At 41.3% G+C, this 72,089-nt stretch overlaps 2 protein-coding genes across 3 annotated transcripts; one reads left to right on the top strand and one right to left on the bottom strand.

The window, feature by feature from the left end:
- Window positions 1-17,260: 17,260 nt before the first annotated feature.
- Dusp10 (dual specificity phosphatase 10) lies at window positions 17,261-57,372 on the bottom strand. 2 transcript variants are annotated; one of them, XM_026387985.2, is made up of 4 exons: window positions 57,264-57,372; window positions 54,177-55,028; window positions 22,432-22,803; window positions 17,261-19,413 (listed from the first exon to the last, which is right to left on the bottom strand). In XM_026387985.2, exons 2-4 carry the CDS (start codon window positions 54,985-54,987, stop codon window positions 19,148-19,150), a joined length of 1,449 nt encoding a protein of 482 aa, XP_026243770.1. In that variant the 5' UTR covers window positions 54,988-55,028; window positions 57,264-57,372; the 3' UTR covers window positions 17,261-19,147. The 2 variants fall into 2 exon arrangements, with proteins under 2 accessions (XP_026243770.1, XP_026243772.1); XM_026387987.2 differs by having other exon boundaries at window positions 57,200-57,284.
- Window positions 57,373-57,513: 141 nt separating this feature from the next.
- LOC113182182 (uncharacterized) lies at window positions 57,514-59,113 on the top strand. The gene has a single exon (XM_026387988.2). The coding sequence runs from the start codon at window positions 58,163-58,165 to the stop codon at window positions 58,880-58,882; it is 720 nt and encodes a 239-aa protein (XP_026243773.1). The 5' UTR covers window positions 57,514-58,162; the 3' UTR covers window positions 58,883-59,113.
- The last annotated feature ends 12,976 nt before the right edge of the window (window positions 59,114-72,089 follow it).

Here is a 72,089-nt window from a genome sequence, read left to right as displayed (position 1 = left end):
TCAAGAGGACAAAATATGCTAACTCAGGAGAGAAATCCACATCAGTTATATACTTACCATGTATCTTGCATCTGTGTGCCCAAATTACCTACATTATCTTAATCTTTGTAGAAACTCCCTGAATTTGGCAGTATTGCCCCTAATTTAACACTTGAAGAGAGTCCAAAAGACCAAGTCAAACAAACTGTTAGGATTTGAAATCCTATATAATTTTATGAGCTTTAATGTAACTTACCTTAGATTAAGCTCATAATCACCCTGTTAAACAGCTGGATTTAAACTTTGAGGTAATCACATTGATAAAAGCAAATGATTGTGCCATCCACCATCAGTATTTTGATGCCAGTGCTGAATGCCTGACTTCCTCTTCAATCTCTTTAGGTCACCTCTCAATGGCTTCTTCCCATCCATAGCTCTTCTCCAGAGACATCCAAGTCTTGAAATATATGCAAGGATTTCTTGAACTGCAGTGTTCAGCATTTTCAATTCTTTCAAGAGCTTTGGAAACATAACTGTGGTTTCCAAAGGAGCCACTCATCCTCTTAAATTATCTTGGAATTAAGACTCTTGAAGAGGAGTTACGTAGTCATCTCTCCTTGAAGGTGGCTCCTAACAGTGAGTCGAATGGTGTTTCTCTCCTCTCCCCACGAAGATATCAGGCCCTAATTCCAGGACCCCATGATTGCTGCCTTATATAGTAGTGTTTGCAGATGTGATTAAATCAAAACTCATTAGAAATTATTCTGAATTATCAAATGGGCCCTAATGCTTTACCAGTAGTTTTACCTGAGACAATGAGAGGAAGAGTAGATGCACACAGAGGTGAAGGTGAAAAACCAGCCTCTACCTCAGAGCAAAGCCTGTCCAAGGAAGAGACATCACCTTTGTCCTTGGAAAAATCCACAGAGCACTCCTAGGCACATTCCCACCCTGCTAAGTTGTTTATCTACAAATAACAGGAGAGATCTGCTGCAACAGGTGTCCCTGACTCAGTCAGGCTAGGTGGGGATCCATAGCAGCCCCCTAGCAGCCACCAATCAGCATGAGACAGGGAAATACCTGGGATGCCAGATGACCCTCCCAGTAGTTTATGGTGGTTGATAACGTGTTGGGAAACCATGTAATTCAGCATGAACACCCCTCTTGGCTTAAACCAATCAGTTCAAATGAATCCCCCTTTTGTAGTAACCAATCACCCCTACCCAACTTGTTCCTGCCAGTGAATGTGCTAATCATGTTTCAGAGATGTTATTTGATTTTCCCCGCCGTGTGTGATGATTTGCTAAGAGATGCTATGATGCATGTGGGGGTCCCTGCCTTTTCCAAAGAATGTATAAAACTGCTGCAAACCCTGGGCTCCGGGCCTCTCAGCATCACCAGTTGCTGTGTGTGCGCCCGGAGGACCGAGCAATAAACACCTCTTTGCTGTTTACATCGATTTTGGTCTCTGGTGGTCTTTTGGGGGTCCCGAATTCGAGCATAACAAAGGCAACAAGGAGACAGACAAGTTATACAGCCCCAAAGGCCAAGGAAAGCCAAGAATCCCAGCAGCCACCAGAAGCTGGAAAATAAAAGTAACAGGATCTACACCCACTTCTGAGAGGTCATGTGGCCTTGATCGCAAGTTGATTTCCAAACTGTGAAAGAATAAATTTGTATTTCTTTAAGTTATGAGGGTAATGCTTTGTTATAGCAGCCACAGGAAACTAATACATTCCTTAAACAACTGTGGAGGTGACATGTTGAAGAGTTGAACAGCCAACAATGAGTACACGTACAGCATTTATAGCTCTCCCCACAGGAATTTGCACTTAACAGGCCCTTAAAAGAACATCCTTATGACACAGTCAGACATCCCAGAATGCATCAGTTTAGTCTGCTCATGGAGGTAGTATTTTGAGAAAGTCAATTTTTAGGCAAATTTCTGAGCCAGAAAGCCATCTGGCTGTTGGGGGAGGGGGGCTGTTCATAGTCTCAGGAGATTAAGACCACCCACAGTCGATGGAATTTGGGTGGTAAAACGGGAGAATAGCAGGGTTGGAAGGTAAGTGATAAATTCTTTATCTGTACAATTAGTCAGACCGGCTCTGCCCCTTTGCTTCTTCCTCTACTCATTGATCCAACTGTCCAAGAAGCAAAGGAAGCCAAGATCTGCTTACAAGGGAGAAAGTTTAGCATTCAGATGAAAGAGCAAGGGCTTTAGGTCAGAACGAGTGGGCTTCCAATCTGTGCTTCCAGGACTCTCTGCCTGGCCCAACCCAGTTAGGTACTGGACTACCCACAAAATGAGAGTGTTAAAGTGATGAGAACCACATGAGAGGATCTCTGCCACAGGTTCCAGACAGCATCAGGGCCATAAGGAGCACTCCGTAACTTTGAGGTATTACTCCAGGGTTCCTTTTCTCATCTTGAAGTGGGTTGGTTCTCTACATTAATTTCTTAGTTGATTTATCTGGCCTTTTAGGTGTTAACCCCTCTAAAGAATTCATAATAGGTAGATGAGACTTGAACTGTTAGATTATAGTACAGTGACTCGACATGGGTATGTCGTGTGTGTGTGTGTGTGTGTGGTGTGTGTGTGTGTGTGTGTGTATGTGTGTGTGTATGAAATGCCATGGGAACACCGTGGCAGAGGCCAGTCCAGCTGGGCCAGGGTGAGGAAGAGGGATGTCTGCCATAGGCAGTGAGTGACTTGTGAATCAGGCTTGGAAGGTTGTGAAGGACTGTGTCTCCTGGAAGAGAAAGCAGCTGCATTTCTCTCCTGAAGGTCTGGGGCTATAGATCCCAGGTCTAAGTTCAGTTGCATCTATTTATTTCTCCATGGGCAAATCTACTGTCTTTGATTTTCATCTTCATTTTTTTTTTCCTTTTCTGCTATTGGGTGCTAAGTGGAGACAATAATGCATCTTCTTTTAGTAAGGCATTTGTAACTTTCTTTCCCTCTACAACGGAGGATACCTCATGGATTGTGTGTGTGTGTGTGTGTGTGTGTGTGTGCGTGTATAGATAAAATTAAAATTTTAACATTTTAACAACGTCTAGAGCAATAGCTGTTCAACAAATTTTATTTATTTTCTTCTTGATTTAGCTCTTTCTCATTTTTCTCTGCATTAAAGATAGTTTGATGGAAAGGATACTTGAGTGTAGTTGATGGGTTCAGAACTTCAGGGAAATTTGACTCAGAAATGATTGCATGTCTCATATAGCCTAGCACATACTTGGCCAGCTTCATTAATAGTTGGGAATGAAAGGGAGAGAGACAGAAGAGGCAGAAGGGAGAGAAGGAGGGGAAAAAAGCAGGCTGTATGCTCATGAAATCTGTGCTCCAGAAGATTTACCTCCTTCACCCCAAAAGAAAGTACAAAATAGCTTAGTTAATATAGAACTGGGGGGCTTTTTTTCTTTTCTTGCTTGAATTTTGCTCTATGTACCTTATTTTGTTTGATCCTTCCAGGTGGGGCTCAGAGATGTTTAAACAACTTGCCCAAAGTCATGGAGATTGAAATTCCAATCTGACCCGAAGAGTCTTCTCTTTCCACTGCACCGTTCTAACCATCCATAAGTAAGATCCTCTTTCTGTAAGAACCAAGTTCCTCTCAGAGGTCGCTGAGGGAAGAGCAGATCGTCGTCTCTCAGAATTGAGAAAAGAGCCTGTCATTTTTTAACTACATACGAACTGTCACATGCTGAGCCTCACCTCCCTCTTTGTATGATAAGAATAGTGCCTACCCTTGCTCACCGTGCAAGGTGGCTGGAAGCATCCAACAAGAAATGACTTGGTCAATTGTAAAACTAGAAACATGTAAAAACCTTTTAGTGGTGTCTTCTCACTAAGGTGTAAATGACTGATACCAGATCCTGCACATAGTAGAAACAGGACAGAGCAAGAACTAAGAGAGAAAAGTGTTTGTATAGAAAAGCAAAATACCACAAGAATAGGCAGAGGATATTTGAAGGATCTGTATTCACCACTTCATAACTTTGGGGGATTAATCCTGCTCAGATCCAATATGCCATTCTACTCTTTCTTATCCTGATCCTATGTTTACTGAATATTCCAGAATCCGTAGACTGCTCCTCATCCCCAAACATACACACACACACTCTCTCTCTCTCCCATCTCTGAGGAGGAGGAGATATTTCCCTCTCCAAATATGTACAAAACCACCAGCCCCGATGCCTGCTGTGGCTGACTGAGATCAGGGCTATTCTGGGGCAGCCCGTTTGCACGCTGATAGGGGAGGATTAATGAGACAGTCTGCTCATCCATTGCAATTAGAAACAACACTGGAACTATTCTGGAGCTATTTCTATGCAGGGAACTTGAACTGCTCATCAGCCCTCCTCACTCAGAGACCTGTGGGTAATTAGGGCCGCGTTAAATATAGGAGAATCAAACCCAGAGCAGCCCCATCTGTGCTGGCGCCTTTGGCTCTGAGGATACACTATGCCCTCAGCTAGCATTCTAAGAGCAGTGAAAAGGGGATTGAACTGCAACCTGGAGGATTTGGGTGTTGCTCAACTCAAGCTAAAAACGCCCTGGCTTTTTAACCCCACATGGGCTGTCAGATACAATTCAGGAGTGAAAACCACATCAGCCCTGCAAAAAAAAAAAAAAAAAAAAAAAAAACCTGACAATGATGGACCCTAATTAGCCAAGCCACAGGTTTGCCACCAGCCCAATAAAAGGATAATCCAGTTCGGGATAAGGCTATAGAGGAAGTGCTGCATGTCAAAAATCTTCTATTTGAACAAGAACAACTAAAAAGAAAAAAAAAGAAGAGAAAAAATATATATAAGGAAGATAGCCATGTAATAAAATGACCCTTGGCTCCCAGAGGTTATGGGAACAATTGGTCATTATAGAGCATTTTTCTGTCCCTGTTGAAGAAGTACTCTTAAGTAAAGAGCACACAATGCTCTGATTTGAAAATGCTTTGTAATCATGGAATTAACTTCTCATGATATTGCTGGAGGACTGAGAAAGCACAGGTATTATTAGCTCAGCATTATAGATTTTATCATCATCTTCATGTTCTAGAAATCGGGGAAGGCGGGGGTGGAGACTAAAATTAGATGTATAGACAGAGCTCACATTAGGTCCCAAAGAGCCATTCTGACTTCCTGTGGTGCCTGGTCTTCATGGTAATTACCTCTTTCTGAAATGCATCCTCTGAGGCCTGCTACTTAAAATCTAGCCCATAGATTGGCAGTTTTGGCAACCCCCTGCTGAAAATGTGGTAGAAATGCAGAATCTTGGGTTTCATCTACTTAATCAAAACCTGCCTTTTAATAAGATCCCCAGTGATCTGTGTGAACATTAAAGTTTGAGAAATACTCTCCAGAAGCCTCCTGGACTTGCATCTGGGAGGGAGAGTAGATAATAGTAGGCATTTCAGACAAGCTCAATGGCCAATTTGAGAACAAGACGAGGCCATTTGTGCAATGCCCTAGGTATTTGTTGTTTGCTTAGGTTTTCTAACGCCTGACAATCAGAAAATTATATAACTTCTCAGGATCCCAGAATGACATGTGATAAACTGAGCTCATCTGATGTCCAGTCTGGAAGGCTATTACTGTCTACAACTTGACCTCTGGCTATTGCTCTCAGTGTGTGCATTTGAGTTTCCTAAGGTGAGTTTTGGGGCCAGGTTTTGTTCATGCATCAAACTTCATAAAAATATGAAGACTCAAAGGTTCTAGACTTGAAGGTCCTTTCCCCTGATTTAGGATATTCAGTTGTCTTTGTGGTTTTAGAGTTTCATCTTCCACTTATCTATAGTTTTTTTTTTTTTTTTTCTTTCTTTTTGTAGTGCTGGGGTTTGAAACCAAGAGCTTTGCTCGTGCTAAGCAAATGCACTAGCACTGAGCTACATCCCCAGGTGGGAGCACATACTTCTTATATCCTAAGTCTTCCTGTCCCTGCCAAACCTCAAGGCAATAGCAGGGGATCATTGTATCTTAAGAATATTCACAAGGAGATGCTTTTTTTGATGCAAAGTGGCTCCTGTTGAGGTGAACAGCTCCAGAGGGAAAAGAAAAATTTTCACTTTCTGGGTATTTATTCGGAGGACTTGCTAGCCATGAAGGTCACTCTCAGGACTGAAAACACCAAGTCTCCGGGAGCAGGTACTCAGACACGGCAGCCCAACGACAGAGACAGGCCCAGATTCTGCATCTCTGACAAGCCATTTGAGCTGTGTATTTTTGTATTTAGGTTATGAGTTCTTTATATCTCCCCAACTCATGAGCTTCAAGCATTCACAGTCACCCAGGTGGCTTTCTCTCACAGCTGCAAATGCCCAGTGGTGGCAGACACTGCACTGCCCTGGAGACACATCCCTCAGGCAATTTTATAGCCTCTTAGCCTCCTCTGAAATTGATTAAAGTGGATTGGTACAGGTAGCAGAGGAACAAAGATGGTGACATCTTTGGGAGATCTAAAGCCACATAAATTACCCAACAGGAGAGTTGCAATAAACTAAGAGGCTGCATCTCTCCAAATCTAGATGGTGGACACCTGTCACCTTTTTAACGGACATGTTCACTCAAATTCTATGGTTGTCAGGAGCATCTAATGAGCCTATGTCCAGAATTGCACCATTTATGGTACCACCAGCTATCATAGGACATATAGAAGGGAGTTTCAGATGAGGAGTGTCAATATTGCCTCTACTTCTGGGATTCTTGAATAATTCTTTTCTCACCCAAGGAAGTAACATTGGTGCTATTTGTCCTTTGCTGATATGTTTCTTTAACAAATTTAAGGGCCTAGGTTAGATTTTGTATTTGGTGTTTCACACATAGCAGTGAACAGGTAGATAAGACTCTGGCCTCACGGAGTCTACAGCTTGGTGAGTGAGGCAAACTTTACAGAAGCAATCAGAAATTTAATTTTATGTTTAAAATTGTGATAGTATGACAAAATGTACAGGATGCTATAACCAGTTTTAAAAAAATCCTGGTTGGTAGTAAACTGCCAATTTCCACAGTATAAATATTTCTGCCATGGTTGATTATAAGCTACCCAATGTTGCTATCTCACAGAATTCTAGAACATTTAACAAGCAGCTCCCTTCAGTCAGTGTTAGCTAACTCCAGCCCACCACTGGGTCACATAGAACACGATAGAGACTGCACTGAATTATGGGGGTCAGAGTTTTCCTGATGTGGTGAAATTTGAACTGAGCTTGGCAAGATCAGGGTTAACTGGGGAAAGAATGAGAGCAAAATACTTTCCACGCAAGGGAATAGTGTGGGCAAAGACTCTGAGGTAGGAAGAAACATGCTGTTTGATGTAAAGAGAGAAGGTCAGTGTGGTGGAGTCTGTTATGACTCCAAAGCAGATGAGATAGCAACTATTGTTATTATCACTTCAGATGTAAGAAAGCTGAGCTGCAAGACAGACTGAGCAAAGGAGCAACCTGCTCAAGGTCACTCAACAGTACAGTGGTAGGTAATGGTTCTGGATGGAGGAAAGTTTTGTGTAAGTTTACCAGGTTATCACCACCTTTGCTTCCTTTCAGCTGAAACTTGAAGGAGCACACAAGAGCCAAACCATGCAGAAGCTAGTGAAATTTGGGACTCAGTTCTAAGAACAGTACCATCTTCATTTCTCAGGGCACCTATCTAGGCTGGCAGTTCCTAACCACTTGACAAAAGTTGTATAGACAACTTCATCATAACAAGTGTGTTCAACCACAAGCACAAATTGACATATAGTTTCTCAAGGTTCACAGAAACGTTGGAGTCCATTTACAATCTCTGTAGTCACCCAAAAGCTACCGGAAAAGAACCTGTTATGGGCTGCAGCTTCTCCTTCTGCTTGTCTTTTGCCTGTTCTGTCTAGAATGTTCCTTTGTATGTAGGTCTTGCTCTCTATCTTACTGCAATTTTCTAGCTTCTCTTTCTATTCTAGGAACCAAACACTTCATCTTTTATTGGAGTCCTGGAGCCACATCATTTGAAATACCTTTTGGGCTAGGGTCAGATGTTGATTTTTATTTCAACCTGCTTCCTGACACCTTTGTCCCCTGATTTCCTAACCATTACCTGTTAGTTCCTATTCTAGCATTTTCCTTAAAGATCCACACCCTTAGACATCCTTTGTAAAAAAAATAATTATATATATATATATATATATATATATATATATATATATACCATTAAAATTATCCATATGTCTTTCAATAATTCAATTTCCAATAAGTCCACATGGCATGCATTGAATTCTATTTCTGAGTAAAATTCTAATATACTTGATCTTCCTTGTTTGTAAATACTTTGGGATTTAAAAGAGATATTTGAAAAAAAAATGTGAGATTTTTGAAAAGAAAATACTATTGAAATGCAGAGCATTATAATTATGATAATCATTATTTTGTTGCTATTCCACTATTACTCTTGATATTGTCCCTCTTCTCTGTCCCAATTCTTCCATCCAAAACAAGGAGAGAAGCTTTAAGTCAGATAAAGACAGAAAAAAATAGATCTTGTGTTACTATCTGTTATGGCATCCTTAGGAGGTAGATGACAGATTTTTGATTTTTTTTTCAACCATCACACAAATACAGTGGCTCATAGAAATCTCACATAGCTTGTGAGAATTGTTTTCTGGAATTTTTTGAGCTGATGACTTTTTAATTTATTTTTTTAAGTTTTATTGATTTTATTTTTTTAATACACAACAGCAGAATGCATTATAATTCTTATTATACATATAGAGTACAATTTTTCATATCTTTGTATATAGATTATGTTCATGCCAATTCATGCCTTTATACATGTACTTTGTGGGGTTTTTTTGCATTACAATTCTTATTACACATATATATATATATATCACAATTTTTCATATCTCTGTTTATATATAAAGTATGTTGACACCCAATTTGAGTCTTCATACATATACTTTGGATAATGATGTTCATCACATTCCACCATCCTTGCTAATCCCCTGCCCCCTCCTTTCCCCCCCCACCCCTCTGCCCTATCTAGAATTCATGTATTCCTCCCATGCTTCCCCTCCCTACCCCACTATGAGTCAACCTCCTTATATCAGAGAAAACATTTGGCATTTGTTTTGGGGGACTGGCTAACTTCATTTAGCATTATCTTCTCCAACACCATCCATTTACCTGCAAATGCCATGATTTTATTCTCTTTTATTGCTGAGTAAAATTCCATTGTGTATATATGCCACATTTTTTTTTTATCCATTCATCCACTGAAGGGCATCTAGGTTGGTGCCACAGTTTAGCTATTGTGAATTGGGCTGCTATAAACATTAATGTGGCTGTGTCCCTGTAGTATGCTGTTTTTAAGTCCTTTGGATATAGTCTAAGGAGAGGGATAGCAGGGTCAAAAGGTGGTTCCATTCCCAGATTTCCAAGGAATCTCCATACTGCTTTCCATATTGGCTGTACCAATTTGCAGTCCCACCAGCCATGTATGAGTGTACCTTTTTCCCCCACATCCTCTCCAACACTTATTGACTTTTTTAGATGGCAGACACCAATAAGATCAAAATTCCGATTAATCAATAATAAAACACCACATGAAACACAGGCAAGGCACTAAACTGGATGCTATAAGACAGACTCAGTGGCCTTTTTGTCCTGAACATTATATGGGATTCTACCCTGTGAGGGTGTATTCTTTCCTTGCATTAGGCCACTGCAAGATATAAAAAAAAAAGCAAATGTTTGTTAAATGAATAAACAAATGGTAAATGTTAAGGCACAGTGCTACCTGGCATTGGAAAAGTAAATTCCCTGAGTATTCCAGCCATTCATATTCAAATTGGAAGGGAAATACCTTTCTGATGATCTTCTAGGAATAGATGGATATAAGGAGTAAAAACTAAAGGATGGATAATTGGATTCTTTGTACTTTCAGATCTGTCTCTCTAGTTGCTTCTCCTGCTTAGTAGGCCATTATTCATGTGAATTATTGTTTAGTGGATCCCCAGTGATTTAGTAGATCTTTGAAATTTGGTATTATTAAAAAAAAAAAAAAAAACCTTCTCCTCTGATGGAAGTAACATTTGTCAAGACTCCTGGTTTTATATCAGGAACATGCTAGGTGCTTTGTCCACATTAGTTCATTTAATCCTCACGACAAACACGGTAAAGTACGAAAAGAAGACTCAGAGAGGTTAAATTCCTTAGTCAGTGCCACACAGGACTCATAACTACTAGCTATGTGTTTCCGCTATGTGAGGGAAACCCTTAAGAAAAGAGTGCTGTGTTTTATCCTCTAGGATATTTCAGTTGATGTTTATCCAGAGGAGATAATGCTCCCCACTAGAGGACAGATATCAGGATGAAGATGATCCACTCAAGTACTCCCTCCCTACTTTGAACTTTCAATCATAAGTCAGAAACAAATGATTATAATCTCATTATTTCTTAGGCAATTGTACGTCAGATATGTCTGAGGAGTGCTCTGCAGCCTCATGATCAAAACCTCAACCTTATTCTGGCACCAAAGACAAGCAGCTTTTAGAAAATTCTCTTCCACCACGTCTCCCCTATTTATCCTCTTCCCACAAATACACTGCATCATAAGGGAATACTGTTATGGACAAACAAACATGTTCATGTTTTGACTGCATGAAAGGAGAAGAGAGAAATTGCAAAGTTAAAAGCCTTGGGTCTGAATATATACAAAGTCAGTCATCAGAAAATAAATACCTTTTGGAAGCAAATCAAGCTTAACTCTCTCAGTAAAAAGATGAGGGAAAAATAAGAAGTGAAAGAATGATTTGGGGTCTAGTTATAAGAAATAATGGTAATGAATTGAAGAAGATGTTGTTGTGGATTTGCTACCTAAGGTAGAGAGACTTCCCATCAATCTCTGACTGTCTGTTCTCACCAGGGCTGGAACTGGCCAAAGAGACATGGGACTCTGAGAAACTCCACCTACAATACCCTGTAGCACGTGGAGTCCATCCTCTGCCTTGCTCCCTGCTATTCACCATTTCCTGGACATGCTGACCGGTCTTAGAAGGACCAGAACCTGTGATTATGTGCTTGAGAAATCTGACCAGCCACTCCACTGTGCCTGCCTCTAAGAAGATTGGGAGTAGCTGGGAACAGATGCCTCTTCCTTTACCTTAACTATGACTAAGAGAATCAGTAAATAATAGTACCATCTAACTCGCCCCTTGGATAACTTGGAATTCAACTCTGATTTTTCACAATGGATACTTGTCAATAACTCTGTCAATAACAATTTTTTTTATTGGCTTCTTTTCCTAAACGTCTGCCTTCAACCCCATCTCCAGTACCAGTTTTATCAAAGATCACCTCATCAATCGCTTATTTTAGAATCCTTACTAACAGTCTGCAGCTGAGAAAACCAAAGACAAGGCAGAGTCTATTTCCAAAATTCCACAGTTGACTCACAAAAAGTCGAGCACTCTCTAGAAGACATAAGTCTGAAAGTTCATGCTCAGAGTAACCAGGTGGGACATGCATCCTCCCCATGGTGAGAAGTCACTCCCAATGCTAACACTGGACCTGCATGTTGATCACTGAGTTTTGGGACATGATTTTATTCTTTGGAGAGAGCATATAGAAATAGGGCAGATAGGATCTGTGGAATCTCCTCTTCAGGAGCATTCAGGTTTCTTTTTGAGATATATAGAGCCAAAAGCAGCGAGGATGATATGGAGAATTAGCCTTGAGTTATGGAGTATAAAATGTCTCTGAAACCAATCACTTTAAAAGTCCATTACATCATTGAAGTCTGATCTGGAAAAAAAAGATGATGGGTGATGTTGTTCTTTGAAAGGTGATCCTATCAGAATAAGGAGTAGACTCAATCATCAGGGAGCTCTAACTCTGCCCTACTGACCTCCAACCCACTCCTCAGGGGTTGGTTTGGAGGATGAAGGAAGATAGATCCTTGAGGCCAGAGAGGAGTTCAAGTGCTAGCCTTGAATTGCAATACCATTTGAAGCAGTTCTTGGAGGGAATTAATGTGATTGTTTTCCTTACATTCATTCCAAACCCACTCCCTCCTGTATGTTATTTTCCATGTGTTAGCTATAATGTGCAAAGAGAACTGTGGTGGATTAAAGATGGCCACAAATTGTTCCCTACTCATCCTATTGAGGGATGGAGTTTAATTTCCCTCCCCTCGAATCTGTGCTTGTATTAATGACTCATTTGGTACACAAAATTTGGCAGAAGTAATATGGAATTTCAGAGTTTGTGTGCTTTAGAAGACTTGCAGTTGTTTTTACATCTAGAGCTAGTATACTCTATAGCACTAGAAGTAGACAGGGATTGTACATGAAACCATTCATCCAATAAGTCAATTATAGAGCAGACACTTAGAATTATGGAGCAAAACTATTATGGTTTTTAAGAATAGTAGTTTGAAGCTGGTAGCTTCAACATAGACCATCAAGTTATAATATCACCTGAATTTCTCTTGATGGACTAAGTGTTGTCAATCCAGCGAATCTAAGTTGGGCATGGATGACAGCATTTCATTATCAAGTGGCAGTGGAATGTATGAGAGAGTAAGCACAAGCACACTGAATAAATAAGTGACTCAGATTCCCATGGTTTGCTATAATCTCTTGGAACATACACACATAGACTCATATGAGCTTCTCAGTGAACATCGGACTTAAAAAATAAATATTTGACATTGTTTAAAGAAAAATTTTGCATAATATCTTGGTATCATCCAAAACTAAATGGCTACATCATTGCTGCCCTGCTCAAGGGTGACCCAGGCAGATAGATGAAAGAATTTTTTCCCCAATGGACAGAACTTTTCATCAGTGTACTTGACTATTTATTTTGTCTGAAAGGAGAAAGAGAGAGCCAGTGATATGAATCTACATTGCTTCGTGGGAAGTAACTGGTGGAGTAATATGATATATATTGGTCAGAGGAAAGACTGGGAAACAAGAAATATGCACAGACCTCCTTGAATGGAGACAGAAGGGCCCATGTGAATGCTCACCGCAGCTCAACCTCAGGATAGAAAGATCTTAATAATGGGAAACAGATACATTGTGGACCACTGTCAGATCTTTTTTCCAGTCATTCCCTTCCTTGTTTGATTAGCTTGTAAGGAAAGTGATTCTGGTGGCAGATGTGGGCAGTGTGTGTGAGTTCAGCAACATGTATTCACACTTGCCAAGGCTAATCTGACCATAGCCATTGAGAAATGTCCAGTTCAAAAAAAAAAAAAAGTGAGATCAACACTGAGCCCCTGAAATAGCACAACCCTTTGGAAGAATCAGGCCCTATCTGAGAGTGAATTAGTTTCAATGGACTCTCTTCCTATCATAAAAGGGCAGCGGTTTGTTCTCAGTGCATAGAAAATTAATCTTCATGGTATCTTTCCCACCTGTCACACTTTTGCCAAAAAAAGTGCAACTGTGAATTTATAGAATCTTATTTGCCATCATATTCTTCCATATGCTTTACTTCTGACCAAGGACTTTATTTTGCAGTAAATAAAGCGTTGGAATAGGCTCATTTGTACTCATAGAATTCATTAGTTTTACTGTGTTATCCATCATTGGAAGGTGGAATGGTTCTTTTGACAATTTTGTTAGTGTGCTAGACAGAAGGAAACTCTTTATCAGGCTCAGGTAATGTCCTGAAAGATGCAGTGGATTCTCTAAACCAGCAACCAATATATCTTAGTGTCTCTTCATTATTCCTGGGTCCAGGAATCAGAGGGTGGAAATGAGTTTCTCTCACTATTGCCACTAGTGATTCACTTGCAAAATCTGTTCTCTCCACCCTCAGTGTTATGCTCTGCTGGTCTAGAAGTCTTAGTTGCCAAGGGAAAGATGCTTCTATGGGGAAATGTAACGGTGATGACATTAAGCTGGAAGTTGGTACTGCTTGCTGGCCACTTTGGGCTCCTCATGATAAGAAATCAACAAATAAAGCAGAGTTTTGCTCTACTGATAGGAATGACTGTGGCTTTCAAAAGGAAGGAGGGGGCTGGGGATAGAGTACTTCCCTAGTATGTGCAAAGCCCTGGGTTCAATTCCCAGTACAGAGGTAGAGTGGAGGAGACCAGAAAGGAAATTGAACGACTAGCAAACTGTAACCTAGTAAGAGCTATGTCTGGAACTCAAGGATATCTCTTTTACTCTTGCTTACTGTAACAAGGTATATGGAAAATGACCCAATACAAGTCCAGTTGCCAAGGCCTGGATCCTTCAAAAATGAAGATTTAAGTCACCGTGACCAAGTGATATGTTTGCTGAGGACAAAGCATATATGGAATGGGTAGCAACAAGGGAAGTTATAAATACCATTTACAGCCACAAGATCAGTTATGGAAATTAGAATGGTAGCACTTATATTTATTATTTTGATATAAAATGTATTTACCAATTATTTTTCTTCCCCTGTTGTCCATCTAATATAAAATGTGATAAATGTAATTTTTTTATCAGTTCCCTAGGGCTGCTGTTATAAAGTACCACAAACTGTATGGCTTATAAGAGAAATTTATCCTCATATAGTCTGGAGGTTATAAGTACAAAATCAATGTGTTAGCTGGTCAGTTCACTTCAAGAGGCTTTAAAGGAGAATCTGTTCTACCTCTCTCCTGGCTTCTGGTGGTTACTGGTAATCATTTGTGTTCCTTGGTTTGGAGACAAGATCACTCCAATCTCTGCCTCCATTGTCATGTGACATTTTGGGGATATGTGTGTGTGGGTCCAAATTTCTCTCTTCTAGTCAGTGAAATAGTCATTGAATTAAGCTCATCTTAACTCAGTATAACCTTTTAAGAACTTGAGTACATCTACCAAGACCCCATTTTCAAATAAGATCATATCTATAAGGCCTCAGGTTACAGCCTATCTTTTGGCAGACAAAATTCAAACATCTTTATATCTCTGGACTTCAAATGGAGAGTGGATCTCAGCTAGTTGAGGATTTAATGCCACCTCCAAATGAATAAAGTTATAAAATGGGCTCTGTGTCCTGTGTTGGGGAGATGCCTCTTATTGGGTGTCATCAGCATTTTACTCACGTCTTTGTTTGGATGTTATATTTGGTTAAAAGAAGTATAGTTGGCAAGGGATGAACTATGGTGGTTTTATATAGTATCACCTCAGCTAAATCAAAACTATATTTCAGAACTCCATTTCCTGTTTCACACTGGATTAGCCCTAAGGGAAATTTGCATGAGGCTGGAAAAGCAGAATTGAAGCAGCAGCCATTATATTTTGAAGGGGGCCCCAGGAATTATTTTAACTAGCGCACATTTTCACTGGTCCCTTTAGGGATTATGTATCAAAATTATGTATTTTGATACAAAATTATGTATCAAAAGCTTACTCCTTAAATATGCTCCAACATCAAGAAAATAGCCTGTTAATGAATTGTAAAGAGTAGAAAATGCTGTAACAGATTTTAACTGATTAACACTTTACATTAAATAATCTCAAGTAGCTCACTTTAGGTCAGAAGCTGTGATTGCAGCTCCTAAAGTTGATTATTCTAGGTATGTGTTCAGTTCCATGGCAAAGGACACTAGATCCTTCAAATAACTCCCATTAAGGTTGGTTAAGGGCTGATGTGGGTTCTAGTTTGTCTTCCTAATTCCTTCTTTGCTACTTCATGTCCAACTTGTCTCCCCGGTGACCTTACTGACTCAGAGATTTCAGGCCATCATAGAGGCAATCCTTTCCCTCTTCCCTAGATTTTTACTAGATTCTACCATTGCCTGACGTCTGCTCCCTAGAATACACTCCTTCCACATCTTCTAATGTTTTTGCTTCCGATCAGATCCTGATATACACATCTTGCACGAAACATTGACAAAGGTGGTCCCAGAGGAAGAAATCAGAAGCTGTGGACAGCACTGCATTCATATCCTACCAACTCAAAAGGCTGAAAGTCATCCATAGACAGCTGTCATTTTAGACACTATTTCTTTCTAAATACTTTATTATTGCTAATCTTCTGGGCACCAGTGCTTGCTTTTCCATGGTTTCTTTCCTACAATCCACATACACAATTGTCTCTGATCAGAGCTTCAAATCAAACACCTGAAATTGAATGCTACATGTTTGGGAAGAAAATCCCACAAATATGTGCAAAAGTGGCATGTTTGTAGGTGCCTGTCCAAAAAGAAGGCAAAGGTCAATATTGCCAGATGTTTTACCTTCCACAAGGGAGGATCTATCTAGTTAGAGCAATTTAGTAGCATTCCTAGTTCATTTTTGGAATGTAATTCAAGTTCTAGTTCCTTACCAACACAGCTTTTTCTTTTACACTAGTATTCTCCTTCTTATATTTCATTGCTCTTTCAGTGGTTCATCTCTCCCTATTTACTGCCAACATATGAGTGCTGGGTTTTATGTCTTCCTTTCATATCTCTTTCTCCTTGTCCTTTGTTGTCATCTTCCCCGAGTTACCTCCCACACTGCCCAACTTGGTCCAAAAGTAGCTGGTGTAAGTACCACAAAATGTGAACTCTCTATCCTGGTTAATATTCACTAATTGGAGAAGTGCCAACTATTGAAATATGTGTATAGAAAGGTGGTGGAGCTCCTGGTCTGTCCAAGTTAAGTGAACGATGCCTATACTAAATGCTTTCAATTATTCTATTAAATCGTTAAATTCATTTGGCATAAAATGATGCCTGCATTGGTCAGTGACCCTGCTTTCTCACAAAGACACGATTATTTCCTAGCTTAGTACTCAAGTTCCCAGGCAACTAGTGAGGCCTAGAAACCTGGGAAGTCTGATTTCTAGAGCAATGGCTTGGTTAATCCATATTGTTTTCATGAAGTGGTTAAATTCCTCTTGAAAAAAATAGAGGCTAAGTGACCCAAAGCAGATTAGTAGAAAAGACCTGAGTCCCTTTCAGAATTCTTGGTATGCTGGTTGGCAGGATTCCTGTCTGTCCGAGACAGGCCTTCTCTTGAAATCGTAAACTTCCAAAAACATAAATCATTTCCATGTAGCTCAAGAACAGAAACTGTATTCTTTTGGGTTTTTTTTTTTTTTTTTTGAAAGAAAGCACTTTACACACTATGAGAAATTTAACATTTGGATTTAAAAAAGGTCTGATAAATTGCTACAAATTTTAAATCATCAATTATGTATCAAAAGCTTACTCCTTAAATATGCTCCAACATCAAGAAAATAGCCTGCTAATGAATTGTAAAGAGTAGAAAATACTGTAACAGATTTTAACTGATTAACACTTTACATTAAATTAAAATAATCTCAAGTAGCTGTTAATTCCTGTTAAATTCAAGCTCTACTTTTAATAAAAGAAAAAACTCAAAACACTTTAAGCAGAAATATATTAAAAATAACCATAAAAAAATATTGTCATAACATTTGTAAGCAAATGTTCACAAAAATATTTATGTCAAATATAGTCACGTAGCATGAGACATGCCAGAATTCTTCAACTCTAACTCAGACCTGGAAAATTTCAGTTTGTTGCAAATCTTCCCTGTGGCTAAGTCTCTCTAGACCTATACTTCAGTGAAACAGGAAATGTTTGGATTGTCTTCTTCCCCTACCCCCACCTATCTGTGGATTGATAACCCTGTGATACATTAACTAAGTGCTGCTATAGGTAAGCTGTGCTTGCAAAACTGAGTCTGATTTGCTAAGACTAGGGGACAAAAAACCTGCTGCAAATGCACTATCTGGTGAATGCCACCAAAGATGTCAATTGAATAAGTGACAATGAAGGCAATGAGGACTTTGGAGACAGAAATGGCAGGTTGTCACAAACAGTTATCGATTAGCCATTGGGAGATCACTAACGTCTAACCCATCAGGCAGTGATTTGGTTGTCAAGGCTCGAAGGCTGATGAGAATGCTCACATTCTTGAGGTCACCTTAACTAGGGCTTCCACAATGTAAGAGGAATTATACTTATGGATGAGGATGACAGGAGAGGATAATAGGGAATGGAGGGCATTCATAACTGGGCACATCAACCCTGGAGATCTTCAGCTTCCTCGAAGATTCTCTGCTTCACACCCTCATCTCCCTTCCCTATGTCAAAACATGTGCTTTTAATTATGTCATATGTACAAGCTTCCAGAGGTAACAGAGGCTTGATCCTGAGTTGAAGTAAAAAAGAGTGGGCAAAAACGACACATCTCAGAATGAGTTTCATTTATATAATGAAAATAAATTTTTACACAATCAACAGAAACACACAAAGTTTGTTTTTGCTTTTTTTTGCGAAAAATATTTTTAAATAAATTTTTGTCATTTTTTTTTTTTTTACATTCTGATATACATATGTAACAAGGTTTATGGCACTATAACCAGAATCAAATCCAAAAAAAAAAAAAAAAAAAAAAAGGAAAAAGGTGGGAAGGAAAGTAATTGGTTTTGTTGAATTTCTTTCTACCTCCAAGCTGGCAATTTTGCACTATTTGTCTATCATTCACTTGCCAGCTCTAAACTTGTTTGCACACTCCAAACACCATATTATTGCACAAGAGCCAGTGAAGGCCTATGGTATAGTGGTCAGTCGTTCCTTGTTGTTGTTTCAAAAAGTTTCTTCAACCCAGAGAGGGGGGGGAAAGAAAAGTCCAGAGCATAAAACACTATTCTCTATTTCTTTAAAGAATACGTGAAGGGTTCTTAGACCACTCAAGCTGCCCTGATCTTCTCTTTGCACCAAGGAGCACAGCAGGGCTTGGTTGGGTGGGGTTTTTATTTCCTATATGGATGGCCCAGGTGGCTCCTAGGTCCTCATGATCCAATGTCTTTTCAACTTACTTTTGGTTCTTTTAAAATGGTGTATATGGGATCTTAGGTCTATGAACCTGCACAGACTATTTAGTCATAAACTCTACAAAAAGCTTAAAAGGAAAAGGGGGAGAAACAAGTTTTATTATATTTTTATTGTTGGCTTAAAAAAAATGACCTCTTTAACCTCCCTGCTTTGTCAGTTTGTGGGAAGTAAATCTCAATGGCATCAAAAGTTATAGTCTTCTCACACTTGTTAAAAATAAAGTCTTTAAACAAGTTTGTTTCCATTCACAAACTTTACCCCCAACTAAAAAAAAAAAAGGAAAAAAAAGGGGGGGGGAGACCCAGAACCCATCCTCCTTCCTTTTTTGCCCCCCAAAGGAGAGCAGCAATCCTTTCCACCCTGACCACCGTCACACGACCGTCTCCACACCCATCAGCTTTGGCGTAAGGATGCGTGGCGTCACACCATTGTTTAGGTCTTCCTCAAACTCCAGCAACTGCCCCATGAAGTTAAGATTTGGAGAAATAATTGGTCGTTTGCCTTTGACAAATTTGTAAGCATCAGTCATGGTCATCCGTGTGTGCTTCATCAGGTAGGCGATGACAATGGTGGCAGAGCGGGACACGCCGGCCTGGCAGTGGATGAGAAGCCCCTTCCCACACTGATGAGCTTCCTCTGAAAAGAGAGAAGAGATGAGATGAAGGAGAAAGAGATGGACAGAGACAGGTTAACCCGGACCTGAACTTGCCCAGGCTTCATTTGGTAGAGAAAGAATAAATTTAAATGGTTTTTAAAACTAAGTACAATATACTAGACAATTCTGCATGCTCAGGTCACACTTCCAGAACCAGCTAAAGTCAGTATTAGCATGAGAAAGAGGCTACATATTTACATTTAGAGAGGAGATGGAGTAGATGGAACAGTATCTCAGTATCTCACAGCAGGACAGAAGCTGAAGCTGTACTTCCAGCACAATGAATGGGCTTATGTATTAAGCAAGCTGCAAATCAAGTAGTACACCTCTGTCAAATATCTAGTTTCATTGATAGAGAAAAACACATTTCTTTGTGTGTGTGTGTGTGTGTGTGTGTGTGTGTGTGTGTGTGTGTGTCAGGGAGGTACTGGGGATTGAACCCAGAAGTACTTTCCCACAGAGCCACACACCCAGCCCTTTTTATTTTTTATTTTGAGACAGGGTCTAGCTAAGTTGCTTAAGGCCTCCCTAAGTTGCTGAGGCTGACTTTGAACTCAGATCCTCCTGCCTCAGCCTCCTGAGCTCCTGGGATTGTAGGCATGTGCTACCATGTCCAGCACATTTCTTTCTTTATACTACAGAATTGGGAAGTGAAAGGAGGGGATGGCAGGGGATGTGGGGATTAAGAGAGATAGTAGAATGAAACAGACATTATTACTGTATGAATGTATGTGACTGTATGACCATTGTGATTCTACAATATGTATACTCAGAAAAATGAGAAATTATATCCTATCTATGTATGAAAAAAAAAGAATTGCTTAGTTTAGGAACAGATATTAAATGGATGAGAGATTTTAGCTTCTCACTAGGAAAGTCAATTACGGCCAAGTTTAAAGACTTATGGATTAAACCAGAGTGTCGCCCTCTCTTAAGTGTTCAAAATCCCCCTTGCATTCATGGAGGCTTGCACCAGTATGGCAAGGATCGGCAAGATGGAGAAATTCCCACATTGGCTCAGAATTTGAGTCCCCAGAACTTCAAAGCTCCTGTCTGAATAATGGGAACAAAACCAGGTATCCCACTCGGAGAATATGGGAATACTGTCATTTGATTCAGGAATATGCTGGCACAGTTAAGCTCTAAACCTAGACTCCACTTAGTTTGTGTTAAGCACCGAGTGGTTATGCTGTTAAACACCTTCTGTTTCCCGAAAGCCACACTATGAGATTTTAGCTTATTGGATAACAATGAAAATAAAATTGTGCCCTGCAGGTTATGACTCTGAATTGCTTTCAGGCTAAATGCTGTTTGTTACTGGTTTTGTTTTCCTTTTAAAGAGCATGTAAGCCTGAGTAATCTATAAGGAATGTGAGTACTTGGGTTGAAATCTTCCCAGGACAAGTGTATCTTATGCTATTCATTAAATGGGAAGCAGATACCCCAAGGCCCTCCACCTGGAATGAAGTCAGGTGGGACCAGTCATGACATCATATATCAACCAGGAAGTTCCCTGTCTACTAGGGGACAAATATTTCTTCTGCAGGACTCAAGGACTGGCTCAGATTTTATTAATAAAGAATCTGAAGCATCTTGACACTCATGTTGGCCGGCTGGGAATTAATAAATAGGGCTTTACAAATACCGTTCCGGTATTTTGTAGAAAGGCTCATGGCCTGGGAATCAAGAACCCTGGATCCCCATTGCTTCTCTGACATTAGACTTCGGAGAATCTTGGAGAAGTCACTGTACTTATCTGAGTACAGCAACCAGTCTGAATTTCCTTCCAAACTGAATACTTCATGGTCCTCCACTGAAGATACAATCAGCAAAGGAAAGAGTTGGGCAATGTAACGAAAGCTTGTCAGCTCTTCAGCAAATCCACCAGGCTCTTAAACCTGAGGCTTTTTTATTTTTTATTTTATTTTTTCTGACGATGGAACATCAAACATGATGGGAGAAAGGCCAATGACAGCTTGCTGAAATAATGAGGAAAAGTACTGGGCCAGCCCTTTACCAAGATAGCAGTTAGAGTCCCTTGGAAAAATTATTGAGTGTCTGCTATATGCTCGAGTTCTCCAAATGATCACTTGAGTCTTACTTCTGTAGCCTTGAACTCTGCTGTAACAAAATTTAATTAGGATTAGGCTGATGGTTGCTTCCTTTTAAAGATGAGAGCCTGCTATTGCTTGAATTATTCTCCTAGGGCTATCTAATCTGATCTTTCCTGCTTCAGTTGAGTTTGCAAACTGTCAAAGGAAATCTTGTATCATCTCACCAGCACTAACATCCACTCCATTTTGTTATCAAGTGCTTCAGAACCGAGACAAAGCAGAAAGGGGGAAAGAACTTGACCCCATCCCTTTCTCCCTCCTCTAGGATGAGGCAGTGCATAAGGAGGTTCACTTTGGCATGACCAGTCTGAAAAAGTTTCTTCAGATCAACCCTTCAGCAAATTCTACCTGTATCTCAGCCTCAGGTGAAGAGGTACCCACTGCAACTTAGTTTGATTCAAGGTAAGGAAATGCAGTCACCTCTCATGCTGGGTGAACAAGGCTGAGTAGGGTGCTAGGGAGAGATGGGCATTTGAAAGTGATATATTCACTTATTTCATGTCCTGCAGGACTCTGAGGGGACTTGGCAGATTGGGTAGCAGCAGTACCAGCTCTGATCCTCAATTCCTTACTTTCCCTCCATTCTTCTAGTATTAAAGCATGGTAAATGCTAACCACTACCATTTTTTTTTTCCATTGAGAATTTGAGGGATGGGCATTTCTAGTTGAACAGATGTCAACCAAATTATTTTTTTATGTCCATCCTGATGGCTCTGATATGTTAAGAATGAGGAGGACACTTTGGCTGCATTAGGTGACAGAACCCAAAACACCTCTGAGCAGCTGTTTTTGAGGAACATAGGAATAAACCTTGGACTCGATTTCAAAGCAGGAGCCAGAGGGAAAGGAAGGCAGAGGACAAGGACTCCCAATGGAGATACTTACCAATGAACTCAAAAGCCTCTTCAAAGTACTGCCGCAGGTTCTGCTTGTTGCTGTCGGTGGCCGGCAGCCGCTTGTAGTTGAAGAGACCTTTCTCATAGTGGTAGAGGGGAAGGTGAGTGGTGACGTTGATGACATAGCCGATGTTCAGCCGCTGCATGGTGTCCAGGTCCTGAGCGTCCTGCTCATTGCCAAGGAACAGGAAGGGCAGGATGGGCGTCAGCTCTGCATTCTCGATGTCAGGGGTGGTGGGGACAGACTGAGGTAGCAAGCTCGAGGCCGCAGATGCACCGCCCCCCACCTCCCGGCACTCTTGGAGCTGGAGGGAGTTGTCACAGAGGTTTTCATGGTTCTGCTTAAAACTACTAAGTCCACCTGGAACACAAATACAGAAAGCAAGATTAAGATTTCAAAGCTGGCAGAAAATGCCAACCTCACAGTAAGAATCAGAGTACGTTGTTGCTTAGATGGATGTTTATGTATGTATGAACCCCAAACCCAAAATGCAAGAGTCCATTTGGGGAGCTTCCAGGACCAGCTTCAGAGCGTCTCTCTGCATGGAGGACTCTAGAAACATGCTCCTTATATACAAAGTGGGGCATGCTGTTCAGGAATGAGCCCCATGTAGCATCAGGCAATTTCATCAGCTGCAAATGTGATCTGCCTCAAAGAGCCATAAGCCGTATGCTCAGTGGCCTATATAGAACCTTGCACTTTGGGAGCAGAGGAAGGCATGGATGACGTCCTCTGGCTGAGAACTGCTGCCTGTAATCTGGCCCTGCACACATGCCATCTTGTACCTTCCTGCTCACCTTACCTGGAAGGCCACATCTGCTCCCAATACAGCAGAGGGCTTACAAGCAGGGACCATGGCTATAACCCCAAAGCCACCCTTCCTGGCTCTGTGACTTGGGCAAGCTCCTCCCTCTCTGTTCCTTTTCTGCTCAGATGAGGGTAATGATATCTGAGTGTGAATATGAGTCTAAGAATAAATACATTTAGCATATTGTCAGGCATATACGATTGCTCAGCAAATGTTAGTTATTTTTATAAATATTATTTATATGAATGTCCAAAGGTAGAAGCAGCTGAGAAATGATTGGAAAGGACAAAACAGGGTTGCAGGGACAGGGGAGATCATTCTTAAGGTCTCATTCTGATGTTTTTGCCTGCAGGTCCTGACATTTGTCAGCCTTGACTTCCAGTAGAAGGGAAGTGGAGTAGCTTGATCCCTTGAACCTGAGTTTTGAGGGTCCTAGGTATATAAACCCCTCAGGAAACCTCTAATGGATCTATGAATACACTTTAAACATAAACCTCTGCTCTGCCTCCAAGAATTATGAGTCTACCATAAAAAGTTTAAGCTGTACCTGTTTCCACAATTTTTAAACTATCCCAAGTATAGTTTCACTTATGGAAATTATCTTAGGAAAATCATTTAACAAAAGACCTTCAGCTAGATATGTGAAGACATCCACTATGGCATTCTCAGTCTAATGGAAAAAGGAAAGCAAACAACAAAATAAAAATTAAAAAGAAAGTAAATTTTATTTTATTCACTCCATAGACTATTATGCGTTCATTAAGAATAGTTATGAAAAGGTATGAATGAACAAAGAAACTGCTTAGCATTAAGTAAAAAAAGCTAATTCAACAATAATTCACCAAAAGCTGAAGGACTACAGAGAGAGAGAGAGAGAGAGAGAGAGAGAGAACACACAATGTTTAATTTAAGTTAGAAAATATATAGATTATACATTATTGTTTTGATTTTCCTTTAATACATGTTATATTCAAAGGCACAGATGAATGAACCCTAAGGATTATTATGAGGTTTAAATTATATAATATACATGTTAGGGCTCTGAAATCTGAATTGACATTATTAGCACTGAATGAGCTCTAAACTTCTGATTAGACAAAAACTAGATATCCTCTTTCGTTCTCTTTGAAAAGAGGGGGAAATTGGAAAACTCCTATTAGCTAAAAACCACCAAAATACAACATTCATTCCCATAGATGCCTTGTGTCTGTCTTGATAGTCTTTGGATTCAGGCAGAAAACACAAGGACGAATAGGATATGGTTCTGTTGAAACAAGGACAGGAAGTCTATCTGTCCACTAGCTTCTGACCCTAACATGTGTTCTCCATTTCAAGTTTCACATGTGACAACCACAGGGGAAGTCCAGACTAGAGCCTAGACCAAGTATCATGTCTATGTACAAGCAATGGACCCTGAAACAGAGAAATCCCATTGTCATTAAGAGATGGTAACAATCAAAAAAAAATTCAAAGTCCATATAATGGTCATATAATGATCATCCAAAATGAGTCAAGTAAAAACTTTTGTTTTTCGAAAAGAAAAATGAAATATTAACTCATTCTTACCGATTTCCAGAATTAAACTTTGCCCATACTGTTATTTATTATGCTATGAAAAAAATGACAAAGTTTGAGCCCAAAGAGAATTTTTAAGCACAAAGAAAAAAAAAAAAAGAATACAAAAACTTCATCAGTGAATACTTTAAAAAATTAGAATAAAATAAAAACTAGCCATTGTTACCATGATAAGCTCAGAAGGCACTCTGTTATTTTAAAATCTACTCAGCTTTGCCTCCACAAAAATACAAGTAGACAGTTCCACACTGATTCTATGATGAGAGCCCAATTCATTCTTTTAAGAAAAAAATCAGTTGAGACATTTTTCTACATACGATGAGAAGAAAGACCCCTCCCCCCAAAAAAGTCCTCAAACGAAGTGGGAAATCCTCTAAGCAGTGGGGGGAAAAAAAAAACTTCTCTCTGTTCTTATTTAGGGTACTCAAGCTGTAATTTGTGAGTTAAAAGATAAAATAAATTAAAAAGCATGCCAGAAAACGCCCCACACAGAAAAAAAAAAAACCAAAAACCCAGCATAGAGCTTTTTAAAATTCTGTCTCTACACCTCCTTTCCCAATGACATCAGCTGGAGGCTCCCCACCTGCCCAGTTGCCATAGCAGTTACACAAAGACATACAATGACATCAGTTGGCATGATATCAGCTCTTTGAGTGCAAACAATACAAGAAGAACTACTTTGTTTAAGGCCTTTGGTGCAACTGTGTTCTGGGGAGCCAATGATGTAATGCTAACAGGTGGCATGGGCCTTCCATTTGCCTAATGGGGGAAAAAAAAACCCATGGGAGAGGGGGATGGAGGGAATTTGAGACAGACACACACAGAAAGCTCCAAATTGCAGGGTGTGCTCATGTGCAAAATTATGTGTGTATTGTATGTATGTTTGAGCCATGTAAGAACTCTGTTCACGAATTATTTGAACGGGGAGTAGATAGCACAGGAGCTCTTTTAATTCAAACATATAAGCTAGAGACAAGGACATTCTCAGTGAGGGTCTAAAGAAACAGTCTCCTGTCCAATTTCCAGTCTGCTCATCAACTTAAGCATCGGTTCTCATCGAAGGGTAACACACATCTATACACAACTGTTAAAAATCTCTCTGGACGGTATTGAAAGCAAATGAACCAGTAGTAGCTTGCAGTGCCTTTTTTTTTTTAAGAGAGAAAACTGCAGTAAAAATATGTGGTGTTTTTTTCCCCCCTTTCGTGGTGGTTGGTGGGGTGAGTGGAATTGGCAGCTGTGGGGGAGGCGGGTGAATAGAACCAATTTCCACCCACCCTATCCCATCAAATACCACCTGAGGCCATCCTGCCTGATTGCTTAATGAAGAGCTTTAATTATGTTTGTTGTTACTATATGAGAATATTACAAAATAGTAATTAACCAACAATTGAGGTAGAAGCAGTGTGGTGTGGTTAACAGAGCAGAGGTTAGAGGCAGACAGACCCAGGCTATCATTGTAATTCTGCTGGGTAGGGAGTTGTGAGACCTACAAAGGTCTCAAATCATTTTCTCCTATTAAGCCTCAGTTTACTGATCAAGTGGATATCATATCATGTACCCTTAGGGTTGCGATAGAAGAGGTCTATGTAAAGATTTTGACACACAACCTGATGTTTGATAATTCACCTCTTATTACCCCAGTACCATCAACCCAGGTCTCCCCTGCAATTGATCCGTGCTCATGTGCAGTGATCAAGAGCAGGGGCACTGAGGCCAGGCTGCTGGGGTCCGACCCCTAGTCAAACACTAGCTGTGAGATGCTGGGCAGGCTTCTCACCTCTCTCTTCCTCAGTTTCCCCATATGTAAAACAGAAATGATAACAACAGTGCCTACCTCGTGGGAATTTGTAAGGATTAAACTGGTTAATAAATACAAAATATTAACAATGTCCAGCACACAGGAAGCACTTTTCTTTCAGTACTTTGGGAAACTGTAATCTTAACGATCTAAAAGATAAAATAATAAAGATCTAAAAAAATGCTTCAGAATGATTGTAAATGACTGTAAATGCATCAAGTGTTAAAGTTTGAATAATATAATTTTATCATAAAAAGAAACAACAGCTCCCTGTCCTTCCTAATCACAAAGGATATATATTTTATTAGGACAATTTATTTGTCCTAACTTTCCCAATAAGGACTACATGTCTTTGGATTCCTAGTTTTTCCATAGGAGGACTAAATTTTTAAAATAAAACTGTTCTTCTTCCCTCCCTTCCTCCTTCCCCTAATCCCTACCAAACACTAAACCTCCTTGTGTACACAAGAACCTGCAGTCACCAGTGGAAATGTTTTTGAGACATGAGCAACCATGCTGGGGGACATTTTCAAATCTTATCTCAAAACTAGGTTCCCTGCCAAAATGAGCATGGTGAGCACACTGATTCTGAATGGTAACGGCAAAGAATACCCAGTGCACCCAAAGAAAATACATATTAATACCACCCGCCTGGTTTTCTTTTCTCCAATAGGAGGTCAGTACAGCGACTGTCCCAGAGAAGCAATGGATTCTAGTTTTAGGGGGAAACCTTTCTCTGTGGGTGCACTGCAGTTCCCATGGCTATTGTGACTACTGCAGCCTTAGAAACAGAAGGGTCCTCTGTGGTGTAATTCGGAAGCCATGCTCTCTGGCTGCAGAGTCGAAGAACCTTCATCCACATGTGGAATCCATAAACAAAAAGTTCCCACATCTAAAGATGAATAGCACTTCTGCACAACCTTTTGGTTATTATGCTAAGCGGGACGTGAGCACCTTCCAGAACTTTAAGGAAAACATTGTCTGAAGGTCAGCAAACAGAATGAGTGTCCAAAGAGGGGGTGTGTATAGTCTCAAACTGGACTCTTGTACAAGTTTGCTGCAAACACATTGATCACTCCTGTTGTCTCCTTGATTTTGCTACTGGGTTAATCAGCCTTTTTAAAGTGAAGAAAAGTACTTTGATGATCGAGGGAAACAGATTAGAGCCAGACTCCTTAGTTAAAATCTTGGTTCCTATTAGTCGTTACCTGTGTTACCTCCTTCAAATTATTTAACATCTCTGAAGTTCAGAGATGACATCTGTAGTAGTTCAGATATGATATCATCTATCTCAAAGAATACAATACGGATACAATGTCGCATAACACAAGTGGAAAAGCATGCATACTCATTTGTAGGACCCCCTTGGAAATTGGAGCACATTGGAGCAGCCTCTTAGGATGCTACATACATGCAGGAGGATCTTGGTGGAAGAACAAAGCATGGATAATTGTAGCTGATGAAAGGTTTCCAAAGCTCAAACCGACAAAATGGGGTCAGAATAACTTCATTATTTTCAGGGCAGAATGGCACCTAACTTAACAGGAGAAATGTCTGGAGTAACAGTGAGACATTATTTTGACTTCTTATGTTCTGTGAAATTATCTTTACATTCCACAGGTACAATTGGGTATTTCACAGAACCACTGGTTTCAAGCCAATGTGGCCTGGTTCAGTTGATAAATGTCTGGTGTATGAAAAGACAAAAGCTCAAAACCTTTAAATAATAATAATAAAAAAAACCCAAACCAAAACAAACCAAAATCTCAGTATCTTGAATCCAACTGAGCTCCTCTTTATTAACTGGCACAGTGTACTACTGAGTCTTCTGGGAAGATGTCAGTCCCTCTCCTGGCCTCTCTGGTAGGGTACACATTGTCTACAGGTAGCTTAAAAGCCAACCTGAGAAGACACAGAGCATGGAAAGAGCTTGTCTTGGATTTAGAATGGCAGACCGGCCACACACTGACTGACTTTCTCAGTTACATCTTCTAGGCTAGATTCCCTCAACTATAGAAAGGGGACAGTACTCCTCAGGTCTATTATAATGTATAAACCACCCATTCTGGTCTCTTTCAGAAAGCACTGAAACCCTGTAGCTATTGGAATGATAATTGTCAGTGGAGTCTAAACCTACCCTTAGATTAGAGTGCTCCAAGTAGGTTCTGCTATGGTGATCCTGTAAAGGATGGGGCAGATGGTTCAGCAAGGTGGGGAACAGGAGACCATCTGCCAAAGCAGTTGCCAGCAAGAGTACAGGGAAGGGAGGGTGAGGCAAAGGCCCTGTGGTTGCCCATAGAAGATCTGCTCCCTCAATGGTAGTCTTCTTAGGCCTAGTCGAGATTCCACAAATGCAAGAGCAAGTGGCATGCAGGTCTTGGGGTTGGCAGTTTCCCTTGGTAACCTCCTTATGTTTAGTTCTTCATATACTAAGACCTCAGTAGAATTTGGGGTGGGGGAGAAGATATCTTGGCTCTCGAACAGCAAAAATGCATTGTGGGCAAATTTTCTGCAATATACACATATAGGTATTTTATCTTTATATGTATTTTTACATACATGTATACACATACATTCCTAAAAATTTTAAAAATAGAAGTATGAAACATTATGTGAGATAGTTTTTATAGAAAATTACATGTATTTACATTGCCGTGAACAGCTCAATTTATTGAGGAAAGATGTATAGATCATTGTGAGGTCCACAATTTGTTTCAGGGTGACTACTCTCTGAAAAAGTTAGTTTCAACGCACCACCATGTACACAAACAGGTAGCCTTGCTCTACAGGTAAAACTGTGCTAATGAAGACTTATTCTTTTAGAAATATTTTGCTTTTCATGGATATCCAAATGAATAGCTTTAACAGTACCTAGGTTCTTGGAGAGCAGGACTACCACTCTTATTTAAGTCCATTTGACACAGGATCCAGCCATAAGTCACATCAGGAGACTTGCTGATAAATTAGCAGGAGGAGGTATAAGGAAAAGGTACAGAGCTAGGAAGCAATCTCTTTATGGAGATAACTTTTTACTTTATTTCTTAAGTTTCCTAAGTTATGTCTCATGCCTTCTATAGTGACAAAAGATAGGCAGAAATCACTTCCAAAATGCCCTTCATAAAACCATCTTCCCGTAATAGATCACTTCTGTTCTTCTAACATTCCTCTAACCAAGTTGTATTTAGTAATGTTTTGAGAGAAAAAAAGAAAATCCCTGAAAAACCTGTTCTATAATTTGTTTCAATTTTGAGCTCAGAGTCTTCTCTGTATTTTCTGCTGGACAAAATACCAACAATTTACGGATGCTCCCGTGAAACAGACATGGTTTATATAGCTGCTGTAACTCTTGTCACCAAGTTATTCTTATTTCCCTTAGTTTATACACAATCCCTTCCTCCTCAACACTTTGGTCCACTAGAAAATCTAGCTTTCTGGAAATAAGCTAATGCTTGGTTATGAATGCACTTACCAAGGGCTAAAAAACAGTATCTTTTGCTCCTTCTGAATCTGTATATTATTAACAGTGTGCTTTCTTCCGAAGTTTTTGGTTCTATGTGCTTCTACAACTATTTTCAATTATTAGCTTGTGGTAGGAATTCTGGTAATGGATGGCTTTCTCTTTGATAAAAACTTTGCAATTCCCCTCAATAGAAATATATTCTTAAAAATTCTTGTCTAAACTTGAAGTCAGAAAAATCCAATGATTCGGGAAGTATGATTTATAAAAATCGAAAATGAAGCTTTCCTTGGAAGTCTTCCAAGAGGGACAGACCCTGGAATGTTCTGTCAGTGGTTACAAAGATCCTGCCCTCTGCCCTAAGGCCCCACCTTCCAAGTTCAGAAGCTGCCTCTGGGTTTCCCCATCCCCCTCCCCACGCAACCGGTGCCTAAGAGGACTGGGGATTAAACTCCAGCCTGCTAGAGTGGCACAGTCTTCACAGAAATCCCTAGTCACTACCCCAAAGGGAGAGAGATAAGCTTCTTTGGAGGTCCCCTTCCTCACCCTTTCTACTTTAAAGCTTTCAAGAGGAACCAGTGTTTGTGTGTATTTGAATAACACAGGCAGATTGTTGGAGAGGACACTTCACAAGTATGTAAATACAGCCTGCTCCTTTAAATCTGTTACCTCATTTATTTACATTAGAACAGAAAGCACTGCCAGAAGCAACAGCTGAAGACAGTCATGTAATTTTCCACAAAGACAACAATTAAACAGCTTTGTGTTATTTTAATGAGCAGATGACTTTTATGTGCACAGGATTCAAAGGGTAAGATCTCTGCTGTTCCCAGTTCCCAGAGCCCGCAGCCCCCTCGGGTCTGGCAGGAGCCTGAGAGACTGAGGAGGAGCAGCCGGTGGCCTCCTCCTGGGGAGCCTGGTGGTCTTGGTCTCCCAGCCTCGGTCCCTCAACCCCATACACCCATCAGGGGAGATGGGAAGAAAATAAGAGTGAGATTCCACCTGGAATATTCATTTGGTGCTTGAATTGCCTATGCGTCCACAGATCTGTTCTTAAAAAATGGAAGAGTGGCAGGGTTAAGTGGCGGAGCCCATTCCCCCTCTTGCCACAGGGAGCGAGCCCCCCTTCCTGTCTCCCTGTGGGTACCTGAAGATGGGGATGGGCAGAGCTGATTCTCCAAGTCACTCCAGCCAGCAGGGTAGGGAGTGGGCCTTCTGCAACACCCCCCCCCCCCCCCGGCCATTGGGGCCTCATTTGGAGAGAAAAAGTCACAGCAGAATTTCTGGTGGGTCCACTTGTCCCTTTGACTCCCCATCCCAGCTCCCAGAGGCCCAGTCTGAGGAGTCCTCATTTTTGCCAGGAGTCCCTCCACCTCTAGATTGAGCTCCACACCCAGGATCAAAAATGACAATTAGATAAAGTGATCGGGGGTTTGCCTTTCAGGATAAGGCTTTGGGATTCAATAGGGAATCGCTATCTACTAGGAAGTGTGCCTATCAGAGCATAAGCTAGGGGTGTGTGTGTGTGTGTGTGTGTGTGTGTGTGTGTGTGTGCGCGCTCGCTGTGGGGAGCACAGGGGGCTGAGGAGGCACGGCCAAGTCCTGGCTGCCCCAACCTTCCCTGTCCATGATTTACCCAACAATATTAGCTCAAACCACTCAGTTCCAAGAGAGGAAGGCCAGCGCAGACACTCAGCTCAAGCCTGGGATTTTCTCAATGGACATCTCCCGTCCCTACCCACCATCAGTCAGGACTCAGTGGAGGAGATCCATGACACATTTGATCTTTGATGAATTAAAGATGGCAATCATAAACGAGGACAAGGACCACGAATCTGCCCTGAGTTCCTGGGTGCTATGAAAGGGGACTGATTAAACGGGGTTTGTGGAAGGCCTCTGTGGGGGTTAACCAGGGACTAACTGGCTTGTGAGGAGAGGAGAGTAAAGACAGGGAACTCAGGAGGCCTGTGAGACTCAAAGGACCCCAACACAGGGAAACACAAAGAATGGCAAGGGTGAGAGGGTAGCCAGAGGACATACAGGGGGGCACTAAAACCTTTAGGAGGTGGGACCTACTAGGAGGAAGTCATGTCACTGGGGTGTGCCTTCAAAGGGGATACTGGGATCTGTCACTTTCTTGTTTCTCTTTTTGCTTCCTGATCACCATAGGGGGAACAGGTCTCCTCCGCCATGTTTTGCTCACCAAGATATAGTGTGCCACACAGGCCCAAAGCAACAGAACCAAGTGACCATGCACTGCAATCTCTCCAACCACAAGCCAAACTAAACCTTTTTTACTTCTTTCCAGTTGTTTGTCTCAGGTATTTCATCATAGGGACAGAAAAGCTTACCAACATGGCAATTGACATATACTCCAAAACTCGGGCAGCATTCTTACCCTTTCTTTCCATGAGTGCATTTTTTTTTTGTTTCTGCTATCAACTGATAGTGTCTCCCCAAAATTACTATGTTGAGTTCCTAATCCCCCAAAGTGATCATATTTGGAGATGGGAGCCTTAAGGAGATAGGCTTAGGGGAGGTCATGAGGATAGATCCCCCAGGACAGATTTCGTGTCTTCTAAGAATAGACAACAAAGAAATATTCTTTTTCCTCTGCCATGTAAGGACACAGTAAGGTGACTTCACACCAAGAAGAGAGCCCTCATAAGGATCTGACCATGCGGGCACCAAGACCTTACCATGGTGGAGACCTTTAGCATCTAGAGCTCTGAGAAAATAACTCTCCCTTACTTACACTACCCGTCGCAGTTTGGATGTGGTTTGAGTGTATTAACCAAAGTCTCATGTGCTGGCTGTTGGCTCCTCAGTGTGGTAATGGTGAGAGGTGGCAGGACCCTGAAGAGGTGAGGCCTAATGAGAGGTACTTAGGTCACCAGGGTGTTGCCCCTGGAAGGGCTGAATGTGGTTCCTTCAGTATTTCTTGAGACACCAGTTAGTTCCTGTGAGAACAGATCGTTATAAAAGGGCAAGCCTAGTCCCAGAATCCCTCCAGCTTCCTCTCTTGCTGCCTAATCTCTTCTCTGCCTGTGCTCCCACAGTGATGATGCCATCCACAAAGAAGCCCTCACTAGAGAGGCAACAAGCGGAGCCACTCCATTTTGACTTTTGAAACTATGAACTAAATAAACCTCTTATCTTTATAAAGTATCTGGCCCCAAGTATTTTGTTATACAAATAGAAAATTAATTCATACCTAGCTCAAACAGACTAATACAGCCCCACTTTTAATCTTTATTCCTAGTTAAGCTTAGAAATATCATATCTATTTTTAAAGAGCTATACTAAAAGCCTGTGAGCCAACTAAAGAAGTGAAGCCAGAAATGGTTCAAGGCGAGGATGGAGGTGGCTACCTTCCATGACTGGAAGAGGCAAATCCCCAGAACTGAATCCTTTCAGAACCTTAATTCTAGAAGTCCATTTCTTTCCCAAAGACTCATCACTCCTCATTAGCTATAACCTCCTCGTGGATCAACATTGGCTCAATTCCTCCCTGCACCCAAGAAAATCCTAGCTGTCTCTGTGTTCCGGAGGCTACTCTATACAACGTGAAAGCCCCACCTTCTCCTCTTACTAAGTAGCTGCATACCGGGAGTAATCCATCAAGATGGATTAAAGGAGGGGGTAAAAATCCATGAGATCACACTGCAAGGCTGAAGAGAGAAGAATGTTAACAGGAGCAGGGTGCTGTAAAACACAAAGCCATATTTTTCCCAAGAGCTCAACCAGATACTCTGCATTATTGCTTAATTCTCTGAAGAGAGGGAAAATACTCTCCGCTTTTCAGTGCAAAAGAAGTTTAAATAATCAAGCATTGCTAAACAAACAAACAGAGGAAAGCCCAGTAAAGCTATTCATTAAACCAGACCACAGCACAAAAGGAAGACTATTGCTTAATAGCCCACCCCCCCACCTCTCCCCCTCCCCCCCTCACCCCCCCCACCCCAAGGATTGACATTTATCTTAGACCCCAAATTAAACACATCACAACTTCACAGCAAAAATATGTTTCCCAATGGGATTTAAGTAAAGTCCAATTAAATAAATCTCTAGAAATGTCAAGAGCAAGCCTCAAGAGAGAGCATTCTTCTACTGTGAAACATTCCCATTGGAAATTGCATTCACAAAAGGTCATCTAGAAACATCCATGACCAGAGGGAGTGGGGACACGGGCCACATGGCAAAGTTAGACAAGTGAATCCCGGGTTGGGTTCTCTCTCTAATATCAGTATGGAAGTACCCAGACTCCTCCTCTGCGCCTTAGCTTACTTTGAATGAACTCCCCCAGGTCCAAACAGTTCTTACAATTATGCAACTTTGTATGATCTGGAGGTCAAAGGGCAGTGGCTGAGGGAATTCAGGAAGTGGTAGGAGAAAGAATCAAATGTCAGTCTCAAAATTTGAAGTGTTTTCCCCGAACTCATGTTTTCAGTTCACAAAAAGCATAGCAACAACTTCCTCAAGCCACCAAGTTGAATTCTATATTTGGCAAGAACATTAAGCAAGGCTGAGCATGACCAATCAAAAGCCAGCAAGAGAAGGCATGAGCTATCCTTGCACATAGATCCCGCCAGCTAGCCAGCCAGCCAGCCACATCCAACAGTCAGGGCTAAGCTTGGAAAGGCTAAGAGACACACAAGGTTGCATCAGGTCAAAAGCCTGTATGTCCTTGGCTTGAGTGGACCACCTTCTGAGATTAAGGGAGAAATAAAACAACCAAAGCTTCTATTTAGTGCTGAAGAGGTGGGCTGGACACATGTATTATCCACATGGGCTTAAAATAATAAGCAATTCAGTCTGGGACACTTAGAATGAAGAACTGACCTTGAAGACACCCCATAGCCACACTGTCATGCTTACCAGGAGTATCCCCTTGAAGCCATGCCTAACACTGTCTTTTATATGCTAATGAGATGGCTAGTGACTGACAGCCCCTGGAGAGGCTCAGGCTGGGGCTGGTCACTAGGGAGAGACTTTCAACCTGGGGCTGAAGGTCAAGCTGACCACCTAGAGCCAATAATCGAATGTAATCATGGCTACTTAATGGAAACACCATCAAAATTCAAAAGGGTTTGAAAAGTTTCCCAATTGCTAAGCATGAGGAGGTGCCTGGAGGGTGGTACACCTGGGCAGAGAAGGGCATGGAAACTCTATAAACCTTCCCTATAGCTTTCCTTTTGCAGTTCTGCCATCTGGCTGTTCCTCTACATCCTTCATAATATTTTTTACAATAAACAGGTAAACGTAAGGAAAGCATCTCTCTGAATCCTGTGAGCTGTCCTAGCAAATTATCCAAACCCAAGGAGTGTGTTATGAAAACCTTGATTTATGGCAGGTTTGTCAGAAGCTCAGGTCACCACCCGGAGCTTGTCACTGGCCTATGAATGGGGGCAGTCTTGCATGACTGAGCCCTCAAACCTGTGGGTTCTGACACTACCCTCCAGTTACAGTGTCAGAATTGAGTTAAATTTCAGGATATCTCATTGGTATCAGCTGGAGAACTATTTGGTGCATAGAGGAGAAACACACATACACAAAAGCCCTCTGTGTTGTGAGGTTATCAGTCCGTTTTCTGTTATTATAACCAAATATCCGAGGCTGAGTACTTAAAAGAGATTGTTAGCTCATAACCTGAAAGTCCAAATAGCATGACACTGGCTCCCATGAGAAACTCCTTGGCTGTGTCTCTTCATAACCAATGGCACCACAATGACAAGACGACTAGATCAGGCCATTCAGAAGTCAGTGCATGGACAGGGGGCCAGGTGTGCTCTTTCTACAACAACTCTCTCTTAAGAACGGAGAATCCCAAGAGAACTAGGTCACCCCTTCCCCCTAGACCTCTCAGAGGCCCCACCTCTTAAAGGTATACCACCACCCAACACTGTCCAAGTAGGGACAAAGTTTCCAACATACAGATCCTTGGTGGCCACACTCACACTCATCTGTACTATAACAGAGTGTATATTAGGAGAAAAACTGTTTCCCTTTAGACTCGTATAGGTGACTCTGACTGACCTGTGACCAAATGTGTGGTCTTCTCCGAGGGCTGCTCCCCGACTTTCAACTTACCACTGCTCTCTCCTTTCTCTTTCATCACATCATGAAGTTGTGAAGTTTTATGGTCCTCAGACCACTTGTCACTATCTGAAATTATTTCTCCTATGTTTATTGTCATGATTGAATTGTGGACCCCAACAAAGTCAGAATGCTGTTTGTCTTAGAGGGAACAGAGCATAACCATTCTGTGCACTGGGTCAGGCTGTCTTCCCCACTTTTCAGTATGACCTTGCAAAGTTGCTTAACCTCTTTCTTACCCTAGTTTCCTTCTTGCGAAATGGAGCTAACAATAGTGCCAACTATTAGCTATTGCAAGAATTAAATGAGCCACTACATGGTAATTATTCACAGAAATTGTTTAGCATCTGATTTGTGTAGTAAGTGCTCATTAAATATTTTTAGATTAAACGCATGCTAGAATGAGATGGAAAGAGCCATTAATTATGTGCTATTCAGCATTATGCTAGGGATATGAGAGATTAAAAAAAAATCCTAAAGGAAAAAATCTAATAGGAGAAAGAAGAAAAGATAAAGGATGATTAGAGAAAATTTAGCAAAAGGACTGGCCAAAGAAATGTTTTGAGAATACACTGTGGATTGACCTGAATGACATCATGTCGCCTTGATTCATGCAAGCAGGTACAGGACAGCCAGGTGAATTCCCGCAGGGACTTAGAAACCCTAACTTTGCCCAGGCTGGGAAGAAGGGCTGATGAGAGTCATGCAGAAGAGACAAACTCTAGAGTCTCATCAGACCTTAAATGTGACAAATGGGCACCCTGGAGAGGGCTGAGATTCAACACCAATCACACTTGGTGGCCTCTAACCCCTTCTCTCCTCTCTGTGCCTCCCCTTTAGGCCATTCCCTATGAGTGATGATTGGCAAAGACGGATGGGAAGTATCATGAAAGAGACAAGAAGACACATGGCCTGTCTGATGTCACTGGACAGGGGAGGGGCGGCTGGCTCTCAGTTCAGTTCAGCACACGATGAAGTATTCATTGTAGGTTGGGGACACCAAACTCAGTACTGGGCATGAGAAACTTGATGAGGATATGGCTTAGCCCTCCAAGAGCTGGGAAGCCTCCCACTTACACATGGTCAGCAGTGACAAGATTCAGCCTGTCAATGCTGCTTCCCCTGCCTCCTTTTGAGTGGAAACAATACCAGATCTATAAATGAGGAATTCCGGGTTCCTCTTATCCCTCCTATCAACTGTGCATTTTGGGGCAAGTTACCTTACCTTGTGATCATTTAAAATCACATGATTGTATCGCATGAGCTTTTTCTTCAAACAGAGGACTTTCTTTCTTTGGAATAAAGAGCCACTTCAGCCCTAGTTCTCTTGCGGGGCTGTAGCACTTTCTGGTGCTCTTGAAAGCTTGCAAAGGAGCCTGGAAGGGAATGGCTAATGTGCTGCCTGGGCTCTACCCTTCTTAGACACTGACACTCACATTGTCACCGACAGTGGCAGGGAGAGCTGCCTGAGGGTGATCTGGCCAAACCATCCCCACCTGTAAAACTGAACCCCTCTGATCAGCAAGGCTGGCCAGGGAGCCGTGTGCAAAGAGCCCAAGGTCAGCCCAAGGTAGAAGGAAGCCAAGTCACATGGTGTTCCTAGAGACCTTTCACAACTCCAAAACCTTTTTTTTTTGGTTTCACTCCTGGTTTTCATGGATGCAGGAAATCTCCCTCCCAATAACTGGAATTCGTATTTGTTTTTTTCTTAGAAATCTGCCTTCCAGGGTGGCCTCACAATGTACTCATGGGAATCAACTTTTCAGGATCTGGTGACCTAAGAGAGCTTTGCAGGACACGGGTAGGGCCTGTGTGTGAAGAGAAGAGTGACAGTTAGCAGGACCACAAATGAGAGACAGTGTCTATTTTAAGCAGAGAAGAAGAAACTAAACAAAGGAAAAAAGGGATGGGGGGTGGGGGTGGGAGTTCATGACTAAAAATGCCAAACAAAAGCAAATAATGAAAAGGCGACATTTGATTTCAATGCCTTGTTTATAAGATATAATAGGACACACCACAAAATGTTTCCTGACAATGCAAAAGGTTAACCAACAAAATCCAAAAACAGGCCTTACTTATTATTGTCACCATAAGGAACTCAATCCTAGCATCAATATTCAAGGATCCCTGGTATCAAAGGGATCCCGACAAGCATCAGTATCTATATCTATGTCACCGTCAAAACTAGGATGCCATCTGGAAGGTGGACTAGCGGGAGCGTTCTGGGCATGGAGGGGCCATCGGTTTGCTGGGCCCCAGGCTGAGCCTAGTAGTCAAAGGAGTTGATTAAAGATTGAGTCGCTTTACAAGTCCAACATGCTACTGACCATTGTCACCAAGAGCTTTTGGTTAGTTAGATCACAGTCCTTGGTTCTCCTAGCCACCAGGCCTTTAGAACACATAACCACAAGAAAGCCTGTCTATTCTTGCAATGCTGACACTAGCTCACCTCAGAGCAGAGGCTCTACATGTCAAGGCCACGTTCCCCAACACCCCCAGACACTAGCCACAAGCTCAGGGGTTCTCAGGCCACTCACGCTTCTGACGAACCCGTTTACAAATTCTGTGGTTCCCACAACCCCTCAGGTTCTATAATTTGCTAGAATGATTCACAGAATTCAGGAAAGCACTATACTTATGACTGCAGTTCTATTATATAGGTTGCAAATCAGGACAAGCCAAATGAAGGCACACCCAGGGAAAGGTCTGGTAGGGTCCTGAACAGGGAACCTCTGTGCCCTGTCCTGTGGAATCAGGACACATCATCCTGCTGGCACATCAATGTATTTATTCAGCAGCTAGGAAGCTTAACTGAGCTTTGGTGCCCAGACTCGGTGTTAGGGTGTTAGGGTTTCATTACTTGAGCATAATTGATCAATCGGTGACCTTGTAATTGAACTTAATCCTCAGTCCAGTTCCCTCTTCCAAGGAGGAGAAACTAATGCTAAGCTCCAACACTCTGATCACAAGGCTGGTATTTCTGAGGACCAATTCTTACCCTGAGTCATTTCATTAACATAAACTCACGGTGTGGTCTAAGGGGCTCACCAGGAGTTTAACAAGGACACTCCTATTCTTCTGGAAATTCCAAGGAATTAGAGGTTATCTCTAGCAATCAAGAACAAGAGCCAGACAAATTTTATGTTACACAATTCCACAGTAACAAAGAGAATAGGCTCTAGAATCAGACAGGTCCCAGCCTAGCTTTCTGCTGTGTAACTGTGGGCAATTAACCTCTCTCAACCTCAGTTTTCTCACATAAATAATGGGGATATAATCCGATTATCACTACCATAAATAAATATCAGCAGTATCTGATAGAAATGAAATGCAAAGATTCTCTTTCTAGTTGCTGCCCTCAAGAAAGTAAAAAAGAAACAGGTAAAATTAACATGAATAATATATTTAACTCAACATGTCCAAAATATTTCCATTGCAACATGTGATCGGTATATTAAAAGGATTACTAGTGAAATATTTTATTTTATTTTTTTTTTACATAATCTTTGCAACCTAGTATGCTTTTCACACAAATAACACATCTCTGTTTCGCTAGCCCTATTTAGAGGGGTCAATAGGCACATGTGGCTCACGGCTACCATACTGGACAGCACACATAGAAATATTGCTATTGCAATTAAATGAGTTAATGCTGAGTGCCATTATCATCCCTGTTCTACAAATGTTAACTAAAACGAGCATGTTTGTGTACGTGTATGTGCATGCAGAGGTAGACACAAGGACGGAAATCTAAGGCACTAGAGACCACACAGCCCTAGGAAGTTAGTCATCTCCCACAGACATCAAAGAGCCCTTTTTATCCCTAGGAAAAGCAGCATGTGAACTTGGAGGAGAGAGGCTCTCTGATCGATTACCCACAGCATGCTCTTCTATTCCCGTATTCTCCTATCTCCCAGGCACACATTTTAATACCAACAAAATCAAGTAGCCTTCGACAATAGCTTTCAATGGGCAAAGACACTCTGGAAAGCAAGATGCAGCCAGAGGAGGAAGTCTCCAGGAACTCTGAATAGCTGGAGTGGGGAGGAGGAAAAGCAGCTGGGGTGCTCCCAGCCCCCTCAGGCCACTTCTCAGAGCCACTGTCCCATCAACAGCCAGTCACCCCTCGCCAGTCCCCTGGAAAAACACTGCATATCATGAATCCACAATAATGTCGCCAGTAGGAGATTGACCTCAAGGTAATTATTTAGGCAGCTTTGTACCATCTGATTCTCAGGCCCCAAAGCATGTTCTAATTTTTTAACAATAAAAGATACATGTATTAATATGAAAACTCACTCTGTCCCAATTCAGCTTTTCCTTATCTTTGTTAGAGAGCTACCAGACAACATCATTCCTATATTATCTGGTTTCATGGATTCTCACTGGAATGGGGTGGGCCTTCCTTCAAGGTAGGAATGAAGAGATTTCACCCTTCTTACATGATATGCAAAATTAATTATAATAAATTCAATCCAATTCATGTACTTAATCAAGGAAGACAAGTTAATGTTCACTCAGAGAATCTCTCTCATTTAAAGGGCATTTTACCTCAATTTGCAAAAAGAACAAATGGGGATTTTCTTTCTGTTCCGCCTATGTTTGCTTAAGGACTCAGGAGACCAGCAATGCACTAAAACTCCAAGGCTTAAAAAGGGGGGAACAAACACATATGCTCAACAGCTCACAAAAGGTCTAACTCTCAAGTCAGGCAGTGGTGGCGCAAGGACTCGGGAGGTTGAGACAGGAGGATCAAAGAAGTTCAAGGCCAGCCTCAACAATTTGGTGAAACCCTGTCTCAAAATAAAAAATAAAAAGGGCTGGGGACGGAACTCAGTGGTAATACCCCCATGGGTTCAATCTCCAGCACAGGGAAAAAAAAAAATCTAACTCTTTCTGCTTTTATTGTCCCTTTAAAGTGTTTTATCAACACTGTAAAACTGGGAGTGACTCATATTTATGAAACAAGGAACCCTTGTTGGCCCTGATAGATCATTCACATCCACAATAACCTCTGGGTTTTTATAGCGCTGAGTGGTGCTGCTAAACCTCCTCACTCTGCCCACCGAAGGAGAGAGAAGTCCAAGATGCACAGCACACATCTCAGAGTTTGAGTAGCATACATACACAGGATTTGTGCAAAGATCTGAGATCAAGGTCAAAGACTTTCCATACAACTAACAACTTTGATAGGTAGCTGGCTCTTGAGTTTTGGAAAGAAAAACAAGAATAAAAAATTGAAAGTAAATGAGGGAAGGTTAAAAAAAAAAAAAAAAAAAAAAAGATAAACCCAAGCGGCCAGGCACAGTGTGCACCCCTGTAATACCAATTGCTCAGAGGCTGAGACAGGAAGACTGTGAGTTCAAAGCCAGCCTCAGCAATTTAGTGAGGCCTTAAGCAACTCAACAAGACCCTGTCTCTAAATAAAATACAAAAAAGGGCTGGGGATGTGGCTCAGTGGTTCAGTGCCCTGGGATCAAAGCCCAGTATCCAAAAAAAGAAGAAGAAGAAAAGAAGGGTAAAAACAGCCTTAATTTCCATTAATTGGCAAACTGGTTAAGTAGCGTGTGGTAATAAGACAGATTAGAGCATTAAAGAAGAACATTTATGACAATAATACAGGAAGCAAAAGTGTCTGCAATCTAAAGTGAAATGAATTTCAGTTTCTATATGAGAAACTCTGGGAAACATGCTCTTATATGGGTAAAGAATGAAGAGAATACGTAAAAATGAAACTGGGTCAGTCAAGACAGGATTAGTATTTTTTTCCTTTTAAAATTTTCTTAATATTTCAACTATGAGCGTACATGAAGGGTATTTGCTAAGATTAATATTTAAAAATTTTTCTTACATAGAAATAGCATGTAAGTTTTCAATTTGGCACCAATTCAGGAGCCCCTCCCCCCAAAAAAACACTATGTAGTCCATCTATCCACATCACTAGAAATACCAGATTTTTTTTCAAACCTTTAAACAAAATGATCTACACTAAGCATCAGAAAGTCTATCCTATAGGGGTGATGTCAAATCATTTTATGAAACCATATTTCCCACATATCCCTTGGGTAAAAGTAAGTGAATCATTAGTAGTAGTATTTAATTTTATAATCATAGTAAGTTTTTAATAAACGTTAGCTGTGATGTGTCAGTCATTGTTTAAAGCACTTTTACATATATTATCTAATTTAATCTCCCATTTATCCCATGAAAAAAGTCCCATGCTGTTAGTCTCCCATTTATAGACAAGGTAACTGAATCAGACAAGTTAATAATTTGTCCAAGTCCATAATTAGATTAGTGGCAAAGCCAGAATTCAAACTTAGAAATCTGCATCAGAATCTGTGCTCTTTACCTCCAAACCACACTTCCTTTGCAGGAAAACACAAATTCTTAATAGAAACACAAATTCTTATTAAGAATTTGACGGCAAATGTAGGGGGCATCATGGGCTTATTTAATGAGAAGTCAGTTAATAAGCTCATAAGAAGGGTCTACAAAGAAACTGTGAGCTGGCTAAACACGTGCACCCACGAGACTTGCTTACTGAATACCAACTCAGACACAAACCAAAGGATTACATGGCTGCTGGCTTAAAAAATAATTCTGAATTGAGAGCTAAGAAGCATGAATCCTGTGCAATCTCTGTTACTAGCTACTTACATCTTGGGTAAATGACCAGTTTCCATATCTGTAAAATGGGTGAGGTGGACTGAATGTTTAATAAGGTCCTGGGGCAGTGTGGGGGGGGTAGATTTTAATTCAACATATAGAGGAGTGAATGCCTATCTTCAAGAGATTATAATCAACGTTGTTTTTTAAGACTGCTGAGGTTCTCCTCAGATCTCTCATTTCAGAAAATTCACCCTATTTTACTAATGAGAATTTATCAATTAAGTTAATACCTTGAATTTATTAAAAACTTTCTTAAAATGATAACTTTCTTTTTTTTCAGATTAAAAAGATGCTCTTATTTGTAGATTTTCTTCCCCATTCACTGATTCCACACCTTGATCAGTCACACCTACTCCTCTCACCCTACCACAGAGGACCTGGGATGTTTGGGGTGATGTGGCTTTACCAGCCGAAAGGACACACATGTGTCCAGTGTGTGAATCTAGATGCCCTCTCAAGACAGAATTCTGAGAAAAAAACCTGCTTCCAACACAGACCTTCAGTGTCTAGTTTGTTATTCTTCAGAGGTATTCGTTATGCTTGCTCCCAGGGTCTGTCACTGCCTCAACCCCAGGTCCCCCAAGCTGTATTGGTAGACTTAGACGCAGAAGGAAAGAAAGGAATTGATAAAGTTGAGGAATGGAGAAATGAAAAACAATAATCACTTGATAGGATCTCAGTTCACTTATCCCACAGAATTCACTTTCCCAAAGGCTAATGAAAACTTACTAGAGATTCTTTCTTCAAATACATAAGAGGAAAAAACAATCACGAGTTTATCATGTATATTAATAAAAGAGAGAATCAATACAAAGCACAGTTGATCAAATGAATACCCTTGGGCATTAGGGTCTTTGGGATGGAGGGACATGGGTGCATTACATATTCCTTCTTACTCATTGTTCCTAACTTCGGACCTCTCTTTCTTCTGACTTATTTCCCACTCTGGAAACTGAGTAAACATATTGATATATTAATATCATTATCCTTCCACCCACAGGCTACTAGAAGAACGTATTTTAAGGTTCTAGGCACTAAAAATGCCACAAGCAGAAGCACAATCATGCTATGCCCAGGCTCAACCGTGTACCTGATGAGTGATCTTGGACAAGGGTCGGCAAGACACAGCAGGTAGGTTCCCAATTCCACTACCAAGGTTTCCGATCCAATGCAAGCTTCTTTCTAAAAATTGTTTCTACCAATGACCAGGTTCAGGAACTGCTGACTCTTCCCCCAAGCAACCCCCATGGGTGCAATATGAATTTGACCCATAAGTGACCTTCCTGGAGTGGCTATAGTGAGCACCTTTACCTTTTTGTGAGCCAGGTAAGTCGGATCCAATGCACTTGCAAAGATTACCTGGTCAAGGGCAAATCGCAGTGTCCAGAGCAAAATCTGACAAGATGGATATAAGAAGTCCTGAGATCCTGCACAACAGCTGAATGTGCCTGTTGTGAAACTACTCCTTTATTTTGTTGTTGTTGTTGTTTGTTTTTGCTTTGATCCTCCAGACCTCTGGAGCAGTCCAGGAATCCTAACCAGTGCACTCTCTCTCTTGTGCCTGAGCACTAGCCCTATTAAAGCCTTGCTTGGATGGTACTGCTTTTGCCTCTTTGTGATTTCTATCCCTAATTAAGCCAAAAAAAAAAAACCCTCGGATGAGTTGGCAACACAAAGATGGTAAGTAATGTCAAATAGAGCTATACTTTGCATTTTTGAGATTTTCATCCTGAATTGAAGGATGGGGTGGGGAACCTCATGCTAATTGGTAATGCACGGACCTCTGAGTCTCAGTCACTCATATGTAAGTGCTGTTACAAGAGATGATGCAAACAGCACAGAGTCTGGTACAACAGAAACACTCCACAAATGTCAGAAATAATCATTGCAACTTTCCAAAGTTTCTTTGATTGATTTCTTAGTCCTTTAAAATCTCTGCCATGACCAAAATTTAAAGTTTTCAAAGGCTAGGATATAGTTTGGGTCAAAGTCACCAGAAAGCCACCTCTACCCTAAGGTCAGAGTAAAGCAATGGAACTTTTACATGAGGATATACAAGAAAATTGGGGAAGAATGATGGCATTAGAACTAACATACCTCACAAATAAAGCATGGCTAAGGCAAATACCAAGAGCAAGAAACAGCTCACTTAATAAATAGACACGTGGCCTGCCTGTAAAGAAGGTGGGTGTGAAGTTTTCCTTTTTTTCTGTGCTGGTGATGGAACCCAGGACCTTTCTCATTCGAAGAAGCTGTTCTACTGACATATTCCCAGACCCTATACTTTTTTCTTTTTTTTTTTTTTTGCAGTGCTGGGGAACTGAACCTAGATCTGGTGCAAACTAAGCATGTGATCTACCACTGAGCTACCCCAGAGTCCAAAAACCAGGCTTTATAATTCCTGTTCTCTCACTTGCTAGTTAATGATATGACAAAAATATTTATAAGTGGGGGATATAAAACCTCTCCCAGAAAGATGCCCCGAGAACTCAATAAGATACACATATCACACCCCAATGCCCAGCACACCAAAAGCATTCCATAGGTGAGAATTGTTTTCTCTTCCAAAACTGCCTGGGAAATAATTCTCTAATTTCAAGGATGATAGGTTAGAAAGAGCCAGAGTAGTTACAAGTGTTTAAATGATGTTCTACGACATACTCAAATATCATTCATGAGAACCCCGAGATCCATCCTCTTAAATGTAGTATTTTAATAAGAATAGAAATGCAAGATCTAAGAAAAGGTCCCCTGTCCTTTCAGGAAAGGCTCTCTGAAAAGTTTATGTCTAGTCTCGGCATTTTGAGAGAGAAAGAGAGACACTGAATGACTAATAACAATAACAGAGTCTTGAACCTTGGAGCCCAGAATTCAAGTCTGAGAGCTGGAAGATGTACTGCTGTGACCCTGAGCCCTGAGCAGGACTCTGCCCTCCTGCTATCCTCTTCTCCTGCTTCCTAGGACCTCTTATCTCCATTTGTATCTTCTTCTTTCTTGCAAGTAGTGATAGCTAGTAATAGAGTCCAATGGTAGTGGACTTCGGGGCCATGATGAAAAAGTGTGAGATTACTTTTTCCATAGAATAAATATAAGGGTTTTTTTTCATATTTTCTTTTGTTTTTTGTTTGTTTGGTTTGGTTTGATACTGGGATTGAACCCAAGGGCGCTTAACTACGGAGCCACATCCTCAGTCCTCTTTTGTATTTTATTTACAGACAAGATCTCACAGAGTTGCTTAGGGCCTCACTGAGTTGCTGATGAGGCTGGCTTTGAACTCACGATCCTCCTGCCTCAGCCTCCCAAGCTGCTGAGATCACAGGCAGGCTCCCCTATCCCTGGCAGAATTAGACAGTGATGTTCTGACTGTGCACAATAGAGACAGCCTCCTTACCACAGAACACAAAATACAATCAGCTGAGCTCACATTACAGCAAGAGAGGATAATTTCCTCAAAGGCAGGACAAGCCTGACACCACTCCCTTGGCTAGGCAGTTTCAGCAACTACCAGAAATGGGCAGCAGATGCAACCCACCTGCAGGGGGGTAAGACAAGAAGGCAAAACTCTGTGGAAACATAAGGAAGAGCTGGGCTTTGTTTGGTTTCCCATGAAATTGGAGTGGGGATAGGGGTGGGAATGAGTCAGCCTTCACCATAAATAAAGTATTAAGAAATTCAGATAATTTGATGACTCCATCAACTGTTTTCTTCCTAGAAATGATCTTCTACTCTGCCATAAGCAGAGCATGGGGTAATAGCCTTTATCTTGTATGAGGGTACCAGGCCTGCACAGTTCATTTCCCTGTGCAAAAGCACAGGCTACAGGTTTCCTTCTCCTTTAAGTTAACATAAAATATGAACCCTGCTGGGGGAAGGAGATAGAGAGTTCTCAACTTTTAAGTAATAAGAGATGACACAAATAACCTGGGGGTGGGAGGGAGGATGCTAAGATCTTGCTCTTGGGTTTGGGATGAAAAACATCTAAAAAGTCAATTCTTCATCACTAGGAAATAACATTAACTTGAATACAAAATGGGTATTTTTAAATGTTTTACAATTAAAATTTAAAATACATACTCATTTATCTTCTCTTCGATTTTTTTCCTGAATGACTAAGATCATACTCAATGAATGTCGAGTATAGAGTATATAGAAACAGTCAATAAAAATTTGCCAAAGAGGGATCCTCATTGTTTAGGAGAAATAACAAAGGCTTTAGAGTCATGGAGACTTATTTATGTTTTCTTCTCAGTCCTGTCCCTTAAGAGTACTACTTGCAAACATTGCCCCTGCTGATCCAAGCAGGCCAAAACCTTATGTCAGAAATACTGTTGCCACGCTTGTTTGCTTAAGCATGCCCTTTTTCACAGAGAGCATGCAGGGAAAATAAACACAGGCCTTGTTCCTATCAGCAACACGTCCAAAATTAGTGGGGTTCCAATGATAAAGTTCCACTCCACTGCACAGAGTAGTCCTGTCCACCCGGAGCTCCACAGGCAGCGAGAGTGCGAGTATGTTTCCTTTTCTATTAAAAACCAGCAAATCATTTCTTTTCAAATCAAAACACTGGAAAGAAATTTTGTTGGCCCATAATGTACTTAGAGAAGGCCAGGCTCTTATTTGAAAGAGAAAAGGAGAAAAAAAAAAAAAAGTACTAACATGCACTTCCCAGGAGAACAACATTTCCTGAAGATAATCTGCTCCCTAAATAAGACTGCGGGGCAGAGGAGGCTGGAGATCTCGAATACATACAGGATCTTCAAGGAGGAGAGGAGCTGGGAGACTGGCCTTGTCCAAATGGGCTCTCATTCTAACACCTGGATTGAAAAGGTGATGGTGAATTCCCAGCTGCACACTAGTGCTTAGCATGTAGAAGGCACTGGGTGACAGTTACTGAACAAATTTGAATGACTCACCTCTACCCACCAGGTTGTACAGCCATCGGCCCACCTATCCAAAAGTCACTTGAAGCCTGAAATGCTTGGGCACTCTGATATGTTTTTCAGCTCTTCCTTAAACCATTTAGTTCCTCAGAAAATAGAACTAAATTAAAGTTAATATTTGGGCCTAGGTATAATGTAGATTGTGAGCTGATTTCCAAAGTCCTTTGAGACTTAGGTTTTTTTTTGCTGTGAATTAAAATTTCAAAATTAAAAAAAAAAGTTACTGGTATTCAAAATTATTGATTAAATAGCTTATACTTTATGCCGTACATTAGATATTATTATCATTGATAATAACATGTACACATACATCACTCTATATACCTGGCAAGACCTACTTTAGCACTAAGGATCAAAGCTCTAAAATTAATCATGCATGTGACCTTGGACAAGTCATAAAACCTCTCTAGGCCTAATTTCCATAGCTGCATAATGAGAAGACAGGACTAGATCAATGATTCTCAAATTGTGCTGCATGTTGGAACCACCTTCCACCCCCAGAGACGTTTTAAAAATCCTGATGTGCTTGCAGGCTGTGTCCCAGACCAATTTAACCAGAATCTCCGGAGGTGGAAACTGGGCATCTTAAGTTTTAAATTCCTTCTAAGTGATATCAATGAGCAGCCTGTAGTAACAGGTAACAGCTTCTAAATTATGGACCCTCCCAAATCCCTTCCCCTTCGAAAATCTGGGAATCTCCAATGCAAAAGAAGGGAGATGATGATATCTCCTGGGATTAGAATTTCTACCCTTAGTATGTAGTGCAACTTTTTAGGCCAACTTGGATTAAATTTCCTAAGCATTGCAGTATTTTTCTGACATCCCCAACTCTGACTGCTAACACAGGGTCTAAGAAAGCAAGGTCTGCTCCAAAGGACCCCTCATGCAGCCCCCTGAGGGCACGTGCAGAGATGGCTGTGGCAGGGAGTTTTTCTGCTCCTGTGATTGTCAGCCCTCAAGGGTTTGCCTCAAGGACCAAGTAAAACAAAGTGTACATATGCACCATTCTCCCCTCCTGTTCCTCCTATCAATTCATGTTTTGAAAACAGAATTAGGCAGAAGGCTCTGTCTACTTAATTTCCTTTTCCATCGCCTTTTTCTAATCTATAATCATTACCTACTACTGCCCAGAAAAGAGTGTCTTGAACTTGGCCTTGACAACCCAAGTGGTTACCTAAACTGATACACATTGGTAAGGAAAAGATGTCGATATTTAGCTTGCTCTCACAGTCCTGTGCTGAAAATGACTTGCTGTTTCTCTAATGTAGGAAATTCTTAAAGGGCAGGAGTAGGGAAGTGGGGTCCAGGTTCTGACTTACAGAAAACTATTCATGTGCCAGACACTTTATATACACCTCACTTCATCCTATGATGTAAAATTACCCAGATCTTACAATGGAGAAAACCTGGGCCTCTGAGAGGTCAACAGGAGTTGTTTAAATTGGCCAGTGGGAAAGGCTGGACTTGAAGTCAGGTGTAAGAGAACCACACTTCACTTTGTTGAGCACACAGTAAAGAGACAGATGGTGTAAGGACAGTCAGGGGTGGGGGTGCGGCTCACTTCTATTCCCTTTTCACATGCATTTTAATTAGGAAGCAGGAGGGTGGGTGCAAAGCTCAGACAGAGTACAGACAACTGCGCAGCAGTTCAGGGAAAATGTTCAGGTCACCATTCCCTCCTTACTCCTCCACACCCCAGCTCCTCACAACATACACCCTCCCCCCTCCTTCCCTCTACCCTTTTATAGTCAGACTACAATCCTTCTTCCAAAAATAAATCGGCCTAATGAGAAGCCAGAAAAAGCAAACCCTAAAAGTTTTATACTTTCATTATTCAGTTATGGGACATTAGTTGGACAGATTTATCATCACATTTTTATAAATTCCCCTACAAATAAATAATGCTAGGATATGCCCAAATTACTCTGGCCTCTTGACCCAACATGTTTTTGCAATTACTTGGCACTCCAACTGTATGCTACTTAAATTAGGTAACAGTCACCAAGTTATTTTTAGGCCATAGCAACACACACAGACACAGACACACATACTCACAAACAGACACACACACGCACAAAAACTCTGCTATACCTAGCTTGTTATTTGTACTCCTTTGGAAGAAGAGTCAAAATTATCTTTATACTGGCACTATCATTTCTGTTCAATCAATAGTAATGATAACATTGAGCTACACTTACTTACCATATAAGGAGGAACTATTCTGTATACTTTACACACAATCATTTAATTCTAGTACTGCCATAAACTAACACTGCAATTGCTATTGTTATCTCCTTTTTGTAAATGAGGAAACTAAGGAATTAAAAACTAAGGCAAATTGCTCACGGGCACAAAAAGAGAAAACCAAGACTAATTCAGGTCTACTGAATCCAAATTCTGCCTTAATTTTTCCACCTTTTATTGCACAGCTCATGTTTGGCATTTAGCCTTCCTTGGTGATTAATCAGAGGCTCAGAATAATAATAGTAAGTTTTTATTTCACATATCTTAAAAAATCCTCAGAACATCCCTGAGAGCCAAGGGGCAGGGAAGGGGGTTGTCAAAGGAGAGGTTTTTATTCATCCCTGAAAGCAAGTCAGAGATGGGAAGAATATTTTTCACAGGGTCTCTGATTTCTGAGCACAGCAATTTACATGGTCATTTAATTTTGTAATGTCTAGAAATGTATATTTCAGAATCCTTTTTGTTAGGGAAAAATGTGCAATCTATGTTGCTCATTTCTCAGGATTTTTGTAGTATAGAATCTAACTTCCTAGGTTATAGCTCCTAAACTATTTTCCTGGCCTTCCCTGTTCCACCCCCTAAAATGCCTCTGGTACAGAGCAGGCCTGTCAAAGATTATAGCCAGTCAGTCTTTGTTTTGTGTTAGCACAAGCAAGTACAGGCAAGGGCTCTGTCAAGATGAGCACCTGACACTGAAGTACTTAGTAGTAAAAAATGTCCATTCTATCCTATAAAATATTCCTACCGTTATTTAAATATTAAGTTTAAACATTAAACACATTTTAATATTTTCAAATACTCTCTATACTATAAACTATTTCAACAACAAGAAAAAAAGAGAAAGCAAATAGGGAAAAAAGTAATAATAGCTTATACTGATTAACAGGGTCAGTGATTATACACTTGCTATTTTTCTACATGTTTGAAAATATGTCATGATAAAAATTATAAGGCATATATTGCCATAAGGAGAAGGTGGCAGTAGACTATCTCTTCCTATATAGATAAAAGACAAATTATTTTTCTGAACCCAGCTTTGTTGAAGAAAAAAAAAGTAGCCTTATAAATATCAGAGCAAAAATGGTGGCTTTCTTTTATGGAAGGTCAAGAATTGTCTAGCCTTCTTATTCAATTTGGCCAAAAACCAAGTTAGAGTTGATTAGAAATTGACTTCAGGTAAAACAGACTGTAATTCTTTCAAAGACTTTGCAAATCCCTAACTATTTGTTCATTTGGATCATTTTCATCAGGTTGAGCTGAAGCAAAGGTCTGAGGCCATTTATTCTTCCAAGGATGAGAATAAAACATGAATTCAGACATAGGTCACAACAGGGAGGGGACTATAAATTAGAACAGTAACTTAATCCCAGGGGCTTCCGTGCCTCTGATCAGTTTCTTCCCAACCTGACACAGCATTACTAAAATGGCAACCCAGCAGCCGCTCGACTTGACAGGCAGCACCAAAAATGGAGAGCATGGCATTGAAACCGGGGGACATAAAACCTGGACAGGGAGGGTAGCAACCAGTGTGTACAAACATGAACCAGAGACTCAGATGGGTCAGGCATAAATTACTCCAGATTGTCCTGAAATTTTCTGGAAATAAACTTACAAGACCTACAAAGAAGTTTCTACCTTATATTCTAACTACCCCCCCCCACACACACATCCTCCCTGGAAAAATCACTCATTCCAAAATGGTACCACGACTACTCTTGCTGAAATACAACCTTAAATCACAGAGGAAGGGGATTCCTAAAATAAATCTCAGAAGAGAAGCCACATCAGGATGGTCTTCTTGGCCCACTCAAGAACATGGGGGAAGTTGTTGACCATTTCTTTTGAGAAAGGCCCACCCCATTCTTCACCTTAATGCTGCTCTGATATTAACCTCGGTTTTGCCTAGATGAAAGGACAACAGGGACATTCTAATGAGGATCCATCCCTTTCTCTCATTCTTATCTTGGGTCCCAATTTTAGGCCATTCCATCAAAAGATATCAAATGAACAAAACAATTATCAAGAGTACATTACAGACCCACTTGCTCCTGAACTATGTAAATTCAACCAAACTTCCAGGTATTTGAAGAAAAATCCCCCCCCCCCGCAAATTACAAATAATCCAACCTCTACCACCAGAGCGTCTTCCAAGTTCACCGCTGCGCTGTCTCACCAACCCGAAAATGACGAGCCCTCTGCTGCGGACACCCAGGGCGCCTGGTGGTGAGGTCAGCAGCGTGTCCTGCCCCGCCCCACTGAGGCAACCTTGCTCTCTGACACTGAGGAACAAGCCCAGGCTGCCCGGATTCTCAGATGCATCCACAGGAAAGGGGAGAGGAACCCCATTTCATCAGCCGCCCTCAGGAGATTGATTTATCAATAATTGACAAGCCAACCTTCTACCCAACAGGCCCCTTGAAAAATGCAGGGTAAGATCTACAACTCCTCCTGATCATCCCCATGTTCAAGTTCAGGGTCATCTTATTTTCTGTTGCTTGGCATTTCTCCTCTGGTCATGCTGACACAAAAACCATGCCTTTTCTTTCTTTCTTTCTTTCTTTTTTTTTTTTTTAAATCAAGAATGTCTACAGAAGAAAAGAGACCAGCAAGACCATTTGTCTTTGTTCCCCAAGACAAACTATTACAAATGAGAAATAGGAAATTTGTAGATGGTATTTTCTCATCTGAAAAAGACAAACCAGGATTGTGGTGAGAGAACAGAAGCACAGAAGAAAGGTAAACCTACTGGGAAATACTAAAAGTCAACCAAACAAGAATACAAAACTAAAATACAGAGCTACACAGAGGAAACCTGAACATATTTGTGACTCCAAGTAAACCTTGAAAGATGTGCCCTTGTGATATCTGAGCCCAGTGAGAAAAAAAAACTTGAGAATAAAGTGTTAAGTGGGTGTGGGAGGGGACTACTAGCAAAGGAATTCAGGACCATATTTCCAAGAACCCTGCTTACCAAAAGGCTGAAGACCTCTCATGGAAAACAAGAATAATGGTGGCAGAGCTGTCCCACAAAGCTAAAATAAGTAATTTGTTCACCTAATTCACCTGTTGCAATTTAAATATGCAAAGTGTTCAAAAGAACTCAGCAACACCTTTGATCAACACAGTTCAGGAGACAGGTTGGAGATGTGACCCAGAAACTGTGTACCTTGGCTCAAAACACAAGAAGAGAGAAGAAAAAGGATGACTATTTCTCATTACTGTCACCAAGTAGAAGATGCCAAAGAGAAACGAGGTGCAGTGTCTGAGAGCAAAGAATTGCAACTGGGCTGGACACAAGATCAAGGCTCCTCTGCTAGGTTAGATAATACTGTATGCAAGGGGCTCAGAGAAGAGTGGACAATTAATTCCTCCTCTTGGGGCTCAGCTTCACTAACCTCAGAGTTGTTCTACATTCAGTGTACTGGCAAGGTGACCTACTACTCCCTCTTGGGAGGAACCACCATGCCAATTGTTATCAGGTGAAGCCCAAAAAGCACAATGAGTTGGAAAGTGTTTCATAAAAATCTCTCTGTCCCCTTGGAGCTTTGGCAAAGGAATGGAGGTATTCTATGAACTTACACTTCCATTTTACAAATAAATCTCTGCCCTTCTTGAAGGTCATTTTATAAGCCATATAAAAGTCAAGCTGATTAGAGGTGAGAAAGAGGAAGAATCTCCCACAAAAAGAGCTGGTACCTGTCGGTTTACTTGTAGTTCATCAGAGTTGCTTCCTCTGTTTCATCAACATTGGTTAGGTCTGAGAGACAGCAACTTTCCCATTAGTTATGGACTGGAACAGAAAGCCACCAGACCAGGCATGACTTGAGACACCATCTGGTGGTATAAAGCCCCTTTTTAGAAGGATGACAAAACCGTCTCAGAGAGGTGAAATGACTTGCACAATGCAAATCAGAAGCCGAATCAAGGGTAGCACCCAGATCTTCTGACTTCCAACTCAGTGCTGCTGGATTTTTCTCACTATACCAAAATAATAAAGAAAGGGCATGGAAGAGAAGACAAGAAGAGAGTCTGTTTTGTTCTCTGGTAGCCAGGGTAAGGAGAAGGCTGCCACTGTTAGGAGAAACCCCAAAGTGAACCCAGCTAAACAGGACTGTGCTTGGGACAGAACAGGGGCATTACCTTTCAACACCAGAGGTTCTTTGCCTTCTCTCTTCAGGGACTCGAGGACTATGTGAAGCGGCTGGGAGGGCATCACTCGGCTCGGTTCATTGGTATTCTCATCATAAACTATAATTTCTTTGGAAAAGATCCTCTTGAAAGAGTCCTTGCCTTCCCTACAGGAAATCAAGTCTAGAACAGTGATCTTGCCTTGCTGCAGTCTCCGCCGGCTGATCTTATCGGCACAGTTAATATGGACAGCTCCTTGGATGTGACTTTTGTTGTACTCCATGAAGGGCCTGCAGTCAATGATGACAGGGCCCTGGCTTGGCAGGTGACTCTTGCTGCATTTGGTCATCTTCTTTGCCAGGTCATTGGGGTAGATTATTTTGATGCTGGCTAGCTGCTTGGGGGTCCCTGACACAGGGCTGCCCACCCCACCTGATGGACTTAAAGAGCCTGTATTCTCATTGTTGTTGACCATCTGGTTAGCAGGGCAGGTGGTAGAGGTTCCAATGGCGGTGGTGGCAGTGCCAGCAGCAATGGCTTGGGTTTGGGCCTGATTGTCCTTGTCGTAGGTTGCCACAGTGCAGCAGCTGGCACTGCTGCATCCACAATTCAGGGAGCGGGCAGAGCCGCTGGATGAGGGCATATACGTCAGATTCGCAGCCTTGAGGGACACAACTGTGGTGGCGATGACAGGACGGTGTCTATTGCTGCCTGGGGTGGCAGAGCCAAGATAGCTAGAGTCTAAACAAAGGTTGAGATCCTGAGGTCGGACGGGCCTAGATAGTGCCACTACTACCCTGTCGTCTAAAGGAGACGGAGGCATGAGGAGGCTGAAAACTGGCAATTCAAGAAGAACTCAAGAGTCTGTAAAGAAGGGGAAGGGGGAAAGAAAGAATAAAGTCATATGACACAAAAGGCAGTCTCATCCAATCCCGAGGGAAGGTCTTTGCATATTTCTGAGCAAAGTTGTCCTAGGTGCCCTTTTATATCCCACTATCAAAGCTCCAAACCCATTTAGATAAATTCAAAGAGGATGCAAACCTGAGGTCCCCGTCTATTTGGTTGCTGAGTGTAAGGTTATATTAGCCTTAATACTGGAAATGTTAATGAACAACCTTTTCCTGACTACATCAAAGTTCAGCCTTAGAGAAGGTAAAAGCACAAAGAATTAGAAAAGCTAAAGACAGAAAGAAAGGTTTTTAAGAGGCATCTATTCTGGGCCTCATCTCCTGGGCAGAAGTATACTGCGACTGAGAAAAAAACTCATCTGTTCACCCTTGCATGCTTTCCATTTAATTCCTTCACCCACTGCAAAGGCAAAGAGATGACCAAGAGCATTGGCATGGCTCACAGAAATATACAGCATCTAAATATACATCAGGGCGGATGTCAGCCTTCTGCAAATCAGAATGAAATTATCCCCGTAAGTGTCTCTTTAACTAGGAGCTATTCTTGCTTTCCATTCTATTAGGTCCTTTGAAAAGCACAACATAGCCATATTAAAACCCCACATGTTTCCTGTTAGCCTCTTATTAATCAGTCTGCATTTCCCCCTTTTACTACAAACTGGTGTCCTAAAACGAAGTCTCAAGCCAGAAAGCCAAGTCTCTAAACCTCAGCCCTAGCAGATCCATCACCATTGCTTCCCTGCCCACATTCGCCTCACTCTTTCCTCTGAGAAAAGGACCCCTTGGAGTCTCCTTCCCTCTTCATCTCCTGCATTGGCACAGGCTTTGTATCCTAGAGCTTCTCTCACTTGGAGCAGCTGATTTATATCAATTTCAATCCCAAACGGATACCCCCCCCCCCTTTTGGTGAGAGTATGGCTTCCATATAGAGGACTTCAATTCCCTCTTCAACAGAGACAGGCTAATTGGGAAGTGTTTCCCACTGGGTCTACTTCAGAAGGTGCCTGAAAAGGGACAGTTCCTTCCTCCCTTGAGGCACAGGGTCACTGTACAACACAGCCCTTCTGGCTTCTCTCTTTCTAGTAGACATGCATACAGCAAAGAAACCAAATCCCAAGCTGCTCACTTAAAACGAACTTTAAGAGCTGCCTGGAAAAATGCCATCTATCATTCGTCCACACACAATCTTCACCATTCTCTGACACAGAGCCAAAGTGTCACAGGCAGAATCCACACACGCAGGAACAGGAGCAATACCCACCATGCCGGCCAGCCAGCATATCCTTATAGACTCAGGTTTCTCTCACCCACCTTTGGATGGGAGCAAAGGATCCAACCTCCAACCTCCAACCTCCAACCTCCTCCACTCCCTTCCCTCCCTCTTCCCTTGCGTAGTATTTTTTTTTTTTAAGAGCGAGTACTATTCCAGAAACTGTAACTGTTTCCCAGATGGACCGAGCGGTAAAAGTCTTTGCTATTTTGTTACCTAGTAGGGTAGTCCAGGATCAGCAGTCCACTTCTTTTGAGAGGGACACAAGAAACGTTCAAAGGGACACACGCGGGGACCCCCCACCTTCACCAAAGTGCGTGGCTCGCACACACGCACTGAGTGTATAGGGAAATCTGCATCTCTGCAGCAGAGGGTCGGGCGTGTATAGTGCCTGTGAAACCATTCAGTCTGGCCCAGGAAATCTCTTGGAGAAATACTGAGCTATCCCCTCTCCCTTGTTAGTCTCCCTTCCACCACTGGGCAGGGGCTGGAGAGAAAATTAAGTGGTTAGAGAATGCTCCTTTCCCACTCCTAGAGGCACTAATCATCCCCTTCCCTAGCCATACAGCGCACTCACAAGCCCCGGGCATTTAAAACTGCCGCAAAGCATCTCAACAAACCTCATTTTTGCTTCACCCCAAATCCAAGTAGACTGCAGAGAGTAAAACGCACAGGGCAACGGGAGCCAACAGCCCGAACCTTATAATCTTACCTGCTGTGGCTCCTCCGTCAGCATCACATCTCTGTCTCCGTTTCTTTCTCTCTCCTCTCTCTATCTCTCTATCTCTCTCTCATACACACACATACACACACACGCACACACACACAAACACGCGCGCACGCACATAAACACGCACCGCTTTACAATCCTCCACCTCCACTCCTGGGCTCCGAGTAGCAACTGCGGTGACTTCCACTTACTTCATAAATAAGTGTAGCCCTCCACCATCTGGCGCTCGGCTTCAGCTAAGGACTGGCACATTCAGCCCCCATTCACTTGGCTTCATTGATCTCCAGCAGCAACATAGTTACTTTCTCTTTTGCTACACTGTAAATGTAAGGTTCTGAGGGGGCAGGCCGGCCTTCGAACGACGGCGCGTTGGGCCAATAAGAATCCGGAGAAAGACGACCGCTACCTCACAGAGACCCACAGCCAATGGGCAACCGAGGGGGAGGAGCTGAAGGCGTGGCCTCGTCCCTTTAAGGAGGGTTGATCCGACGCCGCTTCGGGTCCTCTGTGTTATAACACGGGAGGTGATGTCATTGGCAACCAATCAAAAACTTATAAGAGCCAGTCGGAGCCCGCGCGGAGCAGCTGCTCTCTATTTACATGTAAACCGACCCGGCAGGATGCAATTAACCCTTTCCGGGGCTGAAGTGTCAGTGGTCAGCGCTCGCCGCGCCGGCTAAAACTGGTTCTCTCTACTTTCGGGAATCCTCCGACACCGATCCATTCAGAGGCAGACCACGATGTCTTTATTTTTCCTTCTTAGGATTGATGATCCAAAGTGTTGAACTAACTTTCTAAAAGCCAGGGACAAAGCGTAATCTCCGTTCCTAATGGGAAAGCCGGGTTCTCCGAGTCGCTCGAGGTGACCGGACAAACCCAAGCCCAAGATCCACGGACAGCACCGAGTTTTGAGACCTGGGGCGGGTGTGAGCGCGTAGCCAGGGGCGCGGGGCAAGGGGCGTCGCTGCTCCTCCCGCCGGTCGCCCTAGGGAAGTGCGGCCCGCCTAGCCTCATCGCTCCGGTGTCCTCGGGCAGCCCCCGCTCAGCCTCGCGACCACGCAGAGTTGGTCGGCCGCTCCTTGACCCGCAGATGTCGCTGCCCCTCCGGCTGCCCCATTGCTTTCCGGCGCTGCGGCAGCCCGTTGTCCTCCGGCTCCCCTTCTTCCCAGCCCCGGTTACGCCGCCGCCATCCCCGGCTTGGCCCCTGGAGCTTGACTGCAAGCACACAGGCGACGCTCGGGAGGGCTGCTTGGAGGAAAAGGCTTGGGTAAAAGCCAGAGGCCACCCAGGTGGCGGCGCTCTGAGCTACAGCACCTGCACCATCCCCCAAAGCCCTAGGTTCCGGGGCCCGTCGCGCGCGCTACACTTCCCCGAAGCCCGGCCTAGGCCCCTGCAGGCTGCCTGCTCCTGCTCTTCCCTGTACCCAGGGTCCCGGAGCTGTGCCGGCGGCCCACAGGCCACCCGCGCTCCGCTCCTCGGCCGTCGCTCCTCCACCCCGCAAAGCTACAGGCGAGCCAAGGACCGCCAGCCTGGCGCTTCTGGAACAGCCAGTGCGGGCAGAAAAAAGCCAGAGCCAAGAGTAAATAGCCAAATTGAATGGAGCTGGAGGAGCATGGAGGAGGCGACGCCGCCTCTCCCAGTTCACTGGACTTTTGCCGGTAGTGAGTTCGCAGGCCTCCGTACGCATCTCGAGAAGAAAAGTGGAAAGCTGGGTAAACTGCCTAGCGCTTCAACAGAAAAATCTCAGGGAAACTGCAGAAATTTGGCCTGGAATAAAAAAAGGAGTGGACAAGCCCAGATGAACTGTTAAAGAGTTTACATCAAAGAATCTTTAAGAACTGAAAAGCTTCTTCTGTCCACCCCTTTTTGTCTCCTCTTTGCTCAGAGAGAAAAGGGGAAATACTGAAATAATTACAATAGAATAATACATTGTGAACACTCTGCAATATTTGATTTTTTCTTTGATCTAATTGGAAATGTTTGGAGGGGTACCTCAGATGCCAGGTCTAATAAGTATATGAAGAGACAGGGACTTATCCTTAAAGTTAAGATCTAAAATCAGAAAGTGCTAAGCCATTGCTGGCCAACTATCCTCAGTTGAGGTGTTTTAAGAGAAATCCCCTTGAGTACTTGCACATGGATGCAGGCATAGACACAGTTCATCTTCCCACACACACCAGAGTTTCAATGCACATCAGATGTATCTAATCTCTTTAAATAGGATGGGATTTTGTGTAGCTCCCTCCTCATGCACAATCCAACACACACACATTCATTCCCTTAATGACAACTAATGAGTACTCAGCTCCCAATAGTTGGTCCTTGCACCTTTGAATTTCAGCAAATTGTGGCCAGGAAAGTTGGATTCTAGGTAATTTCCCTAGGACTCAGATAAGAACTTCCTGGAAAGATCTACCATGGATCTATTTGGAGCTGAAAAACTACAAATCTTTTCCTAAGCACATACAATTATTGAAAAAAAAATGTTCACTGATTCTGGGAAAATTCTAAATCCTGATTCTGACTGCCTTGTATCTGATCAGTCAGTCACTGTGTTCATTTATGTATCTGTAAAATGGTAGTACACCAGTTCAGAACAAAAAGTACTCAGGCAAGCGAGAGGGGAAAAATGATTCTCTTTTTGATATTCAGTATCAAAGGGTATTCAGTTAGAAATCATTGTACTTGCTTTAGAAAATGGAGTGCCTCTATATAAAGGCACTGGTAATCTATAAATCATGAATTCATTGTTAATACCTCAGTATTTAAGCCCAAATAAAGTAGGAATTTATACAATTGCAGAAGAGTTCTTCTTTTCCACAAAGCCCCAATGAGGAAAGTAACTTCAAAAAGAAATATAACTCATTTAATGCAATGATTATTTGATTATAGTTTCAAACTAGTGAATTTATAATTCGGTTGACTAAGATGACATCTTGAAAGTGTGCATTTTATATTCAAATTATAGTCATAGGAAAAAAAAACTCTTCTAAGTTTCTTTTGTATAAAAAGAGGTGATTTTGTTCCTGTTTTTGAGTCATGAGTGAAAACACTATTTAAAATACTGCCCTCAGGTTTAAATATGTATTATCAGTCAATCAATGGCCATGAACCTGTTCTGCATACAGAGAACCAGAAGAGTCTGAACATTTCAGTTTTAGTCCCAGGGAAACAATGAAAAATCTTCACTGTATTTGAGTGTTGTTACATGATTATATTGGATCATAGCTTCACACAGCACAAGAAAAGTACAATTTCTTTCAGCATAAAATGCCATGTATTAAAGCCAAAAGAAAAATGAAGACAACTTAGGCCAGATATGATGTTTGATATGGATAGTGTTAAACAAATGTGTTAATTAAATTACTTCCTTTATGTACATTGAGATTGTTGAGTATTTGGGACAATTGCAAAAACATGGAATCTTCAAAATAATACTCAAGGTCCAGGTAGATTCAGGGAGATTCTATAATTAAGTCAGAGTAAGGCTTACCAATAATTTAGCAATAATAAATCCCAGGATAAAGATGATCTTAAATCAACACGAAGTAGGGAATGAGCTAAGGAATAGAAAAGTGAGATGTAGAGCAATTGAGGTCATTGGGCCAGCACTCTCCAAGTCTAGGGGAGTGCTGGAGAAAGAGAAGAACGCTGGAGGAAGTGGCTGCTGTGGTCTGCATGTGTCACTTCAAATTCACAAGTTACTTAGTCACCACTGCGATAGTGGAGAGGTGGAGCCTTTTGGAGGGGATTAAGTCATGAAGACAAAGCCCTCATTGGGTAGGAATAGGGAGTGGATTCACTCATTTCCTTCCATCCTTCCTTCCATCCCTCCTATGAGAACACAGCATTCTTCACCTCTAGAGTTCAGGGCAGCAAGGTATCACCTTGGAAGCAGAGACCAGACCTTTGCCGGATTTGGAAGCTGCTAGTACTTTAGTTTTAGAGTCCTTCCAACTATGACAAACACATTTCTATTCTTTATAAATTACCCAGTCTCAGATATTTGGTTCTAACAGCAGAACTGGACTTGACACAGTGACCAATGCCGGGATAGAACAGAAGCAGGACCAAGTGCTTTTGTCCTTATCCACATTTGGGTACAGGAGGCCTGCAGGCCTTCCTCACCTGAATTCATGAGCAGGAGCATTTGTGCCTGGGGAAAGGCTCTGTGTCTCTGTGTTTGAGTATGGTAACCATTTGACATATGAGATTATTCAATGCTTGAAATGAGACTACTTGAATTAAGATGTGTGAGAAGTTTAACACATGTTAGATTTTGAAAACTTCATAAAATATGTAAAATATCTCAGTTATTTTTATATTGATAACAGGTTGAATTATTTATTTTTTAGATATGTTAAGTAAAATGCTATTAAAATTAATTCTATCTATTTATTTTACATACAAGATGGCCATTAAAAAATCTTTAAGACTTAGGCAATTTATTTATTTCTGTTGGACAGTACTGTTGTAGAACTTATAATTGCTTCTTTGATTTGGGTCACTTTGATGCCAAAGGCACCAGAATCACAGAATATTAGATGTGGGTGGGACTTCACAGCTTATCTAGGCCAGTGGTTCTTAAACTGTGTTAGTATGATCCAGGGGGAGATGGGATACCAATATAAGTGGGGGTAATTGAAGCTGGAGCCAGGGTTGGCTGGTGGGGTTCCTTAGCCACACTCTTATCCCTTACCCCTTCATACTTGTTAGAGATAGAGATATAATGTTTTGTTCAGGAGACTCCAAAATAAAATATCATTTAATGAAAAGATCCTGGTTGTTCTTTTGGTTCTACTTTGGTGTTTAATCCTTGCCCCTTGTTTTACCTATAAGGCAATTTGAGGCCCAGAGAATGGAGACCGCATGGAGAAAGTCAAGCTTGATCTCAAAGTCCAGTGTGGCCTCTACTGGCCACTCAGAGGTGACTGACTGGATAGGGGGATCAGTGAACTCCCTGTCTTCACTTAGGCAGGCAGATCACCTTTCTAGGAAGTCCAGTTCTTTCACTAATCCCCCGTTTGTGACTTCACAAACACTTGCTGCTTTTTTTGTCAGAGGATTCTGCCTAGGTCCAGGTATGTGAACCCCTGGCATAAACTTATTTTCTTTATGTAAATAAAAAACGAAAACTAACTTCTGGATCATGAGTCTCTGGCAAGGCTCTCCTCTGTGGTGGATGACCTATTATTATTTATTATGTGTTACTACATCAAAGCCTTGTTTACCTTTGCCCCTCTACCAAGCTGAGCACTCCTGTTTTATCCTTAGAAGATGCCTCCAGAACCTCAGTCTCTGACTTTAATAGTCACAGCTGAAGTGTATTGTGAGATGTGAAGTTGAAAGACAAGCAGGCATTCTAAGCAGTCTCAAACTCCTTCCCGACTTGCTATAGGTCTAATACAGTCTGAGCATCTTTAATCAGAAATCTCAAAAACCTCCAAAATCTGAAACTTTTGATCATTGAGATGCTGTCAAAAGCAGAAAACCCATACCTGACCCGATGTGATGGTTTGCCATCAAAATGCAGATACACAAAAAGCATTGTATAAAATTACTATAAGCCTATATGTACTAGGTGTGTATAAAACATAAACTAATTTTGTGCTTAGATATGTTTCCTATACCTCAAGAAATTGCATTATTCTTATGCAAATATTCCAATGTCCAAAATATCCAGCCTCAAGCATTTTGGATAAGGGATAATTAATCTGTAGTAAAGAATTAATCTAATCCTCTCAGCATCTCTTAGTAGGTTCACGCTGTACCACTTAGGTACATACCAAGGTCCTTTAGATGACCAAGTGTGCAGTAATGTGCCCACTTAGCTTTACAGATCTCAATTCTAAAGATCTAGAACTTGGAAAATGAATAATAATAGGCAATATTTATTGAGTATCCTGCTATTTGCTAAGTGCTCCTGTGATTCATATGCATTAACTCATTTAAATCTTCACATTCACACTCAAGTTCTAAGTAAATACTTTTATTAACATTAATTTTAAATGGGGAAACAGAAATATAAATAGGCTAAGTACTCTGCGTGAAGTCATACTGCTAGAAAACAGAAGAATCCACATTTGAACCCAGAAAGTCTCAAGCTAGAGCATCTGCTTTAAGCCTTTTTGTGTTATTTAATTCATTCTCTTTGCAATTTTAAAAACTTCTAGCATGTCCAGATCTCTCAGACTCCAGATGACCAAAATAGTTAAACTCTTTATAAGAATTTTCTATTCTTTGTTTTCTTCTGGGTGTCTCTGTTTTTCGTTTTGTTTTGTTCTATGTCTTCATTCTCCCAAATGCATTCTTCATGTTGAAGACAGGGTCAAAACTTTCACTCTATTCCCAGAAGCATCCCAAATGTTGCTCTGAATTTTGTAAAGAGTTTGGTTGTTGTTGCAAATTGGATGATGAATTCAAGAAGTTCCTGTGACATTTCTTTTTTTTTTTTTTAAGAGAGAGAGAGAGAGAATTTTTTAATATTTATTTTTCAGTTTTCGGTGGATACAACATCTTTATTTTATTTTTATGTGGTGCTGAGGATCGAACCCAGCGCCCTGCACATGCCAGGCGAGCGCGTTACTGCTTGAGCCACATCCCCAGCCCCCTGTGACATTTCTATCACAAAGACCATGTGTTGTTGCCATCCCATCCATAGTACCTGGCACAGAAACTAGCACATAGTAGGATCTCAATAAAAGTTTCTTTTGAGTGAATGAAATAATGAATTGAGCATTTTTTCTTAAACTTATCATTCCTATTCCATTTGGGCTGCTGTAATAAAATATTAGAGACTGGGTGGTTTACAGGTAACAGAAACTTATTTCTCACAGTTCTGGATGCTTGAAGTCTAAGATCAACGTACCAAGCATGTTCAAGTTTTGCTGGGGCCCTCTTCCAGGGTGCAAACTCAGATGTCACCTCTGCCTTTACCTGGAGAAAAGTGCAAGAGGTCTCTCAGGCCACTTTAATAAGGGCATAAATCTCATTCACAACCTCATATGATCACTTCACTTTCTTCTCAAGAGCTAATCACTCCTAAAGGGCCCATCACTTTGGGCTTCATAGTCTCAATATGTGAATTTTGTTGAGGATACAAATATTCAGACAGTAGCACGCACACACTCTTGAATTGCTTTTTTTAATATGCAGCCTGATTCACCTGATACCTAGTTTTTAGCTACTGATTTGTTCTTCTTCCACAGCTGGAAGTTTAGCAACCTCTGAAGCCCCTAAATCCAATCTTCTTTTAAATTATTTATGTAGACCCTAATCAAGTGTTTTATCTCTGGAGAATCCCATTGGTTACACATCACTTCTTTTATTTTCGTTTTTTTTTTTTAAACACATTTGCCTTTTTATAGTTTAACTCCAATTTCTTCTTTCCTCTAGCAACTATGGAAATATCTTTATTCTTCTTATTGTAATCATTTATTTGCCTGTTTGTTTGTTTAATGGTGCTAGGGATCAAACTCAGGGCTTCACACTTATTAGGCAAGCACTCTGCCACCCAGCTACATCTCCAACCCTAACCCATCTCATCATAATCCAAACTATACTCGAGTTTTTTTTAATCTATCAGCACTCTTTACAATTATGATTGTTTTATGTACTTATGAAAATTTTTCTTCTTTTTCACTGAGTTCCAACAGAATGAAGCCATCTTTTTTCTTTTGTGTTAGTCAGCTTTTCGTTACTGTGTCAAAATATCTAAGATAATCAACTTAAAAGAAGGAAAGGTTTATTTTGGATCATGATTTCACAGGTTTCAGTTCATGGTTGGTTGGTCCCACTGCTTTTCAGGTCTGTGGCGAGGAAGAACATCGTGGCAGGAATATGTGGTAGAGCGAAGCTGCTCACTTTGTCATGGCAAGGAAGCAAAAGAGAAACAGGAAGAGGACAAATCCCCTCCAAGGGCACACCCCCAATGACCTAACTTCCTCCCCCTAGACCCCACCTCCTAAGATTTCCACCACCTCCCAATAGAACCATAGAGTGGTGACCAACTCTTCAACCCATGGACTTTCGGGGGATATTCCAATCCAAAATATAACATCCTTAAATATCTTTCTTCTTTTAGAGCTCAATGGAATACAATTCCTGGCATTAATCTCCCTGATAAAAGGCTTGACCAATGTTTATTCTCTGGCATGTGACCAGATGCTGATAAATAGCTTTCTTCAGAAAGTCATTTTATCAAGGACTTGTGCTTGAAATTTGATGAGTTCTTTGTGTTCCTGGTGGGTGTGCTCTGAAAGGAAAGGTCACTCTGGCATGAATGGGGAGCAGCAATTCGAAACGTCCTTCTTCTAGTGCTCTATGAAGGTGGTCTAAGTCATCCTGGATGTTTCTGCCTCGGGAGAGGGTTCACTGGGGTCTCTGGGTTTTGTAATGGATAAGACAGCCACTTTAGGATCACACTTGAGCCTGCAGTTTCTTTTCCAGGTGAATTTAAAGCATCTGCTCTATGCTGAGTACTGAGCTATGTTTGTTTGCATATTCTTGGCCCTTGCTGGACACGAACCACCCTGGCACATAGAAATTGCTCAAGTTAATTCAAGTCAGGTCGGGTCAAGTCAATTCAAGTTATTCAACAAGAAAGAGAACAATGACTAACATTTCAGTTCAAATAGAAGCTTCAGAAGAGGAGGAATGCTAATGATGTCATAAACTTCTAGCTCATAAGAGTTTAGAATGCAAAGCAGATAAATAGATTGGGTTAGAAAGTGGCCAAACAGAGTTACACTTCATTCATGTGCTGATGTGCAGAGTAACAGGTATGAGGGTCAGAGCAACTTGTCACCTTTCTACAGGAACTCTCTAAGATGTAGAATTTACAGGGAATTCTTAGCCATCTACAAGCTTTAGTTTGCAATTCCTATTCTAAGGAATTAGTAAAACTGATGCAACTCTGTGAACTGCTATTCTGAACTTTAATAATAGTAACTGGTCCAATGAAGTGTCTTCTCTGTATTCTGCACAGAATAGAAATGCCAATAGATTGAGACTCCCATTTGAATGCAATTGTAATCCCCACATAATAAACCAGTCCTCCAGAATATGGATTAGAGAAGTTAGAGCTCTGGAGGTTGTATTCGTCAAGGTCTCCCATCAAGGTCACGCATCAGTATTCCACTGATGACTGCTTCTTGCCCTTCTAGCAGTTGTGACCGCTTTTCCTTAAGTTCAAACTTTCTGTCCCTGTTTCCCATCCTCCAACCATCAAAACTATTTGTAAAAAGAATGACATAATTAAGGAAGAAGGAAAGCAGGAAAAAGGAAGACTAAGGTGACTGATTGTTTGCTTTGACATCAGAATTGGATAGGTTATATTTGGGCAGAGATAAGGCAAGGAGTAAGTAGAGGAAATCTCAAATCTAGAAATTTCTGATTTCAAAAGCTAAATATTCTAGACCAGGCCATGGACATCGAAGGAAGTTATTTATTGCTTTGCAGCCCAAATGAAGGTATCTGAAGCTCAGTCCTGAGCAGAAATCTGGCCCCTTACCTGGCATAGGAAGGAAGAAACAGAACTGTCAGTCTTGGTGCATTTCTAACAAGGGTGCACTGACTCAGACAGAAACCTCTGCTTTCATGCCCAACCCAGAGGACCTCAAAGATGAAAGAAGACAGACAGCTCTGGAAGAGCTGAGTGAGAGGACCTTTAGGGATGTTCAAGTGTAGTTCAAGGTCACTCTATTCAAACCTGGGAGAACCTGGAAGACAAGTGCCTCTGGTCCCATAAAATGGGGAGAAGCCTTTGTCTCCCTCCTGCAGAGATGCAGACTTCTTCCTCTTTGTTTGTTTAGCCAGTGTGACCTTCAAAGTGGGATGGCTAATATTATATGTCAACTTGACTAGGCTGCACAACTCAGATTATGTGGTCAGACATAATTCTGATTGTTTCTATGGGAGAGTTATGCTTTTTTTTTTTTAAATGATATTACCATTTAGTTTGGTGCAGTTACAGTAGAACAGACTTTCCCCCATAATATGGGTGGGCTTCATCTAATCAGTTGAGGGCCTGCCTAGAACAAATGATGGCTTTCCCTTAGCAAAAAAAGAATTCTGCCAGGTGGCCTTAGAAATTCAGCTACGACAATGACTCTTTCTTGGGTCTCCAGCCGGTAGGCCAATCCTGCAGATTTTGAACTTGCATGTGCCAATTCCTTGGAATTAATCTTTCTAGATACAGATACAGATATGGATATGTAGACGCACATCTGATTGGTTCTTTTTCTCTGGAGAAATGTGACTTAGTACACCTTCTTTCCCTTTGATAGACAGGGAAAAACAAAGCCTGAGAGATGAGCACGGTATCTAGTGCCCTGCATTCTTCTCCTGCACTACTGAAGACATACTTAATTGAGTTCATCTTTGTGTGACTTAATTTCCAGGCATTTAACACTACACTAAAAGAGTGAAGAGGATAAATTTAATAAACTTAAGTCAGGATTATCGATGCAAAAACAAATTCCCCCACCCCATCTCACCATCATTTATTAGGGGGAAGTAGAAAATTTCAGTGAGCCTTCCGACTTTGGAATTCTAAAGCAATTTGGAGACTGGAAAGATAAAAGTAAAGATATGTTTCTGAGCCTCAGATTTGTGTACATTCAGCCTGAAGGGAGAAAGATAGGACTATTTTTTTTCTTTCCCCCAAATGTAAATTTAATCTTTATCTAAGCATCCTGAATTTTAAATCCATCAGGGGTTTTTGTAGTAAGTACAGATTGCTTTCCCAATTTTATAGCATGCAATGAAGAAAGCCATTTTAAACCCCAGTATTAATGTTGACATCTTGTAGTTATTTATTTCTTGTTACTTCTGCTTTTCCAAGTTAATCAGCACACAGTGGAATTATTGTAAAATCTCAGCATAAGGGCCTACAGAGTGAATTTCTTTAGACGAGGTCAGAGTTCACAAAAACAAATGGGAAATAAGAATTCTTTTCATTTTTTGTAGCTGCCTGATGCTCTTGGTCTCCCGGGCTCTCTATCAGCGATGTGTAACATGCTTAGTTATGAATGTACAACTCTCCCCAGCATCCTCTCTGGTTCCCAGGAAACTTGAAACTCACTGCCTGTTACCTGGACCAGAATCTCTACAACTCTAAATGCACACAGATCACCTGTAGACTTGATTCAGTAGGCTAAAGGTGACGCTGGAAATTTTACATTTTCTACCATGTTTTCTGGTGATTTTGATGCAGCTGGTCCACATACCATATGTGGCCTATCTAAACCCAAATAGTAACCCCTAGCCAGGTATGAATAACTAAGCACTTAAATTATGATTTGTCTAACTTAAGAACTAATGTAAGTGTTAAAAAAAACACCTCTATTTTCTGGCTGGCTCAATAAAAATGAGCAACTTTCATCATATTTATTTGTTTGCTTATTTATATACTGCTTCTTTCCAAAAAATGTTTGCAGCGTCTGGTGACTTTATTGTCTCGTTGACTCCTGATATAATTTACATTTCTTGAATATATTTTCTAAATCTATTCTTAGCACTGATAAAGCATGCAATAAGTGCTTCTTGAATCAACTATACCTGGAATAGAAATGGGAGTTCATAACCCACTTGAATCTAATGTATGAAATATGATATGTCAAGAGCTTTGTAATGTTTTGAAAAACCAATAATAAAAAAAAAAGCTATACCTGGAATAGGTTTTGGAAGTTTCCTAGCACAAACCTCCACATTTTGTGGAAGAAAAGACAGAGTTGAAGTGATTTACCTATAATTGAACATAATTTAAATAACAGTTCTAGAAAAGAATACACTGATTATATCTTCTAGGCACTTGTGGAAGGAGAAGAATTTGGGTTAAGTGGTCAGAGAAGGAAGAAGAGAACTGGGAGAAAGAGGACCTTAGAACTGGGAATCAAGAATTCTAATGTAACTAATGGGAATAACTCATGTTTGAGTAATTAAGTGTCAGATTGTTGTGGGAAACTGTAGTAGGTTGAAGTTGGACAAAAGACTCAAGAGGACACCTTGGAATCTCTTCCATTGGACAGTGGCAGGGAGGGTGGTACAAGGAGCAGTAGATGAGAGGAAACAGAGACTGTTCTTTCAAGAAGTTCTATGAGGACAGGAGGGGAAGCTAAATAGCTCAATGAAGGAGGAGGAGCACCCAGAGGGTTTTCTGTTTGTTCTCTTGTGTTTCAGAATGGAGGACTTGGGTGCATTGGAGGCTGCACTGAAGAACCTGTTAAAGTGAGACTTAGGAAGTGCAAGAGAGGAAGAGGCAGTTATCAGCACCCTCTGTCTCCTGGAAGAAAAAGGATGGATAGATGGGATGGGGAGACTGGAGGATTTATTAGCCTTAGCAAGAGCAGGAAACTTTGCTTCTGAGGTGAAAAGAAAATATCCTGGTGGATGTTGAGGGGAGACAAGGACAGTTGAGAAAGTGAAGGAGGCGGCAAGACCGTCTAGGGAGAATGAATGAGCTCTCAAATGCTGGTGGTTTACCTGTACTTCTATTCCCCACTCTCCTGAACTCCTAGCCTTGACCTAGTCTTTTTTTTAAAGTGCACTCCTTGGACCTGGTGACCCAAATTCAGAGGAGAGCTGTGTCAGAATGCAAATAAAAATCATTATTAAAAATGCTGTTTAGTTAGGTTGAATTTTTTCTTCTCTCTGATGCATACTGGATATTAATTTACCTTCTGGAAGGGCTCTGTATCTCATCACAGTGTGCAGAAAGGGACTTTTGGGTAATACTGATGCATGTCAACCTCTATACCTCATAGATGCCTCTCACCAGCCTGCACTCATCCCTTTATCTCCTGTACTTGCTTCTGCTGCTTCTCTCCTTGGTGCCTTGCCTCTCCCCACCAGGGTACCAAGTCAGAAGAGGGGGATAGTCTATCCTATACCTGCTCCTTTACCTCCTTCAACAATCATTCTCCATTCAAGCTGATACTCTCTGCTATATTAACTATCTATCCAACTTCCTCTCTCCATCCCGATTATCACCAATGTAGTCTAGACACTTTGAAATCTTTTTTGGACATTGTTACAGGCCAAAGGCAAACCTTGCTCCAAACTGCTACCTCAGTAAGCTGTCAAAAATCCCAATTTGGGGCTGGGGATATAGCTCAGTTGCTTGCTTTGCATGCACAAGACCCTGAGTTAGATCCCCAGCACCATGCACACACACGCCAACCTAAATACTTCAGCCCTAGTTGTCTCTTCCATAATTACTCACAGTAAACACTCGGATTGGCTCACAGTCTGCTCCCCATACGCTGGGTATTCAGAACTAGTGGCATTTGCTGTTTCTTTGATCTCTGAATTTTCATGCATGTTGTTCTTTTACTTGTGGTTTTTGACTTACATTTCTGTTCCTTCTCCCTTGATTCCTTACCCCAAAGAATATAATCTCTGTAACCCCAACACCCAGCACAATGGTTCAAAAGTAGTAGTCACGCAGTACTTGTTTCTTGAATGAATAAATGAAGTTAAGGCAGAAGGGGACAATATGGTTGACTTTATATTGGCCAGAGTTGGTGAAAGCAGTGAAGTCATCTTTTAAAAATAAGAGCCTCGGGCTGGGGTTGTGGCTCAGTGGTAGAGCATTTGCCTAGCATGTATGAGGCCCCGGGTTCAATTCTCAGCACCACATGAAAATAAAGTCCATCAACAACTACAAAAAATATTTTTTAAAAAACACAAAAATAAGAGCCTCCTACTCATGAACTGTTAGCTATTCTTCATTCTTAGACTTCTTTGGTCTCTGTCTCTTCCAACCTTAACATTATCATCCTCTCAACACATCTATCAACACCAACACCATTTTGACTTTCTGTCCGTGACAAGACTCTATTCAGTTACCATCTCATTTTTGTCTTTGCATTGTCCTAGGATACTACCTGTAGAATCCAGCCACAGACACCAACATCACAATAGATGATAAAATGGACCCAGTCAGAACATTCTACCCTGGTCTTTAGGACTCCACTTACTATAGGAGAAAGGGGTAGGGGGTGGAGGCAGGGAAATTAGCACAACTGTTTAGAGCCAAATCATAGATTATGGCTGGAAACTCCGTCTTGATTTGGCCCAGGGGCCACAGCTATCTTTGGCTGGCCCCTGATTGACATAATTATTATTGCCAGAAAGTAATTTTAGAAAGAACTTAAAAGGAGGACATGGGTGATTAAAGTTCTAATAATAACATTTCTAAAAAGTCTGGGTTAATGAATCTGTAACTCAGGTAAAAGAAAAGAGGCTTCAAGTGTTCAGGGACTAGTACCTGAAACTAAGCTTGGGAAAAAAAATTCTACTGGGGAGTCAAGTAGGGCAGGGATAGATCACATGCTTCTAAAAATGTGTGTAAAATAGTTTCACAAAGCAAATAATGTTTTACATTCATTCACTGAGCATTCTTTTTTGTGTGAGGCACAGGACTAGTCCCTTTGGAAGACAAGCATGGGTGTGAGAGGGCTGATATGAGCATTGGCTTGGGCATGTTGGACATTTAGTAGCCAGCTTCTGCTTTGATTAGGCCAGTTTCCTGTCTGATTGTTGGATGTCCTATCAGTTGTTAAATATTTTGAGTATCTCCCTTGGATATCAGGCAAACTTTCTGTCCTAAACAACTAGTTTAGAGAATGCAATCTTCTCAGAGATAATTATAATGCAATGTTGTGTCACAACAATTGTTTTTGCAAAATATTTTCATGCACTTTAGTTCATTAGAACTTCCTTCATTAGTACATGTTCCTATTCTCATTTTGCAGATAAGAAAACATGAAGTTCAAGCAGTCTTCCACATTTCACAGAGCAAGAATTTGCCCTGACTTGTCAAACATCAGATTTCTCCTTCAGGGCTTGCCCTGCAGTACCCATGTATTTAATAGAGCAGATTCATTAATACGAGTAATTGTTTATGAGTTAATTCTGGATTTCTAAATACAGGTGATTACATGAAGATCAGCCTTGTAGCCTAATCATCCTAATAAAAAAAAATTTACCAGCTTCATTCTGTAAAATAAGTTTTC

This window comes from Urocitellus parryii, chromosome 9 (genome assembly GCF_045843805.1).
Source record: "Urocitellus parryii isolate mUroPar1 chromosome 9, mUroPar1.hap1, whole genome shotgun sequence".
Lineage (NCBI taxonomy): Eukaryota > Metazoa > Chordata > Mammalia > Rodentia > Sciuridae > Urocitellus > Urocitellus parryii.
Note: the sequence above shows the minus strand (reverse complement) of the source record. Positions and strands in the feature narration are given on the sequence as shown.

Coding starts and splice junctions, on each gene's coding strand:
- Dusp10 (XM_026387985.2), bottom strand. CDS start 54,987: ATGCCTCCGTCTCCTTTAGACGACAGGGTAGTAGTGGCACTATCTAGG. Junction 22,804..54,176: donor AGAACCTCTGGTGTTGAAAG/GTAATGCCCCTG, acceptor TTTGTGTTCCAG/GTGGACTTAGTAGTTTTAAG. Junction 19,414..22,431: donor AGAGGCTTTTGAGTTCATTG/GTAAGTATCTCC, acceptor CTCTCTTTTCAG/AGGAAGCTCATCAGTGTGGG.
- LOC113182182 (XM_026387988.2), top strand. CDS start 58,163: ATGTCGCTGCCCCTCCGGCTGCCCCATTGCTTTCCGGCGCTGCGGCAG.